This window comes from Scardinius erythrophthalmus (genome assembly GCF_964197995.2).
Source record: "Scardinius erythrophthalmus genome assembly, chromosome: 8".
Classification (NCBI taxonomy): domain Eukaryota; kingdom Metazoa; phylum Chordata; class Actinopteri; order Cypriniformes; family Leuciscidae; genus Scardinius; species Scardinius erythrophthalmus.
Genome location: NC_138228.1, coordinates 9,065,537 through 9,137,625, shown reverse-complemented (window position 1 = coordinate 9,137,625; position 72,089 = coordinate 9,065,537). Strand labels below are relative to the sequence as shown.

General features: G+C 36.6%; 3 protein-coding genes across 11 annotated transcripts in view; all 3 read left to right on the top strand.

Annotated features, from left to right (window-relative positions):
• The window catches only part of swap70b (switching B cell complex subunit SWAP70b), a 20,598-nt gene extending 16,691 nt beyond the window's left edge, over positions 1 to 3,907 (top strand). The window contains exons 8-12 of the mRNA XM_081372128.1: positions 228 to 335; positions 860 to 1,026; positions 2,209 to 2,407; positions 2,580 to 2,676; positions 3,006 to 3,907. Coding sequence (XP_081228254.1) covers positions 228 to 335; positions 860 to 1,026; positions 2,209 to 2,407; positions 2,580 to 2,676; positions 3,006 to 3,124 — 690 coding nt within the window. The 3' untranslated portion in view covers positions 3,125 to 3,907. The remainder of the gene's footprint in view (positions 1 to 227; positions 336 to 859; positions 1,027 to 2,208; positions 2,408 to 2,579; positions 2,677 to 3,005) is intronic.
• A 44,696-nt stretch (positions 3,908 to 48,603) lies between these two features.
• admb (adrenomedullin b) lies at positions 48,604 to 50,684 on the top strand. 5 transcript variants are annotated; one of them, XR_014030662.1, is made up of 6 exons: positions 48,605 to 48,748; positions 49,084 to 49,196; positions 49,284 to 49,412; positions 49,513 to 49,808; positions 49,898 to 49,967; positions 50,175 to 50,684. XR_014030662.1 is itself a non-coding variant. In XM_081373109.1 (5 exons), the coding sequence occupies exons 2-4, from the start codon at positions 49,096 to 49,098 to the stop codon at positions 49,781 to 49,783; spliced, it is 501 nt and encodes a 166-aa protein (XP_081229235.1). In that variant the 5' UTR covers positions 48,605 to 48,748; positions 49,084 to 49,095; the 3' UTR covers positions 49,784 to 49,808; positions 50,175 to 50,684. The 5 variants fall into 5 exon arrangements, 1 of the variants encoding a protein (XP_081229235.1); XR_014030663.1 differs by having other exon boundaries at positions 49,898 to 50,005; XR_014030661.1 differs by having other exon boundaries at positions 48,604 to 48,748; positions 49,513 to 50,005.
• Positions 50,685 to 52,899: 2,215 nt separating this feature from the next.
• Positions 52,900 to 71,173, top strand: LOC308695190 (AMP deaminase 3-like). 5 transcript variants are annotated; one of them, XM_081373221.1, is made up of 17 exons: positions 53,679 to 53,813; positions 54,466 to 54,501; positions 54,620 to 54,724; positions 58,498 to 58,720; positions 58,823 to 59,000; positions 62,654 to 62,819; positions 63,115 to 63,334; positions 63,447 to 63,576; positions 63,673 to 63,867; positions 63,975 to 64,106; positions 64,223 to 64,386; positions 66,578 to 66,704; positions 67,145 to 67,308; positions 67,468 to 67,588; positions 68,820 to 68,993; positions 69,098 to 69,208; positions 70,095 to 71,173. In XM_081373221.1, the coding sequence occupies exons 3-17, from the start codon at positions 54,667 to 54,669 to the stop codon at positions 70,269 to 70,271; spliced, it is 2,340 nt and encodes a 779-aa protein (XP_081229347.1). In that variant the 5' UTR covers positions 53,679 to 53,813; positions 54,466 to 54,501; positions 54,620 to 54,666; the 3' UTR covers positions 70,272 to 71,173. The 5 variants fall into 5 exon arrangements, with proteins under 5 accessions (XP_081229346.1, XP_081229347.1, XP_081229349.1 ...); XM_081373220.1 differs by lacking the exon at positions 54,466 to 54,501 and having other exon boundaries at positions 52,900 to 53,813; XM_081373224.1 differs by lacking the exons at positions 53,679 to 53,813; positions 54,466 to 54,501; positions 54,620 to 54,724 and adding exons at positions 56,249 to 56,358; positions 56,816 to 56,948.
• The last annotated feature ends 916 nt before the right edge of the window (positions 71,174 to 72,089 follow it).

Genomic DNA, 72,089 nt, shown 5'->3' with positions numbered 1-72,089 from the left:
TGGTTTGCTGAAAGATCCTGCTATGCTAAAGTTTGCATATGATACACTTTCACTGGCCCTAATCCAGATGGTACTGCCCATCTCTGACCACTTGCATTCTGGGTAGTGGTATTATGATCCAATGAAGAGAAGTTGCTTGTTTCCTCCTTTAATAGCCAACTTGTAAAATCCAGTTCAGCACGTGTATCTGTTTTGCTTTTTACAAATTATGTCTTTGTGTTGCACAGAAACTGGAGGAGGCCGCAGCCAATGCAACAGAAGAGGAACGCAGACGTCTGCAGACCCAGAACGAGCTGCAGGATCTCTACCGGGTGGAAATGGAGAAAGAAAAAATGGTGCTTGTTTTCTGTGTATACCTGATTGGTGACTGTTTTGCTAGCTTTCTATTGACTTAGCACACACTCCTCTATGGCTTTGACGTCATGCACCTAGAGATGTTAATCTGACCAATAGCAGTCATTGATTACTTCAGCTCCACGGGTCTTTATTTGATTATTACAGGAAGTACACTGCAGCATATGTTCTGCTTTCTACTATTATAACTGGAAATGTGGAAGCACAAAATTTGCACACAGTCACACATAATTTTCTCATTTTCTCTGCACTGATACTTTAGATTTTATGGCATTATTTAAAGGGAGAGTTCACCTAAAAATGAAGTTTGTCATCATTTGGTCATCATCATGTTGTTCCAAACCTGAATGACTGCACTTTCTTCTGTGGAAGTGGATGTGTTTTTGTTCAATGAAAGTCAATGGGGTCCGGTGTTGTTTAGACAATTAAAACATTCGTTGAAATATCTTCTTATGTGTTCTGCAGAATAAAGGATTTTTTTTATTTATCATTTTGTGTGTTTTAGGTGCGGCAGCAAATGGAGGAACAGGTGGCTCAAAAGTCCAGTGAGTTAGAGCAGTATCTGCAGCGCGTACGTGAGTTGGAGAGCATGTACCACCGCTTAGAAGAAGCACTAGAGGACGAAAGACAGGCCAGACAGGATGAGGAAACTGTCAGAAAACTACAGGCCAGGTAAATATGTATAAAGTCAGGGCCGTTTCTGACCATTTTGGTGCCCTATTTCAGCAATATAGTTGAAGAAATACAGATAAAATAACATAAAAATAATTAGCCTATTCAAAATATTTGATAGGAGACTAAGATTTTCACATATGAACAGAACACTTTATTACTGTACTTAAGTAAAGAGAGTCTGTCTCTTCCAAGCCTATTTAGTTCCTCACTGTAGTTTATGTGAGAATAAGATCACCGTTGAGGCATGAAGGTCATGTGGCACCTGGAATGGAGCAACCTAAGGGCCGTCCATTTCCTTGTAAGGTGGGAAGTTGCAGTAGCGTCACAAACACATGATGTCTGTTCAAGTCTGCAGTTCCTGTTCCCTGTCTCACCCCGCGAAAGCCATCTCTCTTCCTGTGTTTGTGCTGACCCATCGCAAGCTCATCACTTTACCAAAACACACACAATCTGCACTATTACCCATGTGAATTCCCCTCATTTACATGGCCGCACATCTTGGCTCACAAAGGCCATTCTTTTTAAAATATATACAATTCAATGTGTACATGCTTGCTTTATACAGTCTATTTTAGGTCACATGAGTTTATATACAGTAAAAATGTATCTTAAATTTAAGATGAGTAAATGCGTGCTCACATTTATGGCTTCATTAGGCATCATATTTACACACAGCGCCTCTGCACTTACTCCCGATTTCTCTCAACATTGGGGACAGAAGAGGTGTCAGTCAATAAATGGGAAGGCAAGGCACAGTAACTTAAATTACTTTTTTGAAAAATTATTTTTTTGTAAATTTAATGTAAACTTAAATTACTTTTTTTGTAAACTTAAAAGTGACAGTGTATGCTTTACTTTACTGGTTACTTGAAAAAAAATATTCTGATTACATAACTTGCAATGTGTTACCCCAACACTGCCAGTACCAGTATAAGAGTGAACAGTGTTATTTTATTAACACACTATCAAAAAATTGTTCATAATATATACTTTTTTTGTGGCACAGCAGTAACGCAAGAGCTTGCGACAAGGATTTACCACTTCCTCCCGCCACATTTATAATAAAGATCTAAGTTAAATAGCTTGTAAATATAGTATAACATTGTAGCAAAAAAAGTTGTGGATATCGATTTTTTTTTTTTTTTTAAATGTGAGCATGTGCATCTCTGTCTGCTGCAGTCTGTTGGAGGAGGAGGCATCCAAGCGTGCAGAGCTGGAGCAGATACACCTGTTTCAACAGCAGACCATTTCTCAGACACAAGCAGAGAAGCAGGAGCTGGAACGAGAACGGCTGGCAAAGGAAAGCGCTTTGGAGTCTGCCATGCAGCAGCTGCAGCAGCTCGAGGCGGACAGACAGGGAGCTCTGGAGCAATATGAGGTAAGACACTAGAATAACATAGCTGCAGGCTAATTATACTCAAGTTGTGATCGGTCTTGCTCTCAAAAATGTTCCTGTGTGGATTGCCATCTAGTGGCTGGATTGGTGCAATGTAACCACTCTTTTATAATGCTACTTCTCATGGTGGGTTTGTGTGTTTTTGTCTGAGCAGGAGGTGATGAAGAAACTAGCAGATGCTGCTAATAATACAAAAAGCTGGAAAGACAAGGTGACCCACCATGAGGGACTCATACGGCTCATTCAGCCAGGTGACCTATTTTTTAATTTAACCACTTTTATTTAACATTTATTTACCAGCACCTGATCTTTTCACATACAACTATAATTTTTAGGTTAAGCTTTATTCACATTGAGACTGTTTAATAATAAACAACAATAATAACAGATTATTTTTTAAAATAATATTAATGGTTTATTATTATTATTTACTGATCATATAGTGCCATAAAAATGCAGTTGACTGGTAATGTTCATATTAATCTAATTTTTGAGTACATTTAGATTAGTGTCTGCTGAATTAATTCATTTTCATATCTTATTTATCAAATTGTATTATTATTATTTTTTTTTTTTTCAGGTCCTAAGCACCCTCAGAAAATCACAAACTGGGGACCTGCAGCATTCACAGAGGCAGAACTGAGTCTGAGAGAAAAGGACTGGCAGGTCAAGAAAAACAGGCCTGCTACACCACAGTAGTGCCCTTGAAGTTTTGTTAGTTATACTGTGCTGTTAATACACCGTTACTGTAGATAAAGTCACTAGTGAAGTATGTATGCTGCCTCTGTGGGGTTAGTCTCTGACCACACTAAACCTGTAGGCCACTTGACTTTACATAGGGTAAAGTTTAGCCTGGCTTCATCTGAAGAATCGTGTCTCACCATTGAAATCTATACTGTAACATTCCAGTGTCATTTGGCCCTCTGCTTTGAAGTGATTTTATACATTTTTGTATGATGTTCTACATCTTGTGAATGTGTTCATTTTGGTGCATTTCCACCAAAGTAATGGCAGATGTTTCTTCCCTGTAGTTCATGGATTTTAAACCCTTTTTTTATTTTTATAAAAGTAAAAAAAAAAAACAATTAAGTGAAAAACCTTTCTGACCAAGTAACTTTTTACAAAGTGCACTTATTGCAGTCATCTCTAATTTAGTTTTTTTTTTTATGTATTAAAAATGTTTATCATCTATCATGTAAAATGGACTAATGAAAAACATTCTGATAATTTATACTATACATAATACTTTTGCAAGAACAGTTCACATAACAGTTGTACCCATTTCATTCAAGGAGACATGATTGCAGTATTAACTGATTATTAACAAAACTCATTACCACAATTTATCCGTGTTTTTTGGGCTTTTTCAGTCAGTTACAATACAGTACCAAACTCATGTGTTTGCCACAAACTAATGCCCAGATTTAAGTCCTGAGACTGTATTGTTTATCATTCAATAAAAAGGCATTATTTAATAGTTGTAAATTATTTATTTTCTGTGTTATAGAACCTACTACTGTCTTGATACCGGAGTAATTTTGTTCAGTGCGTGAAAGGTTTTAATGGTAACCGTCCACGAGGGGTCGCTAGATTACTGTCTTTACAGCCCTGCTTGTAGAAATGGTTGGATATTGGATGTGAAGGAAACTTAAATTGGGTTGAAAAGGGACCTGGCTAATTGTTGAAATGTTTACATACATATTGGACAAATTTGTTGGAGAATTTAAATTTGAGAACTCAAAAAAGCTTTTATGTCGGTATGTCACGACTCACGAGTTGGCCTATATCATCTGTTTCAGTAGTTGCTCCTGGCTGTAAATGTAGGTAAGGCAGATTCTGGGCCTTAGTTAGCGCTAGTTTATGATAGACTTTTTGTTTTATCTATATCTATATTTTGTTATGTCACGCTTTATATTGTAATCTCTGAACACATCAGACACACTTTTGGCAGAATTCCAACGTCCTTGACCTTGCGTTATTCAGCCTGAGGGTGGCGCTCTAATGATGATTGACAGACTTCAGTACACAATGTCATCTTAGAATTGCCTTAAAGCTACACTGTAATTTTTTTAGTTGATTCTTAGCAAAAACACTTAGTTCTTTCAAAAATAGATGTGCTCATTAATGTATATTTACTTCTTTCAAGTAATAAAGTATTCTCGTTAGTTTATAATCTACCATTGAAAGTACATACGGGTGAGGGGTTCGAATGTCGGTCGCCATGTTGCCCCTCCATCTTGAAACTACATTAGCCAAAGAGGGACATACCTGTAAATTCAAGCTTCGCCTTTCGCGCTTTACACTCAGTGACACAGGGACGAATGCGAGGGGGAGATTACTTGCGACTGCCGGCAGATTTGAAAGATTGCTGATGGAGGATCACGCCTATTTTCGAGAACATGTAACGTTAGCAGAGTCGCCAAGGAAGCGAAAGAGAGAATTAAAACGTCAACGCGACAGGCAAATCAGCAAGACCAAAGTCAATACTGGAGTAACTTTTCCCAGATGGAAAGAGCTCATGAGGAGCAAAGATTTTAAAACAGACGCCGAAGTTGCCTGCTTTCTTCTCGACAGGTAATTCAGCCTATTTGTGTAAATTCGAAGTTTTATAGTTGCTTGTCTAACCATAGCATGGTTGTGCATAACACCAAAACGACCTCTAGTATAACTTGCGTTACTTTTCCTCACATCAATGAAAAAGTATTGTTTACCTTGTAACATAAATCTGTGCTGCGACGGATCACAGGTGATGAATATTGAATAGTTTTAAAGGCGCAATTGGAGGAAGTCGAACTGGAAGCCATGTTAATCTTGGAATAATACGGCCACCGTAGGAGTTAAAACGCTCTCGAAATTGAAAGGAACAGAAACTAATATTCACTGGAGGGCTTGACATTAAAGGAGCTGTATGTAAGAAATGTATTTCAATTAATCATAAAATGGCCCTGATATGTTACTAGACATTAAGAAATCATGTTCATTTCAAATACTTATATCACTGACAACAGTAGTACGGCCAGGATATTGTCATATAAAAAGTGAAGTTGCAGCCCTCAACTGATGTTGATGTTGTCATGTTGTGTTTTGGCCTGAAGCGCCACCCTCCACCTATCTACCAATCACGAAGTCAGTAGTGTTTCAGCCACTGATCTATATAATGACTGGATAGCTCATAACGTTCTAAACTGCCAGTAGGCTGTGAAGCCACCGGAAGTGTTCGAGCGGCCATCTTACGATTCCCTACCAGCAGAGGGCTCCAACGCCCGTTATACAGAGATTGGTAGCTCCGACGGCACTTTTAAGATGACCCGCTGTGCAGTAAACAAGTGTAAAACGACGTTCACAAAAGGATGTAGACAAACTACCAAAAGGTAGTAATTCAAGCCCTATAAGTGATAATTTATATGCAAAATTGTCGCTATGACCGTGTTGTTTTTTTCCGAGGCAAGAGTAATGCTGCTGCTTCTTCAAAAAAACAACGATAAAACAGTCAACAGTAGCCTATAAGAAACCTCAGAGCAGCAATAATCACAATTACGGTAAGTGTCCAATAGCGACGCCATTTGACAGCTTCAAAAGAGCTTCGTGCAGACTCCGTTTACCGTTACATTAACCCATACAATTTGTATTATGCATTTCCTGAACATGTACTTGCTAATCAAACACTTTATATGAACAAACTACTAATCTATAAAACACAATCGGTCTTCCGACCTATGTTGATATGCGCGAGGGAGAGAGAGCATACAGTGCTCGTGTTGTTGGAAGGCGGTGAGTGCGCGCGCGCGCGGCCGGGGCTCTCTCTCTCTCTCTCTCTGCTTGTTCTTATGCGCCCTGTCCACTGATCTAAATAATTCGTTGTTACGACGACTTATTTGTTTCCTCGTTTTAATAAATCGTGGACACGTTGAACTAATACCCTCCCTCATTTTGATTTAACGAATTACAACGTGGCCACAAGATAACGTGCTGAGGTATTATTAATTCGTGGCCACGAAACAATATTCACCTGAATATTCACCAATTCACAAAAATATAGGTCTTTAGCATTCACTATTTAATTAATATTATCTAACTGTTTTTCTTACCTGTGAAGATAGCTCTTCAGTGAAGGCCGACTAGTGTTTTATTCGTACAGCTTTTTATTCCTTTTGCAAAGAAATTGCCGTTTTTTAATAAGCAGGAAAAATTTCCCGACTTTAAACAAATACCCATTTAAATGCTTAGGATGTTTGCGTTGTGAGAATATACAGGGAGACTTTAGATTTAAAAACTGTGTCTCGTTAGGCAATGTTTTCTCAGTCAAATCATAAAATTTCCTATTGATTCAATAGAATGCATGAGCTCACTAGGGAATACCAATATGGCGGCGCGCTGGCTTCACTGTTTATGACGTCATGAGCTATCCAGTCATTCTATATAGATCAGTGGTTTCAGCATCCGGGTTGCCAGCTCTGCTCTAGTTACCACAGCTGCAGCTCCTTATAGCAGCCTAAGTTCCTGCAGCCTATCTGGCAACCTCGAGTCAGGGGGAGGGGGAGGGGATACACCGCTCTACAGTAATTTGAAAGTGATTGCAGTACCAGTTTTGGCCACAATCTTATACGGCTCCTTTAACACCCGCCAACCCGCCAAATGCGGGTGGATTTTGCTCGTGGAAAAGGGTTCAAGTACATTTTAGCACGCCTAGTCAACTTTTATCAGGTAATTTCACAACAACAAAAATGTGGCTAGTAAAAATGCTGTGTGGCTAGTAACTTTAGAAAACCACTAGCCACATTGGCTAGTGAGCAAAAAAGTTAATGTCAAGCCCTTCACCGCTAGATGGGGGAAAATATCACACAGTGTAGCTTTAATATATCCTGCTCACTTTACGACTTAAAATAGTCTAGAAAATCTGAAAAATATTTGTTGCAGAATGCTTAACATGTTTAAAATTTTAGTAATTCAGTGTATATAGCCTAGAGGTCTATGTTTGGATGAATATTTTGGTGTGGCACTTACTGCCACACCTGTCCTTTTACAGACAAGCCGCAGCTGATTTGTTTTAAATATTACTAAATTCTATTCAAGATGTATTACAAGGGCCAAACAATGAAAATATGATGGATTGAAAGGAAAATTGTGAATGGGAGGGCAGGAGACTGTGCAATGTGGTCGCCGTGTGCATAAATGTGTTCCTGATCAGGCTTTATACAGGGCTATTAAAAAGTTTGGCCACATTTCAGGACACTGTCATCCTCCAATGATATGATAATTGGATTCCTGATAGACTCACAGTTTCCATAAACTATTCCTGTCTATAAGTGATTGAAAATCGCTCATAGCCTAAACAATCAAAGGACAAATTTAGCGTTAACTTGGTGGAGCAAAGATGTATCGTCGGCCTAATTCCTCAATGGGGAACCGTGTATTAAGATAACAGGGAGGAAATTGAATTTCTTATTTAGCATACTTGCTCTCGTACAGCATGGACTGATTAAAATGAGATAAGAATTGAGATTATTTATTTTAAGATGTAGGATTGACCAGAGGTTAATGCTTCTCTTACCCAAGAGGATGACATATCAACACTTGTACACACTAAATTTGTATCGCTTCCATTCTTGTTCGGAAGTGTCAGATTTGTGTTATTAGGCACAAGGGTCCATTTGTTTTCCATGAACTCATCATGTGAAATATCACAAAAATTCATGCCTTATCTTGTCAGATATTCATTTCTAGTTAGTTTACATGATGAGCTTCTTTCGAGTGCCGCGTGCCATATATGGAAAACAGGTTTAGCATGATTACATTGTCAATAAAAAAAGATCAATCGGTGCTTAAACACACACACAAAAAAAAAAAATTAAACAAAATGTGATTATAATATTTACATATGAAAATGAATAAAACCATATAGGCCAATTTAAAAATATTTATTATTATTATTTAATGTAATGGTAACACTTTGCAATAAGGTCACATTTATTAATGCATTAGCTAATATGAACTAACAATGTGCGATACATTTTTTATTGCATTTATTAATCTTGGTTAATGTTTGTGAATAAAAACATAGGCTAGATGTTCATTATGTGTTCATGTTAGTTCACAGTGCATTAACTTTTTGATTTAAAATGTTGATTAATATACATTTATAGTATACCTATTATATATCATATTATAAAATCAATGATTAATTAATGTGAAGGTACTGTTCATTGTTAGTTCATGTTAATGTATCAAAATGAGAGGTTATTGTAAAGTGTTACTAATATAGTTGCTTAATTGCTAAAAAGCTAATACTTTTTTTAACCTTAATTTATATAGCGTTTTTTACAATACAGATTGTTTAAAAGCAAAGTATAATATTTGCATTGTGCTTGTTTGTGTAGAGGTTTTAAAGCGGGAAATGTGGTGCAGAAGAATGATATTTACCCTCTTCTCGTTTAGACTGGCATTAGACAAATTAATGTGTCCATGAAGTTTGTGTATGTACTGCAATAGCTATACCACACAAACACAGAGGGCAAAAGGTGGACCACATTAACATCTTATGTAACACGTCCAGCTGTGGTAATAATAAAAGGTGTAACTGACAATACCACTTAAAGCTGTATTTACTGCCGAGACCGACCCCGTGACCCCCAGGCCCGTCCAATGATCTGCAAATTTTGCAGTCAATTTATGCTGAAATATTTTGGCTCATTAAAGTAAGTAACCCGGTCCTCGCGTGTGTTCTCACATGCAATCAGATATTTGATGATAAAAGCAATATTTATTTCAACTAAGTCCCCCCGGCTGATTGATTGGCTCTGGCGAAAGACGTCATTAGTGATGTAAATGGGCGATTCTCTGCATTCCTCCAAATCTATCTGATGTACATCCAGAAAAAAAAGTGCAAGCACAACAACAGAATAATTTGCAATATCGCAGCCCATATTTATGCATCCATCATCATTTGTCGTTCCGTCACGGACTTCACGTCTCACCACCACAGTCGATGAAATATCTTTTCAATGACCTTCAGAATTATTTATATATTAAAAGAAAAATCTAATGATTGTGCAAATATCTGCATGCTACGTGAGTGACGGAGAGCAAGAAACAGGCTGTGGGTAAATGTGCGCTCCAGATGCACGGCGTTCTGGCTGAACTAACTGGCGTCTCTTTACGCGGCGAGATGGAGGGTCGTTAATGGTGGACGCCGGATGCGCCTCGCTCCCCAGCAGCGCCTGTATCCCATCATTCCCCTTTCAAACTTCCTTGAATCCATCAGCTCCGGTTTGGGGCCTTCTGCGCTAGCGCAACATTCCAGAGAAATGATGTGAAACAGAAATGCATCAAATTCCTGATCTGGAATACATCGCTGGGTTATGCCTGTCCGTGGCCCCTCAGTAGATACTGTAAAAAAAGGGGCTCTGGGGGGTCCACGGAAAGGCATTTTTACATCTGTGCTGCGAGGAGCTGCTAGCACCTCTGGGGAGCCATGTGTTCAGTTTAATTCTTTGAGTCTTTGGAATGTGTGAGTGTTGTAAAAGTCGCTATCTATGGAACTGATTAGTGGCTTGTTCTGCATTGATAGTCTGGAGGTGTTTGTAAGGTTTTTTTTTTCAGAGTTTTAAATAAATTACAGTAAAAGGATTCATAAATGTTACAGTTACAATAACTCAGGATTATAGGATAGTAACAATATGAAAACAACACAAGGATCTGAGTATTTTTCATACTCAAATGATGACATCCAGCACTGCATATATATATAAATAGATAGTGCTGCTGACATTTCCAGTATAGATCCAGTCTAAACCAGTCTTAAATGCTGTGATAATAAGGATGGGTCAAGGTTATGAATAAATAAGGTTTTTCCAACTCACATTTACTACACAGCATCTATGTTTGAGGATAATACATCCATTTGTTTTTGCTTGTAATTGACATTATTTCCATTAGTGATTCTAATGAATTTCAGTGTATGAAAAGTAGTGTAAGGCATACATAACCATTTTTCCCATTCAACTTGGCATAATTTAAACCATAATAATAATAAATAATAATATACATATACATATACATATTTTCCAGTTTTATTTAAATGCTGAATATACACTACCGTTTGGGGTCAGTAAGATTTTTTTAAATAAGTATTTATTTTACTTTTATTTAGCAAGGAGGATGCATTAAATTGATCAAAAATGACACAGATACATTTATAATGTAACAAAAGTTTTATTTTTCTTGGAAAAATCCGTTTTTAGTATCAGTTTTCACAAAGATTAAGCAACACAACTGTTTTCAACACTGATAATAATAAGATTTTTTTCTTGAGCACCAAATCAGCATATTATAATGATTTCTGAAGTGACACTGAGGACTGGAGTAATGGCTGCTTTGTTTTAAAAATTTAAATTGATATATTATATTAATATTATATTAAATGTGCTGAGCAATGAATTGATACTGTAATCAAAATCATCTGGTCATTTCCTTTGCTTATTATTTTCCCCAGTTTTTTGACCTCTTCCTGAGGCAGTGGTAAAGAACGAGCCCCAAATTATTTTAATACAAACCTGGATAATTTTCACAGGAAACTCAGTGGGATATTGAACCCTTCCCTTCCAATTGTTCTCTTTGGTTATAAATACGCTCAGTGGCCACTTCGACCTTTGTCAAGCAGTTTATATAGAACGGAGACTCAAACAACCCATAAGACAAGTTTCATGATGACAGACAAAAAGTCTACACCGCAACTCTGATTCATTTCTCTCTCTTTTTCTCCTTTCGTGTCCTATGGGAGCATGGCGTGAGTAGGGCAGAGTGGATTTGTGCATCTGTCTGAAATGGTGGACGTGCCAATAAGTAGGATTTTTTTTATAGGCACAGTCCTTCCTCATCCCTGTTCCTCTTCTTCTTCTAGCACAGAGGAATGTGCGGAAATGAGCAAATATAAAACATCAGTGCCTCCACACAAAAAAATGTGAAGCACCCCCCATGGATCTAACCCCTTTCCCACCAACTCCTCACAATCTGTGTCTCCTTATAATTCCTCTGGCTTAGAGACGTCTGGCCTGGTTCAGGAGTCTGGAGTTCAACCAACATATTGTTTACCAGCATCCTTCAGCAGAAATTTACAGTGAACCTCTAAAAATAGCATGAAAGACAGAAGACCAAAGGAAATAAAGTTTGTCATTTGAATCATTGGTACTGTTTTAAAGCATTATGAGGCAATTACGAGTAGCCTAAACATTAGCCTATTGACGAGTAGGATATATATATATATATATATATATATATTAGGGCTTAATAAAATTATAGTTATAAGTATGTACACATTTGTTTTACTTTTCATAATAAAAGGAATTGTGTTTTTATATTTATAAGGTAAACCTGGCTAGTTCCGTTTTGGACCCCTAAAAGCCAGGAACACACCAAGCCGACGCCGACGAACTAGCGCTGATGAAAGCCGACTGTGTTGTCGCCTCGCGTCGGGTTAAAAAGCTGCACTTGAACACACCGAGAGAACTACAGCCGACTGTCAGCTAGCGTGCGCGTTCTGCGCCTTCGTGTAAATGAGACAACTGTCTTTCTGCTGATATATTTGTCTATATTCATCATTCAAAAAGGGAAACCGACGCTGCCGGCTGCAGTTACACAAACCGTAAACAAAGCAGTGCGTGCTTACCGTTTTGAATATCAATCCTGCTAAACACTTTTTTTATTCCACTCTCGTGTTAATATTTAAATATTCGCCAAGGAACACTCAGGTAAGATGACATATCATTAGAACAGCCTTCTATCTGTACCGTTTTGACTTTGATCGCTGTTTTGCTATTATTCTCGTGCACTGCCTCGTTCACGAAGCTGAACAGCCAATCAGAGTTCCTTCTTTCACCGACGGCCCGACGCCGATTCAACATGTCGAATCGGCCGTTACAAAGCCGACGAGGACCAACGGTGCGGAGCACACTGAAAAGATTTAGTCGGCCGACGCACGGAAACTGCCCGACGGCCGACCGTCGGCTTGGTGTGTTCCAGGATTTTGCCTTCAGCAAACCCTTCATGGCACAGATTCAACAAGATGCTGGAAACATTCCTCAGAGATTTTAGCCCATATCGTCATGATAGCATCACGCAGTTGTTGCAGATTTGTCAGATGCACATCCATGATGCGAATCTCCCATGCACCACATCCCAAAGGTGCTCTACTGGATTGAGATCTGGCGACTGTGGAAGCCATTTGTGAACTGATTTTCAAGTCAAGAACCCAGTTTGAGATGATATGAGCTTTGTGACGTCATGTTATCCTGTTGGAAGTAACCATCAGATGAAGATCTGATGTGGTCATAAAGGGATGGACATGGATGGCAATAATACTCGGGTAGGCTGTGGCGTTTAAACGATCCTCAATTAGTGTTTTAAGAAAATATCATCCACACCATTACACCACCACCAACAGCCTGAACGGTTGATATGAGGCAGGATGGATCCATGCTTTTATGTTGTTTACGCCAAATTCTGACCTTATCATCTGAATGTTGCATGTTTTTTCTAATCTTCTATTGTCCAATTTTGGTGAGCCTGTGTGAATTGTAGCCTCAGTTACCTGTTCTTATCTGACAGGAGAGGCACTCGGGGTGTTCTTCTGCTGCTGTAGCCCATCTGCTTCAAGGTTGGACGTGTTGTGCGTTCAGAGATGCTCTTCTGCGGACCTCGGTTTTAATGAGTGGTTATTGAGCTGTTGCCTTTCTATCATTTTGAACCAGTTTGCCATTAAGAACCATGCCATGTTCAAAGTTACTTAAATCACCTTTCCTCTCCATTCTGATGCTCAGCTTGATCGTCAGCAGATCTTCTTGGCCATGTCTACATGCCTAACTGCATTAAGATGCTTGATTAGATAATGATTAGGTGTTTGTGTTAACGAGCAGTTGAACAGGTGTACCTAATAAAGTGGCTGGTGCTATATATTCATTCATAACATATTCATTAAACACTGATGGTGACTTAAACAGGTTACTGGTTGCACTGATTGCTTTTGGCACTAAAAAGACAAGTCAGGTTTTGATCAGTATAGAAGTACTAAGCCCAGCTTGTTATTTTTGGGTCAGTCTTAATGACCGGTAGCAGACAGATCCATCCGTCTTGGCTGGAGACTGGAGCTCAGTATCATGACCCAATATCTGGGAAATGTCCGACAGGACAAGTTTGGACAGCCTGTCGCCCTTGTAGAGGGACGCAGAGAAATGAGAGAAAAACAAACAAACCCCAAACAAGTAAGGATTCACTCATGGGCCAGTTAAATTAATAAGTGACAGAAACATAAACAATGACATGAGGACGTAGGTGGTGACTGGAATATGGTAATACTTGTTTTGAGTGTTTTGTTTGTGATTGTTTAGCGAATTCCACATTGTGCTCAAAATATACAATTGATTATGGGTTGAACGAAGGTCTTGTAGAAGTATTCTTTCTACCAAGAAGACAAGTTGAACCGGACAGAAGCAATATAATCTATGTTGTCTAGATAAGTGGTTCTCAAACTTTTTGACTTCCATTGTCCACAACAGTATTCAAAGGTCCCGTGACTTTTCAGATTTTTAATAAATGTACCTCGACATGGATTAAGGATTAAAAAAAAAAAATCTATTAAAGCTTGACATAACTTGAAAAATGTATAATAATGGAGTTATTAGAATGTATCAAGTTTAAACTTTTTCAGAATTTTTTTCTAGACATCAAAATTAGGTTACCTCATATATCCAGGTTTTTAAAGACAGTGGGAACCCTGGTTTTTCAAAGAAAAAAAAAAAAGTTATTTAGGGGGTGGCTTAAAATACCTAGATTTTTAGTTGTTTGTTTGGGCTCGTTTTGTCATCTTGGAAGATTTTTAAGTGTCCATTTGCAGATGAACAAAGATGAGATGATTTTGCAACATCCTATGAGTTGTTTAGGGATTTTCTAAATGAATTTTTGAAAAATCTTTTCCATACATCAGCAGCTTATTGTAACCACCCAAAGCTAAAAAAAAAAAAAAAAACACAAAATTAGTTGCTTTGAAGCTTGACAGCAATGGCCAATATGAACTGTCACTCTTCAAATTCTCTCCTCTTCTTTTGTATTCTAAAGACAAAATGACAGTATACAAGTTTGGAATGACATGAGGGTGAGTAAACAATGACAATTAAATTTGACTGAACTTTTTCTTTTTTTTTATGTCACAGTATAGCAAAATTGCTTTATATTAGCGATTATAATTGAGTTAGTGAATATCTGGTCTGAATATCTTGTCCGTATCACAGTGATTCTATTAATAGTAGTATAAACCAAATGTCACACTTTGAACCCACACAATACTACAATTATAGCATATACTGTCTGATGTCATGGTCTGTAGTTGCTTGCAGTTATTGGACAAAGGAAGAGAGACTAATAGAGAAATTCAATAGGGTCACCTCTGACCTCTCTGAGTCTGAAGCCAGCTGGCCCAGACAGTCTGCTGCATTTAAGGACTGGGTGTGCTTAAAATATCACAGGGAAGACAGCTCTGAAGACCAGTGCAAATGAGGGCAAATGCAAAAAAAAAAAAAAAAAAAAAAGTAAAAAAAATAAATAATTGAGCATTTACTCTGGAATAAATCTATAAACAACACCAACGGGAAGTGCTAGAAGCACTTTTGCACATGATTAAGTGGGGTGTTTGTATAGAGAAAATGCATTCAAACAGTTCAACCAGTGTTTCACAACAGAGAAAAGTTTTTGTCTTTGTGTACTGTAGGCAGAATCTGCCGGTTTTGGTTAAATCTGAAGCAATCAGAAACTTGCATATATACAATTATACCACCAATAAAGACCAAAACATTAGCCGACCGAAGGCTGTGAATCAAAAGCGATGTCCAAAAATGTGTGTGTATTTGGTCAGTTTTCTTGTTGGAATCCTTGCGATGGCTTTAAACAAGTTTACATTCTTTCAGTGGGGGAAAACCAGAATGCCATGGATTCCAGTTCATATGCAAGTTATGATAGTCATGATGGATATCAACAATAAAGGTAGGTTTGCAAAGTCCTTTCCAAGCATATCATCATCCAATAAGTTAAAGGGTTAGTTCACCCAAAAATGAAAATTGTCATTAATGACTCACCCTCATGTCGTTCCAAGCCCGTAAGACCTCCGTTCATCTTCGCAACACATTAAGATATTTTAGATTTAGTCCTAGAGCTTTCTGTTCCTCCATTGAAAGTCAATGGACGGCATACTGTCCATGTCCAGAAAGGCAGTACAGACATCATCTGAATAGTGGAATAAAGTCGTTATTTTTGTTTACTTTTTGCGCACAAAAAGTATTCTCGTCGCTTTATAAACTTAAGATTGAGCCACTGATGTCACATGGACTACTTTGATGATGTCTTTATTGCCTTTCTGGACATGGACAGTATGCCATCCATTGACTTTCAATGGAGGAACAGAAAGCTCTCGGACTAAAATCTAAAATATCTTAAACTGTGTTCAGAAGATGAACGGAGGTCTTACGGGCTTGCAACGACATAAGGGTGAGTCATTAATGACATATTTTTGGGTGAACTAACCCTTTAAAGGGTTCATATAATGCCATTTTTGTACAAGCTATTATGATTCTTTAGGGTCTAAATTAAAAGTTTGTAATATACTTTAATTAAAAATTCTCATTAGTATTGTAAGAAAACACTAATTGTACCTGGTCAAAAACAGCTCTGTTTTCAGCACACCGTTTCAGTGCATGTGTCTTTAAATGATAATGAGCTTTGCTCACCCCGCCCCTCTATTCTGTGCGTACACAGTTTTTAACACAATAACCACGTGTTGTTCATTATAAACGTGGGATTATGAATTATATTGAGAATGTCGTACATAGAAAACATGCCGTAATGTACCCTGAGAGTAAACCTTAGACGCATTCATCGTGAAGCCTGCAGCAAGGTTTGCAAATTTCGCAAAGATTAATATAAATACTAATATAAAGGTTAATAAAACATTACACTCACATCTTCTGGAGGTTCAGCAGGAACACGTTGGTACCGATCCGTTTTTTCTCGTTTGTAAAGCTGTCTGGTGTGAAATGATTCGCGCAAACATGAAAGTGCAGATGATCGTGGGGAATCCCCATGAGGGAATCCCCGCGTCAATCCTTTGGGCATATCGCTTCAAAAACAAAACTCAGCCACTGCATCTTAGGAACAGTAAAATGACTGCTGTGTTCCTTATTACATCTAAGAACTGAACACCACAATCGCTTAGACGCCATTTGCTCCAGCATATCAACAATGGCGGACTACTATGACGACAGCTGTTACAGCTTGCTCAGGGCGGGTCTTGTGTTGAAGCACGGCTGTCACTCATCACCGTGGGAGGGGCGTTGGATATTATGACGTCACAATATCGAACGGCTTGATTTCATAGATGGTCAAACATATAAGGAGATTAAAACAAAACCACTGGATGGATTTTTATCATGATAGGATGGTTGTGTACAGGCACTGCCAACAGACATTTCAGTGCAATCAACTTGTAAAAGTGCATGTACCATTATATGACCCCTTTAAAGAGTGCAAGTGCTGCCAGCACTGAGCAGTGGGGTCCCAACCACAAGGCTTATTAAAAAAAAAAACAGTAAAGATTCTCTAACATCAAAGTGTTTCATAACCCTGTGTGCTGTTAATTTGACAGAGATGGTGACAGAACACCATGTGATCTCAGAATGTGTCAGACCTGCACTCTCACCCTCAGCAGATCACTCATCTTCTGCATCCTGATCCCCATGGACCACCACTAAGTCTGTCATCACTTGTGTAACACTGATGACTGTGTTAACTGTGAAACCTTAGCAAGTGCTTTTTACCACAGAACAGCTTGTTATGTGCTTATGAGAGGTCACGCAGGACAAAATGGACGGGTTCTTCAAAATGGGTGCTAGAAATGACATTAAGCAAACTAAAGGATAATTTACAGTCAGCCACTACAGCAAAGCAAACACACACACACACACACACACACACACACACATACAAAATCAAGGTGTATTCCAGAAAGCAAGGTTAACTTAACATCACCATCACTGAGTAAGTTCAGTCAACCTGGGGTAATGGTGACAACACAAAAGCTATGCGAAAAACAGTACACCTACAGAGTAGTATGTCCGAATATAGTATTCGAAAAACAGTAGGCGAAAAGTCCCCTGATCACTTCCGGCGAGATTCTAAAGTGCGCATTCGATGGACACTTTACTATCCCATGAAGCCATAGGAGAGGATTTATGATTTATTTAGTGAAGTGACACAACTGACGTTGGCAGGTCACAAGATAATGACAACATGGTGGATGTTGTATGTCCGGATTACATTCACACTACACACATTCATAAAACATACTTTTTAATGGTCGTTATAACATACGAAAACAATCAGCCAAACAACAAGACGAACACCGCAACAATGTTACAGTAATTAATAATGTCATTATCACTACAATCGATAACTGAGTCAAGAGAGAGTCAATGAATCATGAATGATATAAGAGACATGAAACTAGCAGTGAGCGTTCTGATATACAGCGTTGACATGAATAAAGGCGAACATTAGAAACTATTAGACCACTAGATGGAGCAATTGAGTATTCCAGAGAGTTATTTTTAAAAAAATAGACCAATAGATAAAGAATCTAATTTTGATCTAATAAGATAATATACTATATAGCATGTCAAAGTCTTTTGGTCTTCATGATTTTATAATGTTCTGCAAATGACATTGGCTCTCATGGAAAACAATAGGCTAGCCGTTGAGTTGAGCATATCAGATATCAGGTGATTCAGCTTCTCACCGTCACCAGCAGTTGCAATGAAGATGGAGATCTGGTACAATGTCTTTAATAATCCTCTCGGAAGGTAATACAAACCAAGATAAGCAAGCGAACCCAACTGCTATGCATAAACGTGTCCAGACAAATGAACAATGAAAGGACTGCAACTTAAATACAAAGCAATTGAGGGAAATAATGACAAACACCTGTGATGATTAATGAATCTCCATAGTAACTAATAAGTGGCGGGAAACTAAAGATAGGAGAACATGTGACTGAGAAAACAAACTAAAAGTCTATGTAATGAAACTAAGATCAAAATAACTGAATGTTCGTGACACTCGCCTAAATTTATGTTGAGGTCTGTGCCTGTGTTATTCTCTGATGTCTATGAAAACATAACTAAAGAGGAATAGCCTACAGCAAATGAGTCATGCAAAATGTTCCTCGATTACCACAGGGTCACAAAGAGAATGTAGAAGAACGAGTAAATCTTAGAAGTTCATAGCACATTCAAGACCACGGTAAAAGGTTGTTTTGGGGTGAAATATGACCTCAAACCCTGCTTTTCTTGTCTGCATTTGCATTTTACATTAAAATTCCAGTTGTGCCAGCAATCAAAATAGCTTTTTATGTTTGCTTTGGGATTTCCATGTCACTCAAACTGCATTAAAGCACAACTGGGTCAAAAAAAAAAAAAAAAACAGACTGAACTGAACATGATGACTTAATTTTTTTAGCCAACAAATCTATCAGGGGATATGCAGAAAACTGAAGGATTTTTTAAGCATGGTTATATATATTGTATATATATATAATTATTATTATTATTTTTTACATATTTGCAGATATGTACACATATGTGTAAAATGATAACCATCTAAAATGTTATATAAATATAAAAATAAAAAGTGTTTATCTATATAAAATAAAGTTGTAGTTTACTACAAAGATAACATACAGAATTGCAGAATATTGCAATAATATAAAGCATAAAAAACAGCATTAACTGAATGCCCTCAAATAGTTTTCATTATTTGGTCCTTAGTGGAAAAGCAAAAGACGAGTCCCAAGAGCCAAATTAACCCCAGTTGACCTCTGGACTGAAACTCAATCTAAAGAGTTCAGCAGGGACACAGAAGGTGTTGAAAAGACATTCTCCATTTGCACTGCTGTATTTTTGAAATGTCTGAAGTTAGAAATATCTGGCCTATGACAAAAACAGACAGTTCTGAGACGTAAAATCCCATAACGTGGGTTAGGATAACCTAAATTAATTCAGTGAGCAATTTGATATTACGTTCAAATGACATAGGAGGGGACTGAGGATTTTACAGAGAGTAAACAGACAAGCCAACGAACAATAAATGGATCAATACAGTCCATTGAAGGCTTTCTATGTGTCTTATGACCGCTCAGTCTGTACTACCCTAGGGTCATCTGCGGTACGCCATAACAGCCGTCTTTGTTTGGAAAGAAAACATTATGATCCTTCCCATCGATCAGCACACTCCAAGAACCATATTTCATTTCAGATCTGTATAATCTTTCAAGAAAAACAAGCGTAAATCTAAACAGCATTAATGAACTGTGTCAGTATAGGAAGTCATGTGTAAAGCAGACGATGGACATTTTTCACTCAGTTGATTTTTCTTTATGATTGTTTCCAGTGAGGATTTTCACATTTAACTGTTTTGTTTCAAAACAAATGCTTCTGAAAAGAGGTCAAATGCATATCTAAGATTAGTTTAACCTCTTTGGAAAACGTGACACGGGCTTTACGTCTCACTGAATGAGACTTTTATATGAAATGCTTTATCTAAGCTTGTACAGTACATTCTGTGATGGGTATATCAGGAAATTAATCTGAAATGTGCCTTGTGGTGAAAGCAAATCATTTTAATGAGACAGAAGAATTTATATTGGTGAATCACACAGACTAAATAATCCAATCATTCACTTTATTTATAGATCTCATATATTTATATATATATAGAATTCATATATAGTATTTTTTAGGATTGGTTCAACAGGTGGTTAAAAGAAGAGCGCTTATTTGAAATAGAAATCTTTTGTAACATTACAAATTACTTTACTGTCACTTGATCAATTTAACGTGTCCTTGTTGAATAATTATTTTTTTTAGTGTTACTGACAGAAATCTTTGAATGGTGTATATATATAAAAAAAAGAAAGAAAATGTGTGTGTGTATGCAACAAAAGCCCTAAATCATGTAAAATCCTTAAAAATCCATTATTTCATACTAAATAACAGAAATGCAGGTATTGCTCCCTATATCACACCCAACTACTTCCATAAACAAACATTAATTAATACCAACGTGATTCATATACAGTACATTCAAAATCAAAAACATGAGTAATGTTTCATAACATTTCTTTTTAATAATCCATTAAACATTTTCTAATATAATAATGCTAATTGTCATTACTAAATGATGTGCATTATACCAAGGTAAATAATTCGGCAGGATACGCTTCCAATTTGAAATAGTTGGGAAATTGTTCACTTTCAATGGGTTAACTCTTCTCTGTCTGTCAGAGAAGTTTTTTTTTTCAGCTAAAAGATAAAATAACAGCAATTTGTAGGTTGTGAGTGACATTTGTGGCAAAGAGCATCTCAAGGGTGACATGATAAAGATATATTACTTTAACAGGTCAGCATAGAGAACATTCCACGTTTAGAATTTCTAGGAAAATGTTCATCCGAGCCTACGTTTGGTTTCAACTGCGTCATTATGTAACAGTAATCGCTTCCTTGCATGTCATCTCTGGGCCTGCACGAATCTGCTGAGGTTTGGCACTAGTTCCAACTGAGAAAACCTACGTGCTATATCACCATCAACAACATCCCTGCATGCTTTGAAGAATATCACAAATGTGTTTGAAAAAATGGTTGCATTCTATGGTTGCAGACACCAAACTCCAACTAAACTCTTATTTGTCTAATTTGTGGACTGTTGTGGACACGGTAATGATTCAAGGGAAACCATGCTGTAGTTTATACAACTATTTCTAATGATGACAGTTGCAATCTAAAAGTGTTAGGTCAAGATTATGTTATTTTTACTTCACAAAACCGCAAAAAATTGAAACAATTGTAATAATTTGACAAATATTTCTTAAACCCGTAAAATAGCTGCTCCATGTGTCTTTTTGTAATGAAATTGTAAATACTATTTGCAGCTGATTTTTAGAGTGATGGTACATCCCATTCACGGTTGCCATCTTTACCTGAAGGACCCTCAACAACTTATAAGGTCTAGAGTTAACACTGGGACATCATAGACCATACTAGAATGTGCAAGCGTGTAATTAAAGCTAGGGTAGGTAATGTTTTTCATAAACACTTTTTGTTATAGAAGTGGTCAAAATGTTAAAAAATGTACATATATCTTAGGTGGTAGTCTATGGCTAAAAATGTACACTGACATTGCATTCGGACATGATAGGAAGTTTTGGATTGCATTCGCCACCTCTGGATTGCCTTTGGATTGCATTCGACCTCTAACCCGACGCATGATGTAGGATATAGGAGTAGCATATAAGATAGGTGAGAGTAGAAGCCTATCGCGGTTCAAACAAATAGGGCTGGCCAACAAACTCAAGCTCCTCTTCTCTTATATTGAAATCCTCTTAACAATTCTCTTTAAAAATTCTCGTTTTAAACTTCTAATTCGTGACCGGTGTTTTGTTTTGCTCTATCCCCTGAGCTTCCGCGTTCGTCAATACGTCATCCGTCACTCTTCTGCCAGAACTAGACTCGCATATGTCCGTTACCGTAATTTGGTTATAGTTTATAAATTTATAAATAGAATCTAGGGTACCATTCACTCCCATTATAATGCTTGGAAAAGCTAGGATATTTTTTAATATAACTCTGATTGTGTTTGGCTAAAAGAAGAAAAGCCGTATACACCTATGGCTTAAGGGTGAGTAAATTATAGGATCATTTTCATTTTTGCGTGATCTAACCCTTGTTTACATTCATTATTACCGTTATGTGCAATGAGACATGAGGTAATTTAACGCCATCTCTCGTGACGCTTTGTAGATGCTCTGAAGGGAGGGTGGGATCTTATACTTTTAAAGCAATCTTGCTATCGCTAGCCTCTCTGAAATTGCCTACCCTACCTTTAAACTGTTGGTGAACATCGCAGTTTACCTGTCATTAATAGACATCACTATATGCTTTCCAAAACAAAAAATGTGATGGGGCTCTGGATAGGCATTTATTAAAGCACATAAACCCGTGTGAATCGACCACTAATCTGAATAGATCATAATTTATATGCTGGAGATATGATCCTGGTACATGCTAATAAATATATGTGAGTGTGAGTTTACAAAGACTACAAATGACTGTTTTAAATGTCTTATATGAATTTTGTTTATAAATATATTTTGTTTTTAGCAATGTAATGATGGATGTGTCAAAGAAAGTTTCAGAGCAAATGACAAAAAGTGTTAAAGAGGTATAAGTAAATTAAAGTCAACGTGTTACATCCAACAGTGTAGTAAAATAACAGATATTTAGTCACAGATGTGTTTTTTTTTCATGCAATTCACATTTTTCTTTTCAATTTATCCACACTTAAAATAATTTTATTTATGATTCTTCTACATGCTATTATAGACTATGTACAGTCCACTAGCGCACATATATTATTTTGACTGTGTTCTCGTTTATACTGCGTGAGGCAAACGTATGTGCATTCCGGTTACATAAATCAATAAAAAAAACTGAACAGACTATAACAGAGACCAGACAGTCTGCTCTGATTTATCTGCGAACATTTAAATACCTTTTCAACACTAGACACTGAATCTACATCAGTCAGAACCTGCATGCTTCTGAGACACAGAAGGGTTTCGTTTTAAGGATGTTTATCACATCGGCCTGAATATTAATGACCCAAACCTGATGTTCCAGACCCAAAATGCACCAGAATGCTACGCGTGATGACTGATGACGGGTGCATTCTCAAACCCCTTCCCCAAATCCATGAGGCTTTCGATTGCCCTGTTTGCGCTCTTCTGCTACGGTACACATGTGTTTCGCCTTAAGCAAGGGTATTTTTAGAAAGCGATTTTTAGAAAGAGGTGGCGAACTTTGAATGGTACACATGGGGGCAGAAGGCGATGGCTGGGGGCAATTACTAGAATTGTAATTATATGAGAGTTGGTTGAAGTTCAGCTTGATTTATATAAGGAAAATACGAAACATCCTTACAATGAAATATAATGATGAGGGATGAGCTGATAATTGGTTTAGTCTTTCAAAATCCTGTGTTAGTCTTCCATCTATATCCAGAAAGTGGAGTAAGAGCCTTTGTTACTCACACATACACAAAAATATATTGGAAACACATGGCCAAGTCCCTGTTTCTGTGTGAAGTGGATAAACATTTCAACGTGCAATGCCGAAAACAACAATGTAAACCAAACGAAAACTCTGCATTCCTGACTAACATTTACTTATTTCCTTTTATTTTTGGTAATTTGGATGCTTGTAAAAGAGAGATGGGATTCTCTGTTGTGGTTTGGTTTGCTGGGGGCATAAAACAGAGTCTAGGAGGATAAATACTATGAATTTTGACATGGACAAAAAGGGGGGAGAGAGGGTGGTCAGCATTTAGTCTTTAAGGGGTCAATACATTTCACTGCATGGGGCATGTTGTCTCTCAGAAACCTAGCTTGCATGTTAAAACACCTGTTCCGGTTCTACATAGGAGGTCAAATCAGATCACAGTTATCACTATAATCAAAGAGAACAACAAATCTGGAAAATTTTCTCAGAAATGAAAGCTTTAGCGTAAGTTCTGCTGGGAAGACTCAATTGTTACGCCACTTATTATCTTCTCATCTATCCTATCGTGTTCTGATACTTGTAGTATAAAATATCGTTAGGCTACTTATACATGTCTGAGTTCGCAGATATCACATCAGAACTTTGCTTGCTAGGCTGTTAATAAATGCATACTTGTTACGTTATTTTGCCTCCCGAGTCTTTCTGGTAGAACTGTTCTGTTTTTCTTTCTTTCCTGGAGCGTTTTAGTTGGACAGTTAGGCAAGTAAAGTTTCCATAATGTTTGGGGGGAAAAAGACAAATGGACGTTTTGAACGCAAGTTTTTATAACATAATGGGAACATTAGCAAATGTTCTTAGAACATGTAGCCTAACCAATTTGTTAGCTGGTTATACGGAACAAAAACAGAGTTTGCGAGTATGATATTGGTGTTGGAGCCCGATTTCATGAAAGTGCGTATCTATAGCACGAATGATATCTCGTATCACTTACGCCAAAACGAGTTTTAGTTTGGCGTATAAATTATACGAGAATTATCATTCGTGCTATAGATACGCACTTTCATGAGATTGTGTTGTGCTATTCATACAACGGTCCAGTAAACAAGTCGTCAAATGTGAGTTAGGCTACTTACTTTTTAGATACAATATTGCCAGTAGCCTACTTTATTAATCTTGTTTAGCCAACGAGGACAGTTCAAAACGAAGCCAGAGCAGAATTAGCCGTCTTGCTGTTTTCTTCCTCAGTGAATCTTTGTTTTTTTTTGGTTGAAATAATGATTCAATGACTCACTTGTTTCTGAATGAATCGGTGTTTGTGAACGCACCCTTTGAGTAAATTATTCAATAATTAAGACTAGTCGATAGTCGCCACCTATTGGCGTAACAATGTAACCTGCAGAAGGAGTGACTAAAAATGTTAGTTAATAAACATGTAGGCCTATATAGTACCATTTAAAAGTTTATCTAAGTAATATCTAAAAAATACTTTTTATTCAGCAAGGACGAAGACATTTATAAAAAATAAATTTTTCCAAAGAATTATTTGTTCTTTTGAACTTTCTATTTATCAAACTTTCCGAAAAAAAGTATCACTGTGTTTCCAAAAAATATTCAACATTGATAATAACAGGAAATGTTTATTGAGCACCAAATCCGTGAATGATATCTAAAAGATCACGTGACATAGCCTACCAGCTTTGATCACAGGAATAAATTAGGCTACATTTTAAAATATATTGAAACAGAAAACAATTCCTTTAAATTGTTTCTTAATTACTGTTAATCTTAATGTTTTACTGTATTTTGATCAAATAAATGCAGTTTTGGGGAACATAGATAAGAGAACTCTTTCAGAAAAAATCTTACCGAACCCAAACTTTTTAACAGTCTATACTTATCATTATCCTAATAATATAATGCTGCTTCCAACTGATTGAAAAATGTGTGTGAGAAATTATTTTTGGTTTGCCTCAATAAAAATAGACAGAGGGAAATTGAAGGCTATTCTCATAATCAGGTGAAGGGACACCTCTTTCTTCTGAACTTCACCTTGACCCTGTCAGCTGTTCACCGCAGTGATCGCCACCCACATGCAGGTGCTTCCTCTCCTCCTCCCCGATTCACACTCTGCTCATCTCTTATCTCCAAATGAACCTGCCCTCTCCCCCTCTTTGTTCATGTTTTGCCCCTGAGCGGCGGCGTTTTCCATGAAACTTGGCTGAAGAACATGCTTTCAGTCGCCTCTAATAAACAGTGAAAAGATTCAGCCCTGCGGCGACAAACGGCACCGGTTAAACACATGGCACGATGTGCTACCTTACAAAATGACAGGAGCCAATCCAGCAGAGATCTTAGAGAAAAAAACACACACAAAAAATCAGGAACGAATCTTGGTGCAGACAAGTGGTCTACAGGCAGAGACAAAGTTCGTTCACCTTAATTTTTTAGGGCATTTAGAAACTTGAAATACAGAACAATGCCTTGGGTAGGTTCAACCACAGATGTTTTTTTTTTAAATGCTCTTGAGTTTGAACTTTCAGTTTGACTTTTTGTGTCACCACCTTGCACACACACCTTCAAAATAGCATTCAGCTGGACATGATCAAACTTATCCTTACAACCTCAACCTTGATGTTGTCTTTCAGAACAGCCCAGTGTACGTGCCATCTTCAACGAGTCCTTTTATAACCTGAGTTCAATTATGAGGGCATGTTTGTACAGTATCTCAGTCACTCGATTAAAGTTAACAGACATTGTCAGTTGTAAAGTTGTCTTCATTAAAGTTGTTTGGGTTGATCAAAACACCACTTAACTTTAGTGAATGCCTCGACTTATCTATAATGCAACACAAATGGAGTTTTTATCCAGATTATTTAGGGCAAAAGTAAGCTTGTTATATAATTTATTTCAAATGAATATAAGGCCAAGGCCAAAGAAATATAAAATCAAGTGACATATAATAAATGTAATCAAGCAATTTTACAAATCTTTAATAATACTAATAATAGCAATAGTATTTGCAAATATATTTCTCGCATTTAGAGGAAAATCTCATGATCACTATTAGTTGAGCAACTGGCACAGCTTACACTAAAACATATATGATACTTTCATGGAAGTAAAATAGTGACAAATGTCTGAAACAAAAGCATGTTGAACTGCACTAATGAAAAAAAAATGCGTTGCAACTTTACCGCATCACAACCATTTTGGAAAATATGCTCCATATAATAATTCTTGGCTAGCCAAATAATTAAAAGTTTAATAAATAAATGTTTTATATACTGCCAATTCACAATGAAATATATTTTTAGACTGAACGATTTTCCATGACAAAAAAAAAAAAAAAGGTTTTTACCTGCTATATAGAAAATTAATTTTGCCATGCAAAAAAAGGTAGCCATATGATGGACATTTTCTAGCTCACATAACAATATTGTCCACAGAAAAGTAATGATCAAGGAGGCGAACCTGACATCTTTCCTATATCCCACAGACATGGCTTGATTTTTTTTGATGTGGAGAACTTACACAAATCTTTAACATAAACACCGTTAACATTCTGATGTAATTCTGGATCACCATACTCTCAGTATAATCAGAAACAGACAGTATTATACATTCAACCATATTCAGATAACTTATACAATACATCCTTCCTTGTTGCCATTCCAGTATGTGCTCAATTCCTATTCTATTCTATTCTATTCTATTCTATTCTATTCTATTCTATTCTATTCTATTCTATTCTATTCTATTCTATTCTATTCTATTCTATTCTATTCTATTCTATTCTATTCTATTCTATTCTATTCTATCCATATCATCCTGGGGTGTCAAACAATAATTCAACAACATATGAAACATCTCCCCTGACACAAAGCGACTTTCTATAGTGCATTCCACAGCGCACATAATCTTTTCCATTGCTTGCTCTTTACTCTATGTTTATAGCATGTCCTTGTGCCCCATAAACAGTCTGAGCAAACAAGCTGCAACGGTTTAAGATGCTTAACATTTTTTGCCTGGTTCTCTGGTCTATGGGGGGTCATTAACTCAGCATTAATCAAATGAGGGAAAAAAAGCCTGTGGTCTGATGGGAGGAAATAGCAAGGAACACAACAGTCAACACGCAACACTGCCGCGCGCACACTCTTGGAATGGATGCTGTGCCGTGGATGCAGAGAGACTTCGAGAGAGGCTCTAAATAGGAAAAATGTGTCTGCGGCCTCACAGGTTCAAAGAGTTTGGCAATGTGATTTATTCTTTTATTTTCCATGTTGCAATGAAGCTTGGACTGATTTTGGGAAATATTTGCAGGGGTCAGAGGCAAAGCAAGTGGATGACCTATATGAACTTTTGGATGAAGACAGCTGAAAAAAAAAAAAAAAAGTCCCTTAAATGCATCCAAATGAATCTGTATGCCCTGTTTACTTTTAACTACCTCCAAGATTTTAGTCAAAGACATGCTAAAATATTTGGCACACATAGTTCATTCACACCCCACTCAGCATCGTTGAATCATCAACAGTGACATCATTGCAATTCGTGCTGAAACCTGTTTGAGTCTGACAGGTCTCAAGGCAACTCTTCTTTTTTTGTAATTATGGTAATCTCATGGCAACTTGCAGAAATGTTGTAAAGCAAAGGAGCACTACACTTAAAACCTTCATGTACAATGCATTATAAAGGTATTCATAATACGTTATAATCAGTGTTGGGCGTAACGAATCACAAGTAACCTGACTTATGTAATCAAATGACTTTTTTCAATTAACTAGTACAGTAACGCATTACTTTTAAATTTACAACAAAATATGACTTTTTCAAATAAGACTCATTTATTGACTGACACCTCTCCTGTCCCAATGTTGAAAGAAATTGGGAGTAAATGCAGTGGCGTTGCTATTTTCTAGACTAAATGTGAGCATGCATTTACTCATCTGACTTTCACAAAAACAGATTCAGTATTCCTCAGAATGAATTAAAAAAAGTGATATGCAAACTCAGAATATTACACAAACCTGCAATAATTAAATATGTTAAATAATGTCTTTGCTGCTGACCTTCGATGGTCCAATTCAAAGCCCAGATGAGAATAAGTAACGCAACACATTACTTACCTTAAAAAGTAACTTAGACAAATAGTTGCTTTTTAGGGTGTAACGCAATATTGTAATGCATTACTTTTAAAAGTAACTTTCCCCTACACATAGTGATAATGCGTTATATCTTATAAATAAATGCACACAAAGTTAAAATGCAGATTCCTTGTTAAATCTGAAATTGGTTGTTTGTTATATGTTTTAATGCATTATACTTTCTAAAGGTGTAACAATGAACATATAAGTATTATAATGAATTGTAACTGTGGTTACAATTATTCATCAGACCATACAATTCATTATAAGGTTCATTCCAAGGCATAATTAATGCATTAAAAATGCTTTTATAATACTTTATATTTATAAAAGCTATAAGTAAAGTGTTAATGGAATGTTTGATTCTTTGATTCATCTTTTGAACAAATTCAAATCATCAATGTCACGAATTTTTCTTAACTTTATGTCTCAACATCTCTTTGTTTAAAATTGGTTGACTTTCTATTTCTTTCCCTCTCTCATTATTTTTTGACCCCACTGAGTTAGAGATAATATGCAAGAAGAAGAAAAAGACGAAGAAATTGCTCATCTGTTGTCCCCATATTGGCCCCTGTTCTATCAAACATTTACATTCCAACTGAAATACACAAACACAAAACATACAGGCACAGCGGTCGTTCTTAGATTCCAGTTTTGTTTTTCATATTCCATTTGAAATGAACGTAAATCAAATGCAATTATCTTGTGGGCCGTGGGGGGTGAAGTAATTATTTTTGAGATTACAGAAGACTGTTGTGAATTAAATTAGCTGGCTCTGAGAATGTTTAACAAACATTAGAAGGATGACAACCGCCCCATCTTACTAAACATGGCACATGATTGGCATCCGTACTAACATAACATTTATCTTTTTCCACTGATAACTCTCCCGTTCTCAAACGTGAATGTTGCCGTTTCCTCTTAGTGTTTAAAGGGGTCATATAATGGTACATGCACTTTTACAAGTTGATTGTACTGAAATGTGTGTTGGCAGTGCCTGTACACAACCATTATAAAATGATAAAAATCCATCCAGTGGTTTTTTTAAAATCTTCTTATATGTTTCCCCCTCTCCTGAATCAAGCTGTTCGATTTTGTGACATCACAAAATCGACGCCCCTCCCACAATGGTTGATTGACAGCAGCGTTTCAACACAGACCCGCCCTCGCGCCCTCGTGAGCGAGCTGTCAATCATAGCCCGCGCCAACCGGCGCGTTCATTGCTGATAGCTGGAGCACTGAGCAAAATGGCGTCTAAGCGATTGTGGTGTTCTGTTCTTGGGTGTAATAACGAACACAGCAGTCATTTTGATGTTCCTAAATCCAGAGCAGTTGCTGAGTTTGTTTTCGAAGGGAATTCCCCACGATCAAGGTCAATGCTTTCATGTTTGCATGAATCATTTCACACACCAGACTGCTTTACAAACGAGGGTCAGTATAAAGCTGGTTTTGCTCCTGAAAAAAGGATCGGTACCAACTATTCGTGTTCCTGCTGCACCTCCAGAAGAAGTGAGTGAGTGTAACGTTTTGTTAACCTTTATATTAATCTTTATATTAATCTTTGCAAATCGCTTGCTGCACGCTTCACGATGAATGCGGCTATTTTTACACTCAGGGTACATTACGGCATGTTTTCTATGTATGACGTTCTCAATATAATTCATAATCCCATGTTTATAATAAAAAAGGCGTTATGGTTATTGTGTTAAATTGTGTTACAAACGGTGTACGCACAGAACAGTGGGGCGGGGTGAGCAAAGCTCATTATTATTTAAAGACACATGCACTTAAACGGCGTGCTGAAAACAGAGCTGTTTTTAACCAGGTAAAATTAGTGTTTTCTTACAATACTAATGAGAATTTTTAATTAAAGTATATTACAAACTTTTAATTTAGACCCTAAAGAATCATATTAGCTTGTACAAAAATGACATTATATGACCCCTTTAACGTATCGTCATGAACCTGCTGCTTTTATAAGGACAGCTAAAAACTTCATGTGCTCTAAAGAATCTTGTTATGTGACTGAAACTCTTTTGCAATATTTGAATGGCTTTTCATTCAAATGCCAAATGGGAATAGTCAACACATATACCGTACATAATGTGCAGGATTTATCACTTTAACTCGCATGACTCTTGACTTATTACTGAAAACAGTTCAAAATACACCAGAGGTCTCAGGAAAAATCATCTACCTGTTGAAAAAAAATCTTGCTAAGCTATTTACTCAAAATCCAGCCACATAATTGTAAAAGAGCAAAATTGAATATGACAGTGTGTTTAATCATTACTACAATATGATGCATCCAGAGACAGCTCAACAGACAGATAACATCCTTCGTACTATTGCTGGCAAAATAGAAATTGTCTTTACGATACCCTTTGGACCCGCTGGAATGAAGGTCTAATTCAAACCAGAGGGTCTCCTATTGGGGTGTCAGATGTTCCAACTGTCCCACGTCTGTCTGTTGTTGTTCACAGCTGTACCCCCATTTATTAGTCGGACCCTATAAAATATGGAATGATTACAGCTGTTATAGGCTATATTTATCACAATTCATTGTATTATTGTGATTCATCAGCAGATGAGCCAGTTTTTAGTGCTTACAGTATTTGTCAGGATGTTTTTATTGTTACTGTTGCTAACATTGAGAACACACAGATTTTTGTGTTTTGTTGCAGCTTAGATCTAGAAATCTCGGGTAATATGATACACACTAGGGATGAACCAATACCCCTTTTTTTCAGACCAAGTACAAGTACAAACATTTGGGTACTTGCCGATACCAAGTACCAAAATGAGTAGGCTACTTAGTAATACCATTACAGTCCTTCAAACAATGTTTTATTTTCATCAGATGTTTTTCACTTTCTGACTGTAACAAAGTAAATAGGCCTATACAACTTGTATAATCAAATTGATTGTGTTAAAGGAGCTATTTCTCACCCCTCCTCTTGACAATTTAGCAGAGCATAGTTTGCAGTCTGCACTACTTCACCGCTTATCTTCAAATATCTCAAAAGGGCTGACATTACTCCTCCTCCGACTACCTGCTCAACTGACGAGAGGTTAGGCTAATGCCAGGTTGCCATAAAGAGCCGTTGCCGTTCACATATCGCGTTTTTTTCCAGGCAAGCCTATGTTCATGGTTGCATAGCAACGACAGACGCCAGGGGAGCGCAAGCGCTTGTGGAAAGCTCTCCACGCATTTTTAGCGATTTTTTTTGACGCGATATGTGAACGCCCCCGATATTATCTGGTGCGGTTGCATCGAGGCAGTTTTACGAGTACGAGTACATGAGCACAGCATCGGACCGACACCCGAGTAGCCTACTGGTATCGGTGCATCCCTAATATACACAAATACAGATTTGTTTTGGGATTAGGGTGTGCAGGTATTTCGGTTACAGCTTGTTTTCCAGTCACTGTTTGTCTGTGCGTGTGTTAGGATGTAACCATGGAAACATATGGGAGCCTGTAACAGAGACAGGGGTGTGTCAACTGCAACAAAAGGGCCCCAAAGGTGTTTTGAACAGTATCAGCACCACTGTTCTGCAAGTACCGGCAGATTGAGGTGTAAAAACGAAGTGACATGATAATGAAGTCAAAAGTTCAGTGTTTATTCCAAGAAATGCAAAAATAAAGATTTTCCAAAGGAGTGCAAATGGCATTTACAGTGAAAAGCCAAAAAAGACAACAAATAAATAAACTGTTCAAAAGTTATATCATATGCAAACAACCTTTTGGCTATGCCAATAAATTGACCCAAAACACAGCAACAACTAGCTTCCAACCAAGTCTTAGAGGCCATCTTAAAAAGGTCAAGCCCCTCCTACTTGGACTAAACCATTTAGAAATTAAAGGTAATAAAGAAATTCAAGAAAGACAAATAATATAACAGTAACAAAGAGGTAAACTGTTATAATAATAGAAAAATACATTTTATGACTCATTAAACGTTAAACTGAAGAAGAAATGGCATGGTGAGGACAGGAACAAAAATAAACAATACACAATCAGTGACACAAACATATCTGTTAAAAATTTGAGCAAAAAAGAGACTGTGTGTTATTACGGTATGTAACAATGTTAAGTGTATGTATGCATATGTGTTCTCAGTTTAGTGTCAGAATAAAAGTCCTTTTCAATAATAAGAGTCTCTGTGCTAAGTCTACTGTGACGGAGCCCATGCAAATTATGTGCGGTGATCACAACCCTGTTTGCTCAACTTATTAAAATCCAAATAAACACCAACAACAACAAAAAAGGTTTGATTTGATTCTCAGTTCTGTTCAGTTTAAATAAGTGAGTTTAAACAAACACACTCTGATTTAATTAATTGGCGCTGCTGATTAACTTTTTGTTTTATTATAGTCAGAATGTTTTTAAAATATTATGTGAACCCACAATGAGACAGATAATTTCTTTATTTGTATTAGAAATAATACAGCGGTTACTTACAATACATTCTTATTTTATTTGACCGAACTTAGGTATTTTATTATAATTTAATAATATTTAATTTTAATAATAATTATATAATGGATAATTTAACTCAACTTTTGGGTTTAACCCAACTGAAGTTTAACCCAATGCATTGGGTTAAAATAACCCACAGTTGGGAAGGTGCTATACCAACCCATAGTTGGGTTATTCATTGGGTTATTTTTAACCCAACATTTTTAAGTGAGTAATCCTTTACATTAAGGCTTCATTTGTTAACATTAGTTACATGAACAATAAACAATCAGGGAACTACACTAACCTTTTCCACTGGTGGCACTTGCGCTACTAACTTTTTCAGTTACTGGCGCAAAACATGATTTGGTCGCACAAATTATTTAAAGTAAGCCGCTCTGGATAATAATGAACAATAATGAAACTATTACATACAGATGTGCTTTTTATTTTACTTGCCATCTTTTAAACCACATGCCTTCTTGTTTTCTTTAACATTGGTTGGGAATGGGATAGATTTTCTGCTAAATGGATTTCAACAAGCTATGGGCACAGATGGGCAGACTCCTGAACTCTTAAGTAGTGATGCACCGATGTGAAAATTGTGGTCAATACCGATAATAACCGATATTAATATTGCTGTTATGGCATAAAACAGTAAAAAAAATAAAAAAAATAACAGGAACATTGTGTACAATTAAGATAGGCTACTTAATTTATTATTCCAATTAGGGTTTTTTTGGGCGATATGGCAAAAATATCGTTTCACGATTTTATCACGATTATTTTTTATGTTGGTTTTACTATTTTGTGACTGAGCATTACAGCCAAACTAATGTCCATATTTTAAAAACAAAGCCTTAGGTAACAAAACATATTATTAAAAAATGGCAGACAGGGGCAAAGATAAAAATATTTGTCATTATTTTCTTTGTTATTAAATATTAAGATCAAAGATACACATTACACATACACAACTTAATATACAAATTAAATAACAGTGTTTTATGTTTTCAGCTTCAGTAGGTGTATTTAACAGTAGCATTGAAGAAAGTAATTAAATTAACAAATATGAAAATAAAACAAAATAGACTTCACTGTATAAATTATACGTTGATACTTATTTTATTAACGTTAAATAGTTCTCCTAAAAATTCAAATTGTCATAATTTACTCTCTCAAGATGTTTTCAACTCGAATAAGTTTCTTTCTTCTGTTGAAAATAAAAGATATTCGGAAGAATGTGGGTAACCAAACAGTTGATGTACCCCTGTGACATTTCTCCTATGGAAGTCAATGGGGACCAGCTACTGGATAGCCACATTCTTCAAAATATTAATATTAGAAAAATATTAGAAGGAAATTAATACAGGTTTGGAACAACATTAGAGTGCGTTAATGATGAGATATTTTTTTATTTTTGGGTGAACTATCCCTTTAAGGACAAGCGGCAGCGTGTTTACTATTGCTACTGTCTCTTTAAGAGTTGCGCGCAAAGCGTCTAATATACACGCATTTGACAAGCAGATTTACTCATTTTTCTCAAGTTTTCTTTCACTTTAGACATAACCGACTTTGTTTATGTAAACCTTGTGTGTATTTAACAGTATAAGCACAATACGACTCGAAAGATAACTTAGTCCAGTATCCAGGCACTGGTAGACAGGCTTTTAGTGCATGTGAGCTTCACATGTACGCGCTGAGGAACGCACACGTTAGAACACGTTAAAATATAAAACGTTAAATACTAAATGTAAACTATAGCCCGTCAATTTTCATTTTACAATTATCTTCTCTATCTGTGTGCGCGCGTCCGTGTTTGTGTGAGAGAGAGAGAGAGCCGCTCGCGCAGCACCATAGACGTGCAGCACTGATACAGGCTACGTTTTAATCTAAGTAACGGTCGTGGGGCTGAAGTTTTGAATGCGCAGAGCACGTTATAAAACGTAGGCCTATTCTTAAAATACACATTTCTGTTTTAATAAATGCTCATAGTAAATCATAGCATATTGCCTAAAACAGTGAAATAATCAGTGATACATTTGCGACCCATTCAAAATTAGGGTCGCAATGGCATTTCAAAAGGTCGCATATGCGACCATTTTGGTCGCAGTGTAGTTCCCTGACAATACTTCTTCAGCATTTATTAACCCTTAAATGCATTCATGTTTTGCCAGTTATTATTTATATCTATATCTAACACGGATGAATCTCTACCTGTCTAGATCAAACAAAACTCTCCTGATATTAGAGTAACAATTACAGAAGCATAGTTTATTACCTTTTGGAGCTTGAAAGAGTTCAGTTTGAGCAGATGTTTTATACCACCATCACTGTCCTCATCAGTGCTCATTTCCCAGTACATTCAGCATCTGGCTCATATTCACGATCTCAAACATATTCTCAAAACTATCATTTGCAACATCTTCAAAATCAATGTTTTGATCGCTGACAGCTTCCTCACCAGATCCACCATCAAGTGACAGTCACACTAATATTTGATTGCGTTCAGTACTTGCTCTGCAGTAAATCGCTGAGCCATTTCAAGTTTTGCTGATGATACTTCCTATTCTTTTGTTTTCTGCCTGCGGGAACTATGAGTGAACATCATCATTGTGTATCAGAATAAAGGTGAATTGCACTTATTCAGTCATTAAAAATTAAATTATTGTTGTGCAGAAAAAATATATTTACAGTTACACACCTCAAGTAATTAGCGACCCTATACAATTTTCACAAAACATTAACGGGAAAACAGGCATTCTTTTATAATTTTTTTCTTGTTATATTGTTTATAATGAATTGATTGAGGAATACTAAGAAGGTTGATACCTAACTTTAAAACAATGAATGAGGAGGAGGGTAGTGAATGATGTGCTAGGTCACTAAAGACCCGAGGTATGCATTTAAGGGTTAATATAGGCTAATGTAAATTTTTGCATTCCCTAATAAATCAAAAGTTGTAACTGTTAACATTAGTTAATACATTGTGAACTAACATGAACAATGAACAATTGCATTTTTATTAACTAACATTAACAAAGGTTAATAAATGCTGTAAAAATATATTGCTCACATGTAGTTCTTGTTAACTAATGCATTACCTAATGTTAACAAATGAGACCTTGTTGTAAAGTGTTACCAGTATGTTTTACCCAAAAAGTGAAAATTCAAAACTTTCTTCTATTGAGCACAAAAAAGGAAGGACAGTGTTTTTTATACATTCATTTAAAGTCAATGGGGTCCAATGTTGTTTGGACCCAACTGACTATCAAAAATATCTTCTTTTGTGTTACATAAATTATGTAAATAATGACAGAATAGCCATTCACAGAGAGTATTATATGGCAGGGAATAAGTACTGTCCCTTGCAAACATATACTTGCAAACTAAGAAAGTTTGGCATATCAAAATAATAATCTGTTCTCTATTTGTATAGCTCCATATACCCCCAAAAGGGGACAGATGCTTCAGAGATGATGTAGTGACATTGCAGTCACAGTTTGCGTGGCTGGAGACATCAGGAATGAAGCCGTTAAGAGGTCCCCCGTCTCCTCGCACTAACTCCAATAAAGCAGTGCTTATCTCTGGCACGGTGTCAGAAAATGGCACGAGCCTACAGACCCCCCCCCCCACCTCCCCTTCATCCACGAGGAGCTCATAAGGAAACAGTCTCAGTGCTGCAGGCAATAGGCTGCTCCCACTTATGCTCTGCAGATCTACTGACAAACACACTGATGGATGTCTTGTATTCACAGCAACAAAACAGTACAAACTGTTGAGTCAACACAAAGATTTTTTCCACACCGAAAGAGATCATGGTCAGTACTTTATATTTAAAATAAAAAGTAAAGTATAAAACAAGCAAGCATTTGCTGTAGCAGTTGCAGTGCACTTTCAGAAACCCTCCCCCTTCCCCAGCTCCACCTGTATAGTTTGCTATGGGTAATTCATGTTCACTATATTGTACACAGCAGCATGTCTTATTTGCAGCAGCAGCAGGAGTGTAGCAGATCTATTCCGCCAAGACCAAACATATCAACATTGCCATATATCCATTACCATGCCAAACATTCCAAAAGTTGTCTTGACAGAAAAGCACTTACATAAATTCATTTGTTAAAACATGTGTATTATTCAAGCGGTAAAGCTCATAAATGTGGCAACTAAGTTATATAATTGGAAACCTAAACCTTACAGAAGAGGCTAGGTACTTCTAGCCTCTGACCCAACGCATGATACACGCTAAATTTATATTTTTCTTACAAAACCCCATCACTTTGCTTCAATTGTGTTTGGCTGAAAGAAGAAAGGATGGATTATGGGATAATTTTTGGGTGAACGCATTTTTTTAACGCATTATTTACATCTTGTGGATATACTATTGAAACAGTATTTTAAAGTTTATGGATTGGTCACACTCACTTCCCTTGTAAGTGCCTCACTGTAACCCAGATTTTTGCTCTTTTTTTTTTTAAATCAAATGTTTGTGGTAATCAACATTATTCCACAAGTTATTGCACTGAACAGAAAATATTCTTCTAAGAGTGAAGCAGAAAATGACGGCTGTAAAAACAACTGTTCGCACATTATGCATCTGAAAGAGTTCTTTAAGAGTTAAATACATTCTGGGCTGCAGCTTGCCATTCATTTGACTTCTGACACCAGAGTCACTATAAATGCCACACATTCCACGCACACGAGGTAATTCTGATTGGACACACATGTTCTAACAGTATCTGCTGTATCATTTCAGCCAAATCATATCTGGGAGATAAACAAGATGCATCTAGAGCTACGTTGCATTTCAAAGCAATCATAGCATATTAGTGTAATGACTGAAAAATAGCCACTAAGCACATGTTTTGCATTTCAAACGTACATGTGCAATGCAGCTTTTTAATTACAAGATGACCCCATCTGACTCTATAAACTCAAGAGTTTCAAAGTGTCAGGGTTTCAAAGCCTGTCGGATTTGACGATGGATGAAGGGAGAACCACAAATGTTTTCCAATTAAATGTCCATATTTTATTAAAATTAACAATGTGAGTGCAAATTCATATGCAGTCTCAAAAACACATTTTATAGTCATGATGCTTTCTCATTGGATGCTTTTTTAAGGGCAATCACTTAAAGAGAACATTCTGTCATCATTTACCATTATCATTCACCCTTATGTCATTCCAAACCTTTCCAAAAGATTACTATTATTATTTTGATTTTTTTTACAATAAAAGTATAAATAAAAGGTCCAGTGTTGTTTATATTCATATTAAATACTTTCATTTGTGTATACTGTGAGGCTGTCCAACACTAAAGCATGATCTAATGTTTGCACAACATCAAGCTTAATTTGGCAATTCTTTCATTGTTACATCAAAAAAATCAGCATCAGGTTTAAAAATCAGGATGTGATTTAAAAAAACCTGTTTTGAATAATTCTTATTTTGCAGACACGTAAACCACCTGACCTTTTGACGCTAAAAAACAAACATAATCCCAGAGTGACCGTGGTTTACGTGTGCTAAATAAACAGGCAGAAATTCTGAAGTGCTGAGTCAAAATTCATCTGGAGGAGCAAATTCAGTCACGGATCATAAATAAAGGGAAGAATTGGATTAAATCAAGATGTGAACAGGGAATGCGGTCACAGATTAAGAATGAGGAATAGTAAAGGGACAGTTAACAAAAAGCAGATTATGAAGTGCTAAAAATAAAGTCTCATCTTCACGGAGCAAGTGTGTTTTAAACTACCCCCTGGCGTCAAACACGGGCCAAGCCAAACATCAATCATTTATGTTTTCAACAAACAAGAATCTATGGCAACGGCCCATACACATTTTAATCCAACATTTTATAGACAAATGAACCATAGCGGGGCTACTCGTAAATTCAAGATGAGAGGTAAACAGACCAGGTATTATCTGATCACCTAATGTGGGGCAATAGATCAACAAGTACAATCAACTTGGATATTTAAGTCATTTCAACTTAAATCACACTAAACTTACTAAAAACTTACAATTAGTTGAATCTTGTATAAGTTATTAAAAAAAAGTTGAATATTGCTCAACACAGTTCCAAGTTAAAGCAGTGTAAAACCATATGTTGTCATAACTTATTGATCATGTATGTTTTTACAGTGTACATACAGTGAAAAGTGTCATGACATTTCGAAACTTAATTCAGCAGATCTCCATCTGTTTTGATGAGAAGCTCTGATGAAGCTGTCCCTGGACCGTGCGGCACGTCCAGCGTGACCCCTTTGCAGATGGACAGTCAGGTGTTCTCTGTGGGGCCTAATTCATATTTCACAGTCAGAAGTTAGGAATGCATGAACAGATTTCTATGGCCGATCATTAATGGTGACATTTTTTTGTTGTTGCATTTAGAACTGTGCTAACTAATCAAGCACATATAGCTTTACATTTTAAACATGTTGCTGAAATCCTTAAAGATCCAACACACATCATAATGCAGTGTCATAGAACGCCTGACAAAGTTTTTGTAGCTCCAGGGAACATGTGACACTTGTTTAAACATTATACATGTGTGTGTGTGTACAGTGCTTATATGTTCTCAGGAAGTTTATTTTAAACTTCAAGGAAAAAACACAGATAACTGGAATCCCATCTAGTATAACATCAGCAAATCCATTCAGACTTTTGTGCTCAAAACTTATGCTGCCCTTTTTATGGATGAGGTGTCATTCACACGGTGCAATACAATCTTGTCCATAACAGTTACCAACAGTGCTTTTACTGGAAATATTAAAGGCATAAGTCCTGCTGGTATTAACTGGATATTGAATAAAAACTCTTGATGATTTATAATATTAAATTGTACAATTGTACTTTTGGTACACTAAATTGTTATTCTTAAAGTCTGCTAAATTGGAACAGCTAATTTTGTACTTTTAGTTATCCAGAAGTAGTGCTGAGGTCCAACTAAAGATATACATAAGTAGCCTATATTTGATTGTGCTAAAGTGGAACTATTGCAAGTATACTTAAGGTACACTTTAAATATCTTGCATTTAAAGACTGATCTTATACAGAGATTTTTTTTCACTAGGGTTAGTAAATGTTGAAATTAAAATGAACTAAGATTAATATGCTCTACACTGTAAAAAAAACCCCGTAAAAAAACGGCAATTTTCTGGCAGCAGGGGCGCCAGAAAATTTCTGTTAAAAAACGGAAAAATACTGTAAAAAAAATGGTAATTTCTTCCCGTTGTTTTTACGGAAAAAAAATGTATATTTAACATTGGATTTCAGTAATATGATATAATGTTAATTTACCGTCCTATTGAAGTATTAATATCTGTTTTGTACACTGATAACCACCAATCACAGCAGTGATGAGAGTCACATGATCAATCAAAGCTCAACACAAGCAGTTATTTCAACAAAAATACATCAAATGTGAAGTGTCACAGGCAATTGTGGGAATGTCAATTTACGGTTTTTCACTGTAAATTATACAAGGAGTTGTTTTTTCACTTTCAAAAACTGTAAATTTAACGGTATGTTACAGTAAAATTACATTAAATGTACCGTTAGATCTATCACAGTTATTTACCGTATATAGTACGGAAACTTTCTGTTAACCAATTAACAGTTCTTCACTGTAGCATTTTTACAGTCTTTTACCGGTAAAATTACGATCATTTTTTACAGTGTAGATGTATTTTTCATTGTTAGTTCATGTTAACTAACGTAGTTAACAAATGGAAGCTTTTTGTAAAGTGTTGCCATCATTATTAAGATTGGAATACATAACACGTAACCCCTAAATAACCCTAAATGTTAAGGATGCTGTCTCAGATTACGTCTTGAACACTCTCTGTTACAGGATTTAACAATTTATCTTAAAAATATTTTAAGTTAATTAATTGAAAGGAAAAACTACATATCTGATATTGATAGAATCGTGTTGTAACTTCCTCTTGAATGTACTGATGGTAATAAGATACAAACAGCGTGTGTGGTAAACCTTAAAATGGATCTAGAAAGCAGCCAGAAAAGGAAGTGATTCCTGAGCAGTTTCATTTTGTCCAAAGATTCTTTAGTATAAAGATTACATAAGCAATATTAAAGGTAGTGCGATTCACACTGGGCAAACTTAGACCTACTAATACCACAAAGCAGATAACAAGCCAAGAATCAAAGAACTAAACTCACATATCTAACAAGACGTTGCCCCAAAAACAAAATTAGATGGTGATGTGCTCCGGTTAGCCAATATCTGGATTATGTGTCCTGATTACCAACACAAAGTCTGGCTACAATGTTAAGATTACATAAAGAGGAGCATGTGGCATCACTCATACAAACATTCACTCAGTTTTCAAAAATGCAATGGAAAAAAATGTATGGTACTTTGAAAGCAGGTCACATGACAGGCTGGTTATCGACAAGCGTTCTAATGAATGCACACTAAGCTGGTTGATATGATCTCGACTGTAAACTCTAACAAGGTGCATGTGCATTTGAGTAAATTCATTGCCTCACAAAAATTTCACATCTTAAAACTAGCAAGTTTACTAAATGGTCTTCAATGAATTAACTTAATTTCTAACTACAAGCAAGTAGACTTAACTCAGTTTGTTTTTACTTAATTATTTGTATTTAATTGCTAAAAACAATAAAAGACACTGTAACAGCTGTAATGAGGATGGACACATGCAGGATTTTTTTGTTGTTTTAGATTATTTACAGAGATAATTGATTTGAACTAAGTTCACCAACAGATACACTCAACCATAATGTTGACTTCAAATCAAAAATTATTTACATCAATATCAACATCACTAAACAGACCTGTCCAGTGAGTCATAACCAATAAGAAATCACAAAAATAATACTGTTCAAAAGTTTGTGTGTGTGTGTGTGCATATGTCTCTTATGCTCACTGAAGCTAAATTTATTGAATCAGTTTTAAATAGCTTTTTTAGCTATATTTTAAAATGTAATTTACTCCTGTGATGGCAAAGCTGAATTTTCAGCATCATTACTCCAGTCTTTGGTGTTCAGAAATCATTAAGAAATCATTTTAATATGCCGTTTTGGTGCTTATTTTTTGTATCATTGTTCCAACAGTTGTGCTGCTTAATATTTTTGTGGAAACCGTGATGCGTTTTTCAAGATTCTTTGACGAACAGAAAGTTCAAAAGAACAGCATTTATTTGAAATAGCAATCTTATGTAACTTTATAAACGTCTTTACAGTTGTTTTTGATTATTTAACACAATTTACTGACCTCAAACTTTTGAATGGTAGTGTACATGTGTATTTTCATACCACAAAATCTAAGTAAGTATTAATTCTGAAGAAAATGTGGGTGGTGCTTGCCAGTGCCAATGTTTGAGTGGTCACTAGGGCATTTCTAAATGGGTTCTATAGTGTTTTTTGGTGGGCGCTAGGGCATTGCTATGGTGTTACTCAATGTTTTCTTACTGCACAAAGCCAAAAGAGCCCAGAATCCATATGGATATGAAGAGTGTGGGCCCCCTTTTCGATGTTTGGTCTTTGCAAGCATCTCTGCTTACTACATTATTTAAGGAGCACATCGGTTTACAGTGTAGTTTTCCATGCTGGTATCTCCGCTCCACAACTCTACTGGCAGACATTATACAGGCATTTCTCTGCCACTTATTAATCCACTGAGCACTACAAGGTGGACCTCTGGACCAAGAGAATGCTGGTAAACAAAAACAATGAAAACATTTACAATGAACATGAATGGTTCTTTTGTAATGTCAGACATCTTAGCCCTATAAATGTGTACAAAACATTGTTTATTGAGTGTTTTGAATTAGTAGCCATAACCTATCATAATCTAACACATTTGCCCACCCTTGTAAGTCCTTTGGTAAATTAGAAGGTAAAAACTGCATGACAATGATATAATGTCACAGATGCCAACAAATGAGCACTAAAACAGCTATGCATGAAAGAACACGAGCAAGACTGCACAGCAGAAAATGGCTGTGACAAGAACGGATGGATGATGACCACCTGGGGGTCATGTTTACATTGCCAAGAATCATTACTTCAGGTATTTGTTCCAAAGCCCAATACTTCAGTTCACATTCTGCTAGACACATAAGTGATCCACAGCGTCTCTAAAATCAGATTAGGCACAATGACTGACCAATCAAAACTGTGCAATACCAGCAACTGTGAGTAATAAAAATCCAGACAATAATAGCTAAAGATATGCCACAGAAGATTAGATGTAAGTGGTTCCAGAGCGCAAAAATGCCTTCGAATTGAAGTGATGATGTGACTCAAACACAAAACAGAGAATATATAAGCATTATTAACTGCACGAATAGCGAAACTTAAATAATGACTGTAAGATTTATAGACTTTAAAGGTCACCAAACAGCTTGTGTTGAGAAATGAATTCCTCTGAAAGTCATTACCTATTTCAGGTGATGGAAACTGCTGGTTAATTATCTGAAATGCCCTTTGCTGTTTTTAACTGAAATAAAAGGGTTGAATCATCCACAGGTCCTGTTATCCTGTTGTCTCCGAGACATTTCTTAGCTATGAGTATACGCTTCGGAAAGCTCGTTTTCCCAAGAAAGCTTGGGACCCTTAGGTGCCCGGGAAGAATGTGTTTATTATAGGGCATGTTTGGATCTTAAACACGTGAAAACATTTAGGTTTTGGTTAAGTAAGCTACAGAAAGTATGCAACAGAATCTCAGAATCAAAACACAGCACTGTAAAAAAAAATCCCGTTGTTTTTACGAAAAAAAACTGGCAGCTGTGGTTACCAGAACAATACTGTAAAAAACACATCAAACCGTAAACATACTTACGGAGTTACATGTAAATTTAACATTTTAAACATGTATGTTTAACATTGAATTTCAGTAATATAATGTTATACGACCTATTGAAGTATTAATATCTGTTTTGTACCATAATATTACACTTACAAACCAACAATCTCAGTAGTAATGAGAGTTACATGATTAATCAAAGCTCATCTCAAGTAATACTTCCACAAGAAAGTTAATATTAATATATAGAAGGTGCACAGTGTCATTCACACAAACATTAAACACCATAATGGTAACACACATGAAATTTTAAAAAATACAATAAACATTAATTTAACAACATTAAATGTAACATAAACCCCTAATGTACATAACCGATTATGAAATAACTAAGAAAACTATGATGAAATATAGTTATTTCAACAAAAATACGTCAAATGTGAAGTGTCACGCAGGGAATTGTGGGAATGTCAATTTACGATTTTTCACTGTAAATTATACAATGACTTGTTCGTTTTTACTTCCAAAAACTGTAAATTTAACGGTATTTTACAGTAAAATGACATTAAATGTACCATTAGATCTATCAGTTATTTACCGTATATAGTACGGAAACTTTCTGTTAACCAATTAACAGTTTTTCACTGTAGCATTTTTACAGTCTTTTACTGTTAAAATCACGATCATTTTTTACAGTGAGGAGAAGAAGAAGAAACTGAAACAAGTGATTGCTCACACAAGATTGCTCACACAAATGTAAAATAACATGATCATCAAACATTAAACAGCATGTAAATCAAAACTGCTTAATGTTACCAAATGAAATGTCGAAAAATGACTGTGAAGCTTTGGAGCTGTTGGACTCGATCTACTCCATCTGTGTTTTGATCATCGTTCTGAATCTGATCAAGGCGTAGTCTTTGACAAAAATGTGATTTTCTCAACTTTTTTGTTTAAAATGTTGCCTTTCTTTATGAAACTTACCGACATTCAAGTGTTGATAAAAAAAAGGATTCATGAAGCTAATAAAATGTTTTTTAAAATTAAAGTACAGTTAAAGGTATTTTTCAAGTATAAAAAATATCTACATTTGAACATAGTAGTATACTGCAAGTGCAAAAATAATATATAAATAGTAAACTGTAAGTATAATGTTATGTTCACTTAAAGAAAACTTACAAGTATACTTGCAGTATAAACTACTAAATTAGTAGTTTACTGAGTACACTTCAGTGTGTACTTTCATAAACTAAAAAATGTACTACTTCTATTAAAATAGTTTACAACTAGTATACTTATAAGTTCACTTGTAGTACAGATGCATTACAAATGAGAAACCTAGTTGTGTACTTAAAGTTTACTACTGTTACACTTTTATATACTAAAAGTGGGCCAATTTAGTCTCAAGCAGTATTGAAATAGTACACATACAAGTTTACTACAAGTACACATTGATATTAGTATACTTACTACATAAAAATATACTTAAAAATATACTTGAACATTACTTATAATAAAATGAACTTGAAGTATAATTCTTTTTCGTAAGGGAGGGCCTTCAAGTTGCACAAACCGATAAAGCAGCAGTCTTTATGCACTGCAGGGATGATGTATTCTTGTAGGGCAAAAACGTCAATATGAATTAGCATTTTAGAACTTCTGGTTCTACTGCAAAATCAAAAAGGTTTTTAGTTAAATGCTTGAAATAAGGTCTGTGGTTAACACAAGCTGAAGATATTTTCACGTTTTATTCTACAATATAAAACACATATCAGTAATACCCCCTTGTGATTTTTTTTTAAAGCTTTACTTTGCAACCAAGTGGCTAAATGGGACTACAGAGGTTGTCAGGGACATTAAACAACATCATGCCATATAGAAAAACAGCCGTGTTGTGCTTATAATCATACTCTTGAAAATAGTTCTACCTAAATATTTAGGAGAAAATGCTTTTTTTTTAAAGGGATAGTTCAATTGTGTCATCATTTACTCCCTCTCTCAATTTGTTCCAAACCTGTATGAGTTTCTTTCTTCTGTTGAACACTAAATAAGATATGTCATTAACCAAACAGTTGACGACAGTCATTGACTTCCACAGTATCCCCCCCCCCCCAGAAAAAATAACTTCTCAAAAATCGAACAGAACTACTGCGGTGACTGGCAGGCTACATAAACGCTTCCACGAAACAGAGCCGAAATAACCTCACTTCTAAATCTGCTTGTGATTTCTTTCTTAGCATGAAAACAGCATTCACACCATGCAACGACTGATAGTAAAAAAGATATTACCCACTTGTTTTGAATCAAATCCACTGGATATCCACCAGCGGCTGGTTATAGGCTACAACCAGAGGATTTATATTAATTTTGATGTGCAGATTATTAACAAATAAATAACATGTGCTGTCCGACCACTCGGATGAGCAGATGCCAGCACAGTCATTATTAATTCGAACCACTTACTCATATAAAGGATAAACAATAGCAATAAAAAAAGTGTCAAGCAGATAACTTTCTGAGAACAGAGGGGATTTTGCATAAAATGTCACGGTGGTTTCACGATGCATTACTTGGCAAGTGTAAACGAGAGCATGTATGTCACGACATGGGGATGTGATGAGATGTGTCATTTTCATGGAGCAGATTCTCTTCCTGAGGCTTAAAATAATTTGTGGCTGTCTGTATTCATTGACTTGATGATGTTGCAATAACAATGCCTCTAGGGGACTTGCCCCATCTGCTTGGAATACACCCTTGATTTTTTTTTTTGAGTCGTCGCTCAAGCACTGATATAACCAAAGGCTGGTTTGAACCTGCTTCAACCACATTTAACAGCTGGTAATGCATAGATAGGAGGAACAAACAGGTAAACGCTCTATTGCCAAAAAAAGGAAACACATCACAGCTGTGCTGTCATACTTGCATCAAAACATGTGGAGTTCACTATGAACATAAAACTTCAATGCTGTTAGAATCTAATCCTGGTGCACACTTTATTCATGCTTTATTCCTCTCATAAAGAGACAAGATTATGTGACTTCCAGTCACCGCAGCAAAGATTAATACTCTTACTATTTTCTTTTTAGATTGTGTGGCACTATAGAAAACCACAAATGGATTCAGACAGTCAGTTTGTCACTTACACCAAGAGCAATCAAGCATGTTAGACTGGCAGAAACATCTGAGCTGGAGCGTTTTATCTTTCCAGAACACATTTTTAAAAATTTCGACACTGTGTTTCTACTTTCTACAGATAAAAAGACGAGAGGGAGAGGCTTTGCTCATGCTTAAATATAGAATCGGGTGTTGTTTAACTCAAAGGAAACTGGTAGGAGGAAAGTTGTCTTTCCTGAGCATGTCTTCACTTGGCAGGAACATTTCCAGCAGCCTTATGAGGCACTTAACGTAATGTTACCATAGTCACGCACCTATTTGCAATTCGATCGTGTCTAATGTGCTAAAACAGTGCATTTAAAAACCAAACTGATCGCAACTGTGTACAACTAGTAACACTGTTGAAACATTTTTTTTCATTGGCAATTTTGAAGGACAAATTGATCTATAGTGACAGGGAAGACATTTATGATGTTACAAAAGATATCTATTTCAAATAAGTGTTCATCAAAGAATAAGTTTCCACAAAAATATTAGCACAACCGTTTTCAACATGAGCATTTTCAACACTGAGCACCAAATCAGCATATTAGAATGATTTCCGAAGGATCATGTGACACTGAAAATTCACCTTTTCCGTCAATTTTACTGTTTTTGCTGTATTTTTTAATCAAATAAATGATCAGTCTTGCTGAGAATAGAGACTTTTCCCCCGCAAAAACTTACCAAAAATCTTACCAACCCCAAACTTTAAAGCAGAAGTGTATATACAATCTCAATATTGAATTTTTGGTTTATTTATATACCCATGGACTGAAAAATATGCCACATGAACCCGCAACAATCCAGACAGAAGAACTCAATCTAATTTTTGGGGCGAGGAGAATGTTTGAACAGAAATAATTACCATCTACTGGTTTTCTCTCTCTTCAGTTACAAATTTGGGCATGTTCCATTCTCAAATGATTTTGGCAAGGCATCTGGTGTCATATTAGCTGTACTCGATATAGAAATCATTAATTCCACATTCCTAACTTGTTAACAAAATGTGTAGGTGGCTGGAATGTGTGAGGGCTCGTACGGAGTCATTATCCCAAGGACAACATCTCCCGTGCAGTCACATCATTTGAAATAAACTCGATCACCAATTAGATGTGCATTCCAGATGCTTCGCAGGAAGTTAATCATCAGATGTTTACAAGGCTGATGCTGAAGCATATTTGTCTGGGAAATGAATCTCGACTCTACAATTCAAAACCTCTCTGACCCTGTGAACACACCAATGCAGGAGATATGAAAATTATTCGGAAACAAAACAAATGGTGTCATCTAATTAAAAACGATATTACAGGAATGCTGGAATAATGATTTCTCTCAGGGGTTGTATTCCATCCTTTTCAGACAGGGCACATAAAGTTGTTGGCTAGTTTAGAATAGGGATGTGGCTGCTATCACTCAAGACAACTCCCGCCCCTTCCCACCCCCTGTAAAGTATATAAAGCACTCAGGTTTTTCTGTGTAACTCAGACCATTAGCAGTGGCACAGCTGAATACTCATCCTTAGCCAACTAAGATTTGGACACAACTCGGAAATACACAAAAATACTGACTTCAACATCACCACTTGTCAAGTGTGCAGTCAATTCTAGAGAGCGACCGGAGTTATCAGGTATGTTTTCTTGGTTTGTTCGCTTACTTTTTGGTTTCAAAGGTCAAGGCAAAAACATGGGTTAGTGAGACATTTGACTTTCTGGCAAGTCATTTTCATTGCACCAAGTGTGCACTTGTCTCAGGCAAATATAAGACTTGCTACTGGGAAATGACACGGTTGAGCAAAACTTAACCTCTGTGTAACTTTCAAAATAAATGAATGACCAGTGTGGAGTCAACAAGGAGCAGGAAGATCATGTCATTGGGACTTTTGTTCAAAAATCAGGTGTTTTTCATGAGAAGAACATGCATTTTATATGATTAATAATAACATTGCTTCATGTCCTTCCACAGGTTCCATTCACAATGAACTCAGTGCTTCAGAAGGCTTTCCTGTGGTGTGTGCTGACTGCATTTCTGCCGAGCATCACGAGTGCAAAACCTCTGAATACAGATGGTTTGAGAAGGTAAGCTCTCATGACTGAACCACTCTTGTCATTCAAAACTCTGATTTTGAATAAAATCTCATGGGTTTCTCTTGTCATCTGCTATAGGCTCAGTGTTTGGCTTCAGGGTAAGGTGAGGAAAGATGTCAGCAGCGTGTCTGAGAGAAGCGAGAGCGACTCGACAGCTTTGCTGACTCAGAGGAACAGCGGTACTGAGTCATTTGTACCACAGCACAGGTATGTCACATTCTTTGACTGGATAAACGCACATATTAAGGGCAAACTGACTAATCACCAGCAGATAAAGGAAAACTAAATGCTTTCTGTTTCCTTCCAGGAGTGTGAGGGTAAAGCGGACAGAACCAGCATACACGGTCAAAAGAGTCGAAAGAGCGGGCTGTAATCTGGCCACCTGCTCGGTGCACGAACTGGCCCACCTTCTGAATATGATGCACACGAAGACAAGCAACGTCCCCACTGATAAGATGGGTTCAGGGGGCTACGGACGGCGACGGAGACGTTCGCTCCCATCAAACCACCCTGAACTAACTTTCCACGAAGGCCGTCTAAAGCTGGCATGGGTCCAATCCATCCACAAAAGGATTTAAAGAACAACCCAGGAACACCTCTGCGGTTTGTCCTGAGCCTTTGGTTTATATTGGCTCTGTTTACTGAGATACTTCTGATACTTCCTTTGCTGAACGTTAGTGTACTCTCTTCAGGCACAATGGAGCAAGTGGAGCATCCTTCTCTCCATCCTCTGCCTGATGGGTTGGACAGAGAAGGATTCAGGTCGCTTAAAGTGGTTGTGGAAAAAAGGAGTGCTATCAGTTGAGACATAAAAAAATATATGAATATATATATATATATATATATAAAAGCTTTGTGAGGGTTTAAGGCAGTATGACAGGAAATGGGTGGTCAATGCTCTGCGCATGTGTTTAGCATTCTTGCCATTCTAATGGAGCTTTGGGACTTGACTCTCTGTCTCTTCTGCAGCACTGATGCGCCTTCTGCTGGAGGAATGAAGGAACAACCCAGGACACTGCCAGCCCAAACTTTCAGTGAAGAGGACGGAGAGAGAACAGCAAGAAGAGCTTTCATGAAGCTATTTACCCTGGAGGACCAATGATGAAGAACAGAGAGAGAAAACTCTTTATGGAAGAAATGATTTTTGTTGTCCTCAAGGACATCCACATACTTGAAGACTGATTTATCTATACTGTGGGGGCCGTGCAATAAGTCACTTTAATGTTATAATGTAGTCTTTTATTGATGTGTATAAAGATGTATATTATGAAAATACTGTAGGCCTACGTTTAAAAGTTCATGTATTTATATCTACATACTGTACATGTATCCTTAAGAAACTATTGTTTATTTTGCGTTTATTTTGAAATAAGATGTTTATCCTGTGATTTCATATCGCTATAATGCGAAGCATTTTTTCCCACATGAATCATTCAATAATGTGTCAATTGATAACCTATTAAACTCCTGCAAGTGTGAGTGAGGACAAATTGTATCTTATTTCCAGGGCAGCTTTCAGGTTGGTACCTTGAACGCAAAAATAAATAAGTAGCTAAACATAGGCTACTGAAGAAGTTAGTCAAATATTCTGGACCGACTGAAAAATGTAAACATTGTGTTGCCGCCATCATGAGAAACTGAAATTACATCCTTTTCAATGCTTCATTACTTTACACAAAACGTTTTTAATTACCGTGCGTGACTTACGTAGCCTAAAGAAGGCACAGTAAAAGATTTAATATGTCGTTTTGGCAAGTGGACTGTAAAAATAACTTTTTGAACTAGGCTACATTACAAACACAGCAGAGGGCGCGCTTTCTCTAATTATTATACACGCTAAAGCAACTATTTATTTCCTTTTCTAAAGCGTTGCTTTAGCGTGTATAATGATTATTAGGGAAAGCGCGCCCTCTGCTGTGTTTGTAATGTAGCCTAGTTCAAAAAGTTACTTTTTTTAAGATTTAAAGATAGGGCAATTTAACTGTGACTTGCAGATTAAAATACAGTCTTGAGCAAAATCCTTCATGAAATGAGTTGGAGATAGCTAGGGTTTTATCAAAAGTTTGGCATGACATCTGTTAGGGGAAGAGCCACCCAAATATTTGCAGCAGCGGCCGCTCAACCCCACCAAATTCGCTTCAATTTTTGCTAGCAGTTCAATTTTGCCTATTGTTTATAATTGACCAGCACAAATGGAAATTATAACAATTGGTAAATCTGATAAAAGACGGAAAAATGCATCCAAATAAAAGAAATTGCTATATTTCAAAACTACAAATTTATCAAAAAATAAAAAGAAATTTGGCCCCAAACAGTGCTCACACACAGGGGCGTAGGCTGATCTGTGGACACTAACGTTAGATAGTTCATTCATGGCACAATGTTTCTTCCTGGCTTCCACGCTCTGTTTGATCCGTTAATAACGGAGAAATGTGAATGTTTCTCACTAGATCTTACAGCGATGTTATTACTTCTGTGGCGAATTAAAATGATTTATTTACTGGATCTCTTATTACCGCTGTGTAACAGTGTCGCTTGATCAAGATCGCTCGCGCTGCTTTGGTCCAAACTGATAACGGTCCGTCAACCACACAATAACGAGTAGCCCAGTTTCATTCCGCTTACATTACGTTTGCACATTTGATGTTGGACAATGTTGTGGTCGCGCCGGCGTCTCTTACAATATGAGCGCGCTTGCCACGCGCAACGCGGCTACATTTGAAATAATGAAATTTTGGTCGGCAGGAAAAATGGTCCAACGAACCGTTCGGTTCTATGATACTTCATCACACCGGCGCTATAAGTGAAGTCAAGCTGTTTGTGTTGCCTGGATACAATTTGGGCGGACTGAACCATTTTATGATAATCGAGAGGGGGAAAGGGGCCCACGGACGTTTGTGTTTCCTAAACAAATACATTTTTTAACACCAGGAAACAGCAAATAGAATAATTTAAAGTTAATAATTTTTACTATCAAATATTTTTTTTTAGCACCACAATTTTATTGGGGGCTTCTCTGGGCCCCCTCTTAGTCATGGGCCCCGAGAATCGTCATCGTTTACCCCCCCTTTACAGCGCCCCAGGACACGCGTGCATTGATTTTTATTAATAAACTAGTTTTTTCTGTCAGTGTCTGCTGCAAAGATGAAGATGATCATGGTGTTCACTTTTCATAATCAACATAGATGGAAAAAATTACATTATAATATTTGAACAAATATGTAACTGCTCTTATTTAATGGCTACAACAAATATAGTAGGCCTACATACTCTCTATTTGTACAAATTGCTGCACATTCAAGTTAATTCTCGAATTAATTTTCACATTATTGAAAACAATAAACATAGCCTACCACTTAAAAATATACGGTTGTACTGCAGTTTTTTCTAAGTAGCGTTACAAGAAACACTCTTTCTGCGTAGATCGAGGTCCGTTTATGTTGGAAACAACTCCCATTCATAAAATCCTTCAGTTTTCGCGTGTTGTTTGTGCACCTGACAACGGTACACGTTGAGCCACAAGGAGCCATTGCTTATCTGTCAGCATTACTACTTGTCAGTAATCAGTTTCACCCGTTTGTACCGCGACGCGAGTATCCCTTGTGTGCAAGCTTCATTGAGCGTTACGCTAAACCGGAACTGAGATACCGGCAACAGGAAGTATCGAGTGTCATGGCGACGCCCATTAAGACTCGCAGGAAAGTTGTGGATAACATGGACGCCGAAAAAAATACGTGCTGCTCACGCGCCGCTGACGCTTGCGGTGTGAAACCGGCGTTACCCCTCATTTACTCCTCAGCGTGAGAATGAAATACAAGGTGTGGCGCGTGAAATGCGTCAAGTCTCAAGACTTGAGAGCCCTGGTTGGAGAGAGCATGCAAAACAGACTTTCCCACATTTTCTTAATTGAAAAGTGTTACACTCAAAAGAATGGTACTTCTCAGAATTGTTTAAAATAGTGTACACGTACGTGAAATCAATGAAGTCTCAAGACTTGTTTTGTAAAGGATGAAGTTCTTGTTACTTGACAAATCGTGTTAAAAAAAGCGGCACGTGCGAGACGCCGAAAAAATAGCGAGACGCAATAAGTCAAAGATCATGTCTTTGCATTTTTACATAAAAAAACAACAACAACAGCAAAGGGAATAGAATAACGCGTTGTGTGTGTGAGAGAAAGTAAATATTCGCCTTCATCTCAGCAGTTCTCTGCTCAGATTAATGTCATGTGTATAAAGTCAAGCCTCGAGGTTGAACAACATGACGCGAAACATATCCGTAAAATACTTTTAAGCAAAAATGTAGTTAGCCTATGTTTTGTTTTCACCAACAAATATAGTCGCAAAACGTCGAAAGTCTCTTTAAAAGCCCAGAGAACTGAAATTAAACACACCAGACAAGATGCAAGTCCCAAGTTCAAGGTTCCCTACTACCAGCGCCGAAAGGGTTAAGTGCTGTGACATTTTTTTTAAGATTCAGCTAGTAAAAGCCTTGAGGTATTTATCTTCACACCCAGTGAGTGTTGCACTACTGAACACAGCAGAATCTCTCAGGATACTGTCACACGAACAGAGAGGGAGAGAGAGAAAAACTTGGGTCTGCAGACAGAAGGTGAGTTGGTTCATATCGCTTTAAAACAAAGTTTAGAAAACGCTTTGGCAGTTGGATTAACGCAGTAGAAGTGCTGTAACCTGTGGCCTCTTTTCTTTCAAGCATCTCCTGCAGGTCTGAACCTGTTGAGGGGTGATGCCTCATTCAATTACTGATTCTCTCTTAAATATTTCTGTATAAAATGTAAGGATTAAATATTGGAGAGTTTTTCCAGGTGTGGTGGTTTTTGTTTTGTTTTTGTTTTTTTGAAAAACATTGAGGCATTTCCTTATTCAGAACGGCATGCTGTTTGTGTTCTTGTAGATAAGCTAAGATGACAGCTAACAACGTTCTAGTGTTTATCAGGAGTTGTTTCCCCCTAAAACATCAGAAAATGTTGCATATGCTGTAGCTGGGCGATATATCGCATGACTTTTCTCGTCAGTGATTATTAGTAAATCGCCATCACCTGCTTTCAAATGGAGCGGCATTTACTTCAAATACAGCCCTAATATGCTGTAAAGCAAGTGCCCAGGAAATGTAATAAACATACTAGGAAATAACATCAACTTTTGTGTTTTGCTTTTGGATTTGACTTTGCAGAAGTAGTGTCCATCAGATTAGAGTTAGTTGGCCTACTTATGAATTTCCTTTTCCTGTTTTTGAAAACCAGAAGACTGGCAGTTAGCTTTCATCTGCTCGCTGAGAGGTAAACAGTCCATGTTGCTGTAGAATTCTTATTAAATGAATCAGGGTGTTTTTAGTGTGTAATTTTTCCTTCCTGCAATGCATTTTAATAACACAAGGAGTTTACTTTTGTCTCTCAGGTGGAACTTTGACTAGAGATCGTGTTGCATCTGTTACACTGTACAAAATGAGCAGGAAAGGAACCCCGTTGTCTAAGCAACAATCAATACCCAACTTTATGAGGGGTAAGTTTGGCACAGTATGATAATACTATATCTCAGTGCTTCATGTTGTCTTGCACAATATGCTTTTTTTTGTACATTTTGTCTTTGTAAAAGGCTAGTTTGTTTAATGTGCAGGTCCACTGCACAAACTCCTGAAAGCTAGCATGCAGACATATTGTTGGGTATTGCCAAAGTAGGTTAAAAGTATATGCAAAACATTCTTTGCAAGCACGTCATGAAGTGCTCTAACAAAAGAGCACTGAACCCGTTCTATAAATAACCTCTTTGCAATGAAGCACTTGACTTTACTCATGCCAGGCTCGATGACTTGTGCAATCGTTAAACGCAAAGTCATTGCAAAACATTTCTGTTTTCATTTAAAACCGAAGAAAGCCTTATTATAAATGCACTTATTTAAATTACACTAATGGCATTCAAACTGCATTTGAGTGCATTATTTGCTAAAAATCTGTGAGAATGATGGCACTGTAATTTAATGGTTTACACTTTTTCAGTCTATAAAATTAGAGTCAAAACAAGTATTTTAACCAAATACTACAAAACAAGAAGAATACTGCAAATGTATGGCACAAAGTGAGCTGAACTTGTGCGTCAAAATGAAAGTATGGCTTTTCCGTCTCTGAGATGTAAAGTAAGGGGAGGGGGCAGAGGGTTGGCAGGTACTGAACCAGTGCTACGCGTCAGGGCGGAGTTTAGCTTCTCTTATTTGTTTTCCTACAAACGAGTAAAGGTCGAGGAGATACGGGTTTAGTAGACACAAATACACAGAGCTATCCTATCTGTCACCCCTTATACTTTCTCTGAGACACCGTGGTAGCCTTGACCTTCTCAAAGCGCAGGTAAATAAATGCATTTGCGGGCTGAGCTTTTGTGTTTTGAGAACGCTTTGCTCATTTACTTTAAGCCTAGGGTTCTTCCATGCTCATTTCAAGGTCCAGAAAAATTAGGTGAGTCTAACTTCAGCAAAGGGGATGTATGAAAACGGATTAGGACATTATTGGATGCTGTTTGGAACAGAGTATTCCTCTGGGGTCTTATATGTGTCAGCATGTGCTTTCCAGAAGCTTGATAATAATACTGTGCGTACAGTATACTGGAGGCGTATGAGTTATGTTGACTTAAAAAGGAGTAACCTGATTCTAGTTATCTGTGCAGGGGTAGGGCTTAGTGTGAGTTGGTTTAAGTCAGGTTGAGCTGTTATATATGAAGTTGCTAAGGTTGTGGATGGGAATGTAAACAACCTGTTTTCAATAGTGGATACATTGTATAAGCCATAGTGTTTACAGCCTGTCTTTAAAGGTTCATTAATGTTACTGGAACATGAGTGAGCTAATGCCAAGACAATGTTATTCCCTTATAAAAAAAAAAACAGCGGGCTGGGAAATGATCTTGCCAGCATTTAGAATGGTCTCAGGTTCAGCTCGCAGCTCGTTGTGACGTCCAGCCAGGGCTCTCTGCTGATATGATGCTGTCAGACCCTTTAAATAGGGAGGAGTGGGATACTGAAAAACACTGAAGCTTCTTCATAGACAAAATAAGACCTAGAACTGAAGACCACAGTTATAAAGCAACAGGAAAACAGAGAATCCAAACACAGAGATCCAGTAAAACCATGGCAAAAATAGCTAAAGAAGGTAAGAGAAAGTGTATATTCCAACAATAGGAATAGGAATATACAATAGGATCGGTCAAGCTGAATAATAGGGGTCAGTGACAGTCAAAAGATTGGATATTGACAAGCTTTTCTTCAGTTGAAAGTTGACAAGATAACTGTGTGCTTAAAGTAAACAATTCCTTTGACAATTACTTATTTATACATTAAATTCACATATGTATAATACAGTAAAAATCAATTAGATATACATGTATAATTCTATACATGAATTTTATACGTAATATATTTACACTATGCCTTAAGAAAAAAAATATATAATAAAATATTATATAATATAATGTATTTGTTTTTTACTGTAAATATAATGCATATCTTACAGAAAAATATATATGATTGATTTTTACTTGGATATATAACTAAGGGGTTTACTTCCATGCGTAAGACACAGCTGTTCTAGAAGTGCGTCTGGTATCTAGGTTTCCTAGATGGGCAGGGCTGAGAGGAGTCTGGAATCATCCATCTGACAGGCTTGTCAAGCGTCTATATCGAAGGGCTGCGGATTGTTGACAGTGCAGTGGAATATTCAGTTGCATGTCAACACAGGTGGAAGTAAACAATCTTACACATGACTTTATAAACCTGCCTGCCATTAAATCTTTTTATAGGGATGGGCTTGACCTACATTCCCATGCTATATGTGCACTGAACCTTGTATACGCTGATGTCATATCCAATGTGATATGGGAAATAGAAAGGTGGCCAAGGCATGGTAACTGATATGAAACTATAATCTACTGTACAGGATGCAAATGTGGTATTGATAAACCAGGGAGTCCGTGCGTGAATGGAGGAAGGGTGGTGAGGTTAGGCATAATAGAGACAAAAACCTGTGGTCAAGGCCTGAAAAATTTGACAGATGCTTTTTGAGAAAAATTCATTATAATGAATATAATTAATACACTTATCCTTATTATTATTTTTTGAAAATTTCAAATGTCAAAAGCAGGCTGCATGACAGGGGTTTTCAAACTTTTTGATGCCAAAGACCCCAAAATATGATGATCCCCTTCCTAAAATATAATGGCAGTGATATAATTGATTCAATAAAATAAAAATGTATACTGTGTGACGAAAATGTTAAGTGTTGTTGTTTCCGGCATTAAATCATTGTCAGTAAATATTTACTTTGTATTAAGTTAACAGCATATTTTTTCTACTCACTATTAGGATGATGTACATATATAAACCTAAAATTAATTTTTTTCTCATTGTTTACAACTAGGGCTGTCAATTGAATAAAATTGTGATTCATGTCATGATTTTTGACCAGATTTTCAAAGGCAACTTTGAAAACCCTAAAAAGATACATTTAGTAAAGTGTCAGATTTTCTGTAGACCCAGACACCAGTTTGAAAACAAGACACTTTGCCTTTCCTTAAAGTGTTGCATGTAAAACGAAATCACAAAGTTACACTTTCCAAATGTGTTGCATATACTTCTGCTTCAGTGCATGCATAACATTAATGAATTATTATATACAAGTTCCCCTTCACTTGTGGTTTGTTCTTCATGATTGTGCCTAAACTAATAATGGTTGCCTACCAAGTAAATAAAGGAATGCTTGCTGTGCACCATGAGTAGTTTGCTGCCACAGGACACAACAACAACAACTCATCTGACACTTTGGGAATCCAGTCTCTAACTTAGTTAACCTCATAGATACCTGACTAAGACCAAGGCACAAGATGCAGAGTGAAACCAGAACTGTGTGGACCGATACTTGAGGACATGTTTACAATCATGATGAGTGCAGTTGTAAAACTGCCATGATTTACACATACACATAATTACCTCCAGTTTATTTTACTACCTTCAATAATGGTTTTACAGTACATTATGGCAAAATCCGGTAAATAATTTGTTAGCCAAAATATGACAAATAATAGGCCCTCTAATAGTGCCATGTCATTCATTTCAAAGCATGACTCTCTTGTCAAGTTTTGGAAACTTGTTTGGGTACTGCCCAAAGTAATGAACGTTTTTAGAATACTTCATACAAATGAACAACATGTACATAAGGTGTTCCTACACCTGATGAAGAACATTGACTCATTATAGAAAGAAAAAGCATTCTTTCTGATGGCACCACTCCTTGCAGAAATGCCGCGTCAGTTCACCAAGATCTCTCTCCAAGAGGTGGATGAGAAAGTGCGACTCATGGCTGAGAAAGTGTACGCTTCAGCTCTGAAGGAAGAAGAATCTAAGAACAGCTTGTCCATGTTCACCGTCCCTGAGGACTGTCCCATTGGCTTAAATCAGGCCAAGGAGTGGGAGCTACGCAAAGAGATGGAGGAGCAGTTGTCAGAGAAATCCGTCAAGAGGTCAGTGAACTCAAATGTGCCACAGGTTGCATAACTAATCAGCAGTTTGCATTATTGTGATATTCAATATGTATTTATTAATCTTTTTATGCCCCATTTTAGGAAACAAAGTTTCAAGCTGATACGATCCCAATCAATTTCCTTGCATATCCCCGCTGCTCAAGATTGGGCTATGTCTGTGATTTCACCCCTGCTGACCCCTTCCACAGACGCAGGCCCTATGCCAGACAATATCCCAGAATTCCAGAGGGTCACCATCAGTGGAGACTACTGCGCAGGGGTAGGAGACAAATTAGTGTATATATACAGTGCTATGCATAAGTTTAAACACCCATGCTAAAGTTGACTAAAAAGAGGAATAAAAAAATCATCTTTTGGAAATTGAACTTAATGCCTGAATTAATTTTTTTTGGAAAAATCCAACCTTTAAGGACTCCAATTTTCTTTGTGAATGAATAATGTATCGTAAATAAATAAATGTTCTTCCTTAAAATACAGGGTGCATAAGTTTGGACACCCCTATGTTAAATTCCCATAGAGGCAGGCAGGCCTGATAAAGTTCCCTTGGCCTTTGGAATTAAAATAGCCGTGGAGTACTTTCCATAAGATCATCTCTCAATGCAAATCAAACCAGCTATTAGGCTAACTGAAATAAAACCATGCCAATCTCTAGGTATGGTGAAGGCTATGTGATGATGTGGGGATATTTTAATTCCAAAGGCCAAGGGAACTTTAACAGGATGCATAGTATCCTGGATCCATGAAGTAACTGGTCTTTAAAAATAAAAATCTGCCTGCCTCTCTGGGAATTTAACATAGGGGTGTCCAAACTTATGCACCCTGTATTTTAAGGAAGAACATTTATTTATTTACGATACATTATTCATTCACAAAGAAAATTGGAGTCCTTAAAGGTTGGATTTTTCCTTTTTTTTTTAATTAAGGCATTAAGTTAAATTTCCAAAAGATGATTTTTTTATTCCTCTTTTTAGTCAACTTTAGCATGGGTGTCTAAACTTATGCATAGCACTGTATATGTATATGGTTGACGAACGTTCTCAGGTGTGCAATTGCTTTCAGGGAAACGCATGGCTAAAGTAGTTCCAGGCAGGTCTTGGTATTCCATATCACTTTGCCAAATAATTTCAGTTATTTCAAAGTTCCACAACCCACAACAGCAAGAGAACCAAAACCCACAATGACACTGACCAAGCAAATAAATATAGTAAATACAGTGAGGAAAATAAGTATTTGAACACCCTGCTATTTTGCAAGTTCTCCCACTTAGAAATCACGGAGAGGTCTGAAATTGTCATCGTAGGTGCATGTCCACTGTGAGAGACATAATCTAAAAAAAAAAATCCAGAAATCACAATGTATGATTTTTTAACTATTTATTTGTGTGATACAGCTGCAAATAAGTATTTGAACACCTGAGAAAATCAATGTTAATATTTGGTACAGTAGCCTTTGTTTGCAATTACAGAGGTCAAACGTTTCCTGTAGTTTTTCACCAGGTTTGCACACACTGCAGGAGGGGTTTTGGCCCACTCCTCCACACAGATCTTCTCTAGATCAGTCAGGTTTCTGGGCTGTCGCTGAGAAACACAGAGTTTGAGCTTCCTCCAAAGATTCTCTATTGGGTTTAGGTCTGGAGACTGGCTAGGCCACGCCAGAACCTTGATATGCTTCTTACAGAGCCACTCCTTGGTTATCCTGGCTGTGTGCTTCGGGTCATTAAGACCCAGCCTCGACCCATCTTCAGTGCTCTAACTGAGGGAAGGAGGTTGTTCCCCAAAATCTCGCAATACATGGCCCCGGTCATCCTCTCCTTAATACAGTGCAGTCGCCCTGTCCCATGTGCAGAAAAACACCCCCAAAGCATGATGCTACCACCCCCATGCTTCACAGTAGGGATGGTGTTCTTGGGATGGTACTCATCATTCTTCTTCCTCCAAACACGTTTAGTGGAATTATGACCAAAAAGTTCTATTTTGGTCTCATCTGACCACATGACTTTCTCCCATGATCATCCAATTGGTCATTGGCAAACTTAAGATGGGCCTTGACATGTGTTGGTTTAAGCAGGGGAACCTTCCGTGCCATACATGATTTCAAACCATGACGTCTTAGTGTATTACCAACAGTAACCTTGGAAACGGTGGTCCCAGCTCTTTTCAGGTCATTGACCAGCTCCTCCCGTGTAGTTCTGGGCTGATTTCTCACCTTTCTTAGGATCATTGAGACCCCACGAGGTGAGATCTTGCATGGAGCCCCAGTCCGAGGGAGATTGACAGTCATGTTTAGCTTCTTCCATTTTCTAATGATTGCTCCAACAGTGGACCTTTTTTCACCAAGCTGCTTGGCAATTTCCCCTTAGCCCTTTCCGGCCTTGTGGAGGTGTACAATTTTGTCTCTAGTGTCTTTGGACAGCTCTTTGGTCTTGGCCATGTTAGTAGTTGGATTCTTACTGATTGTATGGGGTGGACAGGTGTCTTTATGCAGCTAACGACCTCAAACAGGTGCATCTAATTTAGGATAATAAATGGAGTGGAGGTGGACATTTTAAAGGCAGACTAACAGGCCTTTGAGGGTCAGAATTCTAGCTGATTGACAGGTGTTCAAATACTTATTTGCAGCTGTATCATACAAATAAATAGTTAAAAAATCATATATTGTGATTTCTGGATTTTTTTTTTAGATTATGTCTCTCACAGTGGACATGCACCTACGATGACAATTTCAGACCCCTCCATGATTTCCAAGTGGGAGAACTTGCAAAATAGCAGGGTGTTCAAATACTTATTTTCCTCACTGTAATAGGATAAAAACGACAAATTATTTCCATGTTTTTTTCCACAAAATTACGTTTATGTACTCAAACACGAGGTGAGTTACCGGGTGTGCATTATTTTTCTTCTAATTTAACGGCCCGTCGTCAATTATTCCTTATATATATATATATTATATATGAAGGTATTTAATAATATAATATATAATATAATATTATATAATATAATATACAAGGAAAAGTTCAAGAAAGTTAATAAACAGGGCTGGGTATTTAATTTGAGCCAAACAAATTAATTCATAGTACAAGAACGAGCAAGTCACACCTGTGCGACACAGATTAAGTTTGCATGACCAGTACAGGTGTGGTTTCATAATTAAACACTTTGGATGCAGCGGTAGATTAGTAGACTAAATTGTGAAAAAATACAAGCAAGAAAGTGTCCATTATACAGTGATTCATATTTGATGAACAGAGTATTTTTGTATGTGTACTTTTAGAAGTACACTTGCACACTTATATATAAACATATACACATAATACACAAATTATGCCTTCAAAGCTAACAAGATATGGACTACAAGTCACAAAACTTTAAACTTAGAGGTTTAAGGCATATATAATACCGTTCAAAAGTTTGGGGTCGGTAAGGTCTTTCTTTTCAAAGAAATTAATACTTTTATTCAGCAAGGACACATTAAATTGATCAAAATTTATCTGTAAATTTATAATGTTACAAAAAATGTATTAATGCTGTTCTTTTTAAACTTTCTATTCATCAAAGAATGCTGAAAATGTATCAAGGTTTCCAAATAATATTAATAATCAGCACAGCTGTTTTTTACCTTGATAATAATATGAATTTTTGTCTTGAGCACCAAATCAGCATATTAGAATGATTTCTGAAGGATCGTGTGACACTGAAGACTGGAGTAATGATGTTAAAATCAGTTTTTCCATCACAGGAATAATTTAATAGAAATAGAAAGCAGTTATATAATATATAATATCACAATATTACGTTTTTTACTGAATTTGATCAAATAAATATAGCCTTGGTGAACATAAGAGACTTACCAACTTTTGAACTGATGCTGTTCTCCTTAAAGCTGACAAAATTAATCTATGATCACTTCTGACAGATAACAGTTGAAGACTATGCACAGGCAGCGAAAACTCTGCTGACAGCACTCTTCATCAGAGAAAAATATTCCCGGCTGGCATATCACCACTTCCCCAGGACCACAGCCAGCTTTCTAAGGAGTGCCAATAATGAGAAATGGAGTGAGGAGGATGAAGTGCTGCCAGGTATGTCATGGTTGGCATTAATAACAGTTCATGCACCAATAATGTTCAAATAACTGTTATCAAGTAACCAATAACTGTTCAAAGATCTATAATGACAACAGCTTTGAGACATAAGTGAGAAATTACTGTCCTAAAACCATAGTACTATTCTGTCTCAAAGACTGTTGGGTGTTCATTAGGTTTGGGAAAGTGATACTAAAAACATCTAGTCCTGTTTCTGTTTATATCAGAACATAAGTAGTATGACATTAGCATTCATCAGAACTACCGTTATGCTTTCTTTCCATGGAAACAGAAATCTGCCCCCCTCCAAGTGAGGGTGAGGATCCCTACAGTATGGAAGACCTCCCACAGGATCTGAACTACTCCCTGAGGATGAAAGATGGAATCATATATGTCTACGATAATGAGGATGCTTTAAAACAGGATCAGCCACGGAGCTTGCCATATCCTGACTTGGAAACTTTTGCTATTGACTTGAGCCACGTCCTTGCCATGATTGCAGACGGACCAACGTGAGTTCGGTTATATTATATTTATAACACTGCATGCATCTGTTGCTAAATAATAATAATGAAATTCAGCGAAAAAAAGAAATACATTTAGGGGAAATATGCTCTTTTATAGGAAGACCTATTGTCACAGAAGGCTAAACTTCCTGATGTCCAAGTTCCAACTACATGAAATGCTGAACGAGATGGCTGAGTTAAAGGAACTGAAAGGCGTTCCTCACAGAGACTTCTATAATGTCAGAAAGGTATTTCAAATAAAGTTGCATAGACACTAATATTTACACTATTTACTGCATAAAGACCCTTTTCCCTTCTAAATGTACATATTTGTGAATATTCAGGTTGATACGCACATTCACGCAGCTGCCTGCATGAACCAGAAGCATCTACTGAATTTCATCCAGGACACCTATAAGACAGAAGCAGAGCGAGTGGTGGTGGAGAAGAACGGAAAGAAGCTCACCCTCAAACAGGTGTTTGACAATCTGAAAATGGACCCTTACGATCTCACAGTGGACTCATTAGATGTACACGCGGTACGTATTTCAGAAAACCTCAGGACTTCCAAATGATGCTTTTATGCTACATTTTCTTGCAGAATGGATCTTGCCGCAATAAGAAATTGCTCTATTGTTTGTTACAGGGCAGACAAACCTTTCATCGCTTTGATAAATTCAATTCCAAATACAACCCAGTGGGTGCTAGTGAGCTCCGAGAGATCTACCTCAAAAGTGATAACTACATCAATGGAGAATACTTTGCACGTCTTATCAAGGTAAAATTGATCAACTCATATGCTGATACACAAGATAAAATTAACTATAACTGTCAGAGCACACAGACTATGTTCTTAAGTGGGTAACAATCAATTGCATTGTTCCTGTTGTGCAGGAAGTTGCTCATAACCTGGAGGAGAGTAAATATCAGCATGCAGAACCCCGTCTCTCAATTTACGGCCGAGCCCCTGAAGAGTGGGACAGCCTGTCCAAATGGTTTATCAAGCAAAAGTTGTACTCCCCTAACATGAAATGGATCATACAGGTGCCCAGGATTTAGTAAGTCCTATTCTATTGTCAATTAACATATGAATTTAAAGACATTTAACAGTCAATGAAACTTCAATAATCTAACCCAACCAAATGGGCAAGACATTTTTTTAATATATAGATACAAATGTGTATATTTAATAAATGTCTTATATTTTCAATATATTTAAGAAATTAATTAAATATATTGAGAATATATATACAGTACCAGTCAAAAGTTTGGAAACACTACTATTTTTAATGCTTTTGAAAGAAGTCTCTTATGCTCATCAAGCCTGCAGTTAAAAACCAAAAAAAAAACAAACAAAAAACAGTAATATTATGAAATATTATTACAATTTAAAATAATGGTTCTCTTTTTTTAATATACTTTAAAATGTAATTTATTTTTGTGATGCAAAGCTGAATTTTCATCAGCAAGTACTCCAGTCTTGGGTGTCTTATGATCCTTCAGAAATCATTCTAATATGCTGATTTATGATCAATGTTGGAAACAGTTGTGCTGCTTAATATTTTTTTATAACCTGAGATTCTTTTTTTCAGGATTATTTGATGAATAAAAAGTTAAAAAGAACTGTATTTATTTAGAATAGAAATCTTTTGTTACAATATACACTACCGTTCAAAAGTTTGGGAACAATAACTATTTTTTTTAAAGAAATTAGTACTTTAATTCAACAAGAATGCGTTGAATTGATAAAAGGTGATGGTAATGATTTATATTGTTAGAAATGATTTTATTTTGAATTAATGCTGTTTTTATGAATAAATGCTGTTAACGTTTTACTCATCAATGAATCCTGAAAAAAGTATTCCAAAAAAATATATTAAACAGCACAACTGTTTCCATCATTGATAATGACTGAGTATCAAATTATCATATTAGAATGATTTCTAAAGGATCATAAGACACCAAAGACTGGAGTACTTGCTGATGAAAATTCAGCTTTGCGTCACAAAAATAAATTACATTTTAAAGTATATTAAAAAAGAGAACCATTATTTTAAATTGTAATAATATTTCATAATATTACTGTTTTTTTTTTTTTTTTTTTTTTTTTTTTTTTATAACTGCAGGCTTGATGAGCATAAGAGACTTCTTGCAAAAGCATTAAAAATAGTAGTGTTTCCAAACTTTTGACTGGTACTATATATATATATATATTTTTTTTTTTTTTTTTTCATTTAAACAGCACTTATTCCACTGGTCTACAATTTTTTTAAATAATATTTATTATGTATTTGATGTGCTGAATTAAAATATAACAAGTAAAACAACCGATTGGCTACTGTTTCCAAGATACTGAAGTTTTTACATTTTACATCTATGTATATTGTGTAGAATAGATATTACCAGTCACCTGTCCTGTTTATGTAACACTCAGCAAAAATGTATTATAAAACAAAAGACAAATACTCTGCACTTCTTTGGCTTGTCTCTTGTATTCATTAAATGGAGCATCTCTTGTCACTGTCCAGCAATATTCTGCAAGCATTGATGGGCTCCATTTGCAGTTATCTGCACTGCAATGACTAAACAGAACTGTGTGCCTTTACAAAATCAAACACTGGCGAGTATGACACTGAATGACAGGGATGCAAAACTCAGTTCCAGGAGGGCCACAGCCCTAGTTTAGCTTCAACCCTAATGAAACACACCTGATCGAGCTCATCAAGTCCTTCAGGCTTAATTGAAAACTACAGGATTGCGTGTTGGAGCAGGATTGGAACCATGGCTGTGGCCTTCCAGGAATTCAGTTTTGCACCCCTGCTTGAATGACTTCTAGAGCTGATTTAGGGCAATTTGTTCAATTTGCATCCATGACTTTCAAGAAATATGATGCAATACCAGCTTCAGATTGCATACTTTATTGTTTTGCCTAAAAACCAAGTACTGTCCAAACCCAGTCATAAATGTATTCATAGATCCAGTCAAAGATGTGTTTTAGTCATTTCAGGTTTAAACTGAGATCCCTTCCCTTTATTATTCATTCATCCTCCGCCATTAAAGTTTGACTACATTTATTTCAGAAGCATTTTGGCTGTACTGTTATTGTCATAATGTTTAATTGTTAATGTTCAAATCAGTGTATGAAAGTTATATAATATATGTACTTTTTGGAATTCTGCTTTCTAAATTCAATTTACAATTCTGCACTTCTAAAATCAAGTATTCTTGATTTGTGTATTTTGTTTTTAGTGACATTTTCAGATCAAAGCGGATTGTTCTTAACTTCGCCAAGATGCTGGAGAACATCTTCCTCCCACTGTTCCAGGCCACAATTAACCCTCAGAAGCACAAAGAAACACATGTTTTCCTGAAACACGTAAGTGCTTTATCAGAGTTTTGTTAAGCTGGCAAGACCAGTCAGAGCAGATTCATGCTACAATAGAATATTGTAACACAAACAGTGCAATTAACAGCTTAAACACAAAACAGTCATTTTACTAGGAATCAAGATTTAAATGCCAAATCCCTTATGGGCAATTAAATGGTTCTCAGATGAATATGAGTTCATGTAAAATTTTCATGCACTATAAATCACAGAAAACATAGTTGTGGTTAAACTAGGCACAAGTAAGTAATGTAGTCATTGTGTATTCAATTTTTTCCCCCACCAAATGTGACCAAAGTCAAAGGAACGCCACCTTGCCTATAGAGTATATCTGAACAGCCTGATCAGTCCTTATGTAAATATTAAGCCACAACCGCAAAAAGTGGCTGTAAAAAATATGTCAAAAAAAGCTTTCTATGTTTTTTCTGCAGGTGACAGGGTTTGACAGTGTGGATGATGAGTCCAAACATAGCGATCACTTATTCACCTATAAGAGTCCAAAACCGGAAGAGTGGACCATGGAGGAAAACCCACCATACACTTACTACCTCTTCCACATGTATGCCAACATCATGGTCCTCAACAACTTACGAAAGTAAGTCACTGTAAAGATCAAGCTCTGATTTCAGCACTACAACCCATTGTATTCACAAAACAAACTAAAATCAAGACAAGCTATTCCCTTCAAATTTAGCCTTAAGCTTTATAACTGAAGTCACAAGCCATGTTAAATAGTGAAAATGTTTTTTTGCAGGGAACGTGGTCTCAATACCTTCCAGTTCCGTCCTCACTGTGGCGAGGCAGGATCCATCACCCATCTGGTGTCAGCCTTCCTCACAGCTGACAACATCTCTCACGGACTCAACCTGAAGAAGGTCAGTCTCTAAAACTAACTGTGTTCACATCAAACCACACAACATTACACCCATAGGCAGTGTAGTTCAGAGTCTACTAAATAGACAAACATTTATTACACCGCTTTCAAAAGTAAGGATCGTTTCAGCTTTCCCCCGTTTGGGGTAATGTTCACTGCCAATTAGGGGGGGAAAAAAGCATGAATTTACATGTATAATTTCTAGGGCATTGACACAAATTTTACAATTTCGATTTAATATCGATTAATTGGGGACTATCAGGTACAGTACATGGCAAAAAAATCTCTCAACTAACGCTGTAAATTATACAGGGACAGTGGTTATACATACTATATAATATTAAAGGTAACTGATTTGTAGGCTACTTAAATTACACATAAGGAAGGTTTTTTAAAATAAGGTTATAATAAAAAAAAACATTTAAATGACGTAATTGTGTGTCTACTAGTTATATTTAGATATAAACATTTAAATGGTGGCTGTCAAAAACATGACGGATTTATTCATACATGCATACATTCATACATACATTAAATATTGAAGAGCAGGTTAATTTGAAATGCAATGAATATGCTATATAGTGCATATATTAATCAAAATGCTCCTCTAAGTTAATTTTCCTAGCTGACTGATGAGTTTTTGGACATTTATTGAATGGCTTTTCTGAGGTAAATGTAAGATGACATGACATTGTTTAGGCTACAATCTATTTTATTGACGTCTTTAAGTGGTTAAAACACTGATTTAGCGATTACACGGATTTCGGTAAGTTGTACTGTATCTTTCAACATACCTTCTGAAGTTCTTTCATGTTTGTTTCATGCTATAACTAGCAATACAGATGACGACCAGTTCACGTGTGCTAAGCTTGAACCGAAGGTGCTATATGATCTGTCACGCCACATTAAAGAGCACCAAAAATGTATTTATCGTTTGAATTTCATAATACAATTAACAGAATTTGAAAGCTGAGACGTTATTATATATCAGAAGTAATAAAGCACAAAGCTTATTGCAATTTAATAGATTGGAGGCGCGCTGCAAAGGTTCTGACCCAATAGGACAAGTGACTGTTCTGTCAACTGACCATCATTATTATTGAGCCCTGTATGCTAAGTTTCTTAGAAAGGAGTAATTTAACACACAAAAAACCTTGAAAATCATCAGATACCAGTATTGATGTAGTCTTTTCTTATGGTTTAACATTGTTCTTGTTCATTTCTCAAAACAGAGTCCTGTGCTGCAGTACCTGTTTTACTTGGCCCAGGTGCCCATTGCCATGTCTCCGCTCAGTAACAATAGCCTGTTCCTGGAGTATTCCAAGAATCCCCTCAGGGAGTTCCTGCAAAAGGGCCTGTGTGTGTCCCTCTCCACGGATGACCCATTACAGTTCCACTACACAAAGGTCTGGGAAAGCAGTGTGAATGACGCTCATAGAACACTGCCAACACTGAGTATATTCATCTAGAGCAGTCAGGTGATGTGATTCTGTTGTTTATGTATCTTTAGGAGGCCTTGATGGAGGAGTACGCCATAGCAGCGCAACTGTGGAAACTGAGCACATGCGACACGTGTGAGATCGCCAGAAATAGTGTGCTTCAGAGCGGTCTGTCTCATCAGGTACTTTCTCTGTCTGTCTTGACCTATAAAGAATATTCTAGGTTTAGATTTCAAATAATTACAGCTCATCCTTGTTTTCTTTAAAAAAAAAAAGAAAGAAAAAGAAAAACCCAGCGAAATCAGGTGACATTGAGGAACATTCAATGGCAGTTAATGGGGCCAATTTGTAGAGGATTTAAAGCTGAAAGTTCACTTCCATTAAAGGTACAATCAGTGCTTGAAGTGGGCCGAAACACACTGGTACTATACACACTTCTATATTTTAATCTGTAGCATACGCTCATTTTTTTCTTGAGTAGCGGCACTTCTCACATGATGCCGGTATTCTGAAAAGCAATGTCTTTTTTTTCAAATGCAAAATTTCTGTTCTTCCGCAAAACTCATGCAGTTTTGTTTATTAACCGCAAGAGCTGCAAAAGTTACATAATGTAATTATTCTGTTTTTAACTTGTGTATTATTTGAGCTGTAAAGCTGTTAAAATATTTTTACAGTCATTTTTTACAGGTCTTGCATTGCCCTGGTGATGTTTTAAAATTTGATATAACTTTACACAGAACAGGTTAATAAGGGTTTGTTTTTACACCAAAATCATGTTAATACGCTTATGTTTATATCTTTTGGCTGATTGAAACAGTATTTGTATGAACTGGCCCCATTCACTTACATTGTAAGTGCCTCACTGTAACTCAGATTGTTGCTTTTTAATGAAAAAAATAAAATAAAATAAAAATTATGATACAAGTACTGTTGGTTGGCCAAAACTTCTACTGAAACCTGAATATTTTCTTAAGAAAAATCTTCCAGTGCTAATTTTAAATGCATTCCAATGCTAAATTTAACAACCCTTGTGTATAAAAAAAGCTGACATTTAGATTTCCCTTGCAGGAGAAGAAACACTTCCTGGGTGAGAATTATCTACAGGATGGACCAGAGGGTAATGACATCCGAATGACAAATGTGGCGCAAATCCGTATGGCCTATCGTCACGAGACCTTGTGCAATGAGCTCAGCTTCCTAGTGGATGCCGTCAAGTCAGAAGCGTTGGCTGCACAAGCCCCGTAAACATGGCAGGGTGATCGATAGGGTAGAACATGAGTCCATACGAGTGGACCAGATATCAGCATACAACTTTATCTTGCTATAAGTGATGCACAAAAGAGCCATGGATATACATCATTCAGTTAGCAAGATGTGGAGTCATGTGACTTAATGCCTTATATAATGGGCATATCAGTTCTCATAGTGCCTTGTATGTGATGGATATATTTGAAGACTTCAGATGCAAAAGCCTCTAAGTGCCATCTGAAATTTTCTTCTAGAATGATCATTTTTGTCAAGCTTGTATGTTTATGTTCAGTTATTTCACTTTAATGGCAATGAAAATGACCTATTAATTGTCATTAAAGTGAAATTACTGAACTTAAACATACGAGCTTGAAAAAAAAAGAAGCTAATTTTAGAAGAAAATTTCAAATGGCACTTAGAGGCTTTTGCATCTGAAGTCTTCATTTATATCTCAAATGTCAAATATACCTTTAAAAAGTGACGCTCTTATAAACTGTTTCAGTATTTTGCATGGTTTCTGAAAATGGGAGGGGCATACATTTGTTACCTTTTCTTAACAAGGGAGTGTTTGGGTGAACAATGTATTCTTTTGTTCAAATGTTTTTGTAAAAAAAAAAAAAAAAATGGCACTGGAACTAAAATTTGCCTTGATAAACTAGTTCGTTTGCAACCTGAGATTCTGGGGCATTTTTTTTTCTTTGGCACAAAATAGACTTGTGTACTTGAACTTGCACATTTTGTACACCAACAATGATGGTTAAACTGTTTTAAGGATGTTGTATAATGTATGGGTGCTTGGCCTCTGAAAAGCCACCTTAAACGTGCCTGAATGCTACATATCTTTGCCAATATCTGAATACTGCACTCAAAGTAAAATAAATAAAGTGGTGTCAAAACAAGTCTTGCTGAATCATTTCATAATGAGATTGTATATAGTTCATATTCCAGATCATTAGAAATGTTATTTATTTGCTTGACACTGCTCTCCAGTGGAAGTACTAGGAACTGTTATAGTCTTCAAACAAACTGCCTAGAAGAAAATATTCTATTTAGTTTATTATTCAAGATTTACACAAGATGACAGAACTGAGAACATCAAACATCCCAATTTACTTAAGAAGTAAAAGAAATCTCATTCAAAACAACACTAGGAAGCAGCTAATAATGTTATTTTCTCTCCGATAAAACGATTAACATTCATTCCAATCTCTATAAATCTGAATATTGCAGAAATTTACATTTTCCACAAATTCACATACTCTTCTCATACAAAAGTCCAAGATGAATTGGATTTCAAACTGAAAAAAACAACAACACACAATTAAAAGGTAACACACCTCCACTGAAAGTGTCAGTGATGCCCTATAAAATAAAGATTTCATTTGCAAACATTAAACTGCAAAATAAAACAAGCAAATTAGTTAATTCTCAAATGTTAATCCATTTGAAAGATCCAAATATTTTTCATAATGAATGTAATGAGTCATGAACTATAATTAACATTTGGTCCTTACACAGAAATAAGTTCATGTTAAATGGATGAATGTAATTATTCTGTCAAACCTTAGATTATAAACATTTCTGAATCGTGTGACTAAATTATAGCATATAAAAATATTAATATAAAATTGTGCTTAGTCGTGATTTTTGAGCAGATTGTCAAAATCAAAATGAAACCACAATAACATCCATCCATCCATCTTCCTCCGCTTATCCGGGGCCGGGTCGCGGGGGCAGCAGTCTAAGCAGAGATGCCCAGACTTCCCTCTCCCCGGACACTTCCTCCAGCTCTTCCGGGGGGACACCGAGGCGTTC

Bases quoted from the DNA above. Each gene is read 5' to 3' on its own strand.
- admb (XM_081373109.1), top strand. From the start codon at position 49,096: ATGAACTCAGTGCTTCAGAAGGCTTTCCTGTGGTGTGTGCTGACTGCA. The intron at 49,197-49,283 runs GTAAGCTCTCAT...CATCTGCTATAG, and splicing joins AATACAGATGGTTTGAGAAG to GCTCAGTGTTTGGCTTCAGG. The intron at 49,413-49,512 runs GTATGTCACATT...GTTTCCTTCCAG, and splicing joins TCATTTGTACCACAGCACAG to GAGTGTGAGGGTAAAGCGGA.
- LOC308695190 (XM_081373220.1), top strand. From the start codon at position 54,667: ATGAGCAGGAAAGGAACCCCGTTGTCTAAGCAACAATCAATACCCAAC. The intron at 63,868-63,974 runs GTACGTATTTCA...TGTTTGTTACAG, and splicing joins ACTCATTAGATGTACACGCG to GGCAGACAAACCTTTCATCG. The intron at 69,209-70,094 runs GTACTTTCTCTG...TTTCCCTTGCAG, and splicing joins AGAGCGGTCTGTCTCATCAG to GAGAAGAAACACTTCCTGGG.